The following is a 71,745-nucleotide window of genomic DNA, read 5'->3' on the forward strand; positions in this document are numbered from 1 at the left end:
TGGCTCCTGCAAAGCAGGACAAGGGACCGGCCCTCCAGGACCTGCTCAGCATCCCACATCCCATCATCACACCCTGCTCCGAGTCTCGGCAGTCTGGCTCTGGTTAAAATGCAAATTGTATCTGGAAAGGATGACACAGAAAGCCATTATCAGCCTGGAAGAAAGCCAGGCCACATCTGTATCCAAATTCCATCCCTAATACCCTCCAGTTCCTTTTTAATAACTTTAAAAACAAATTTTTTTTGCCAGCAACTCATGTTCATGGTAGGAATTTAGAAAATGCAGAGACGCAAAAGGAAAGAAATGAATAGATGCCAGAAGAAAGTCACCTGAAATCTCCCGGAGTCACCCATTTCTTCCTGTTCCAGCTCGTGATGAAACTCAATATCCCCCACCCTCCAAACCAATCCCTAGGGCACAGCTCCTTCCATCCCCAGGACCATGCGGCTGGGGAGCACGTAATGCACAAGTGGCCAGAGTGTCACAGCCTTGGCCACCAGGACTGGTCCACGGAAGGATGCACCACCCATCCCAGCCCCTGAGAGTCCAGTCCAGAGTGTTCACTAGAATCACTGGGAAAGAGGTATTTTGTCTTTCCTTGTCCTAAGCTGCAAAGAGGTGGGGCACCGTGACCTCTCTGTCCCCATTTGTGGAGAGGGGGTGTTGGAGAGTGAAGCCTGCTCCACAGAGGAAAGCCGGGTGGGGGCTTTCGGAGAAACAATGGACCTCTGACATGGTCTGAGCGCCTGGATCCACTGTATCTGAAGCTAGTGCCCTCAGACTGTTCAGTGATTAAGTGGAACCACATACAATGGAGAGTATTTGACAATTTTTTTTTTACCTAAAATGATAATTTTATATGGTTTATCTTAACACATGAGACAACAAATTTCCTTGCTTAAGTAAGTTTAAATTGAACTTCAACTTGCAATTGAAAGAGTTCTGTCCCCCCACCACATATATATATCTCCTCCAAAGAAAATCAACATTTGGTATGTCTCTTTCCATGGGATTTTTTTTTATGCGTGTATTTAGAATAGTCTGGAAATTATAGCTCTTCTTGTGATATGCTCTTTTATATTAAAAAATCATTTTAATAGAAAACCTAACACACTTTACATTAAACATTAAAGCTTTATGAAAATTTAATGTATTATTTGCGTTGTTGGTTCATCCATGTCTGTGTTTTAGGGACTGAAGCTTCTAGGAGAACAAAATGGTGATGCAGGTAAACACGGGGACCATTGTAGGTGCTCCGTGAACATCTGTAGCAACACGTGTGTCTCCTGGAAACAGAATCCAGGGCGAGAGACTGATTGAGAGAAGAGTCACTGTGCGGCCAGGAGATAGCTACACAGTAAAAAATGAGATACACTGTCTCTTTAAACTGGGGTCAGACACAGAGCAAATAAGGAAAAGCAGGCATCTGCAGTAAATGTAAAGGCCCAGCTAACCCAAGCCCCGCAGGTTCAATAGCAGCTGGGCCTCTGCTCAGGAAAGGCGTGCTCAACTCCTTGGCCTTCTAAAAATGTTGGGCGCAGGGGTGGGGTGGGGGTGGGGGTGGGGGTTGCACAGAAAATAAATCCAGGGCTGTGGCTGTCAGTCTGTGGTATGGAGCTTGTCTAATGTGTGTGAGGCCCTAGTTTGATCATTAGCACCACAACAGAACAGGAGGAGGGGGGGGAGGGTGGGGGAGGGGAGGGGAGGGGGGGTGGGGGAGGTCCGATGGCAGGATCAAGGCTGGAAACCCAAAGGAAGAGGTGGCTGCAGGGACTTTTAAATTCTGTCTATTCCATGTCCCTGACACCTCAGAGCCTCTTCAAGGTGGACCAGCCAAATGCAGGGCATCCATGAAGGGCCATCAATGTCTCCTGCTGCTGCGCTGATCCCCGTCTTATTATTGCAGTTATAGGGCGCAGACCCCAGTTTGGGGGTGGGTCCCAACAAACCAGGTTCTGCCACCATTGTAAAATGCCAATCAAAGAGATGAGCAGGGGCTGGGGCCTACGCTTGGTGGTAGAGCACTTGCCTACCCTGGGGTGATCTGTCTGCCAGGCTGCCGGGGGCTGAGGTGCCTGCAGATTGAGGGCTGTGACCCAGGTTTCGGCTCACTGCCCTCGGGGATCTGGAACAGGATGTTGCAAAACCTGGCGCCTTGAGAAGGCTTTGGTGACTCTTATTTTGGTGTCTAGTCTTGGGGACCAGAAAGGTCAGGTACATGGGGGCTAATTAGCTAATTAGTTGCCGGCCTTTGGGCGCGACTCCTGGAGGGATTCATGCAGGACCCCGCAGATGTCTGGCCCAGAGCTTGAGGGGACAAAGGAGACCCAGAAAAAATGGAGGCGGAGATGCCAGGCTCTGTTCTGCTCTTAGCTACCCAAGGGGCATCTGCAGGTCCCCAGGAAGCGCCCCTGCTTTTAACAAAAGTGGCTTCCGAGTCCTGGGGTCACCGTCTCCATTTTTATCGGAGCACAGAGAGCTTGCTAGTGTCCGGCTGTCAGTGTGACTGTCAGCAATGCCCCCATGAGGAAAGGGCCACCTGGCTGCCAGGCGAGGGCTGGGCGCCCGCCCCATCTCAGGGAGATCCTCTGACATTGCCTGGGCTGGGCGCTGGCACACGGTCCTCTGAGGTCCCTGCGTAGACAGATTAGGATGCTCCAGAGCCGCAGACCAGGGTGTCATCCCTCAGTCCTGGCCAGGCCAGGGGGATCCTGACGTCACAGCTCCCTCCAAAATGACAGGGTGGAATCCACAGCACAGTGCCACTGACAAGGGACAGCCACACCACACCAAGCATCTTCCAGGGACAAGAAGGCATAAGAGACACCACGGGTTTGATTGGCCACCTGGGGTATAGCGGAGGGAGGCCAGGGTGGGAGGAGGCCCGAGCGAGGACCATGGGAGTGAACCGGGAACGCATGCGCAGGGAAGGCGCTTGCAGACGACAGGATCGCCCCGGAACTGGAGTCCCGCGGGCCTCGCACCCCAGACCCAACAGAGAAACACAGCCACGTGGCTGGAGAGTAAGATAGAGAAGTCCGGCATTTTCCCAGGTACCAAGGATTGAACCCAGGGTGCTTAACCACGGAGCCACATCCCTCCCCCTTTTTATTTATTTATTTACTTAAGACATAAGGTTTTCTCACTAAGTTGCTGAGGCTGGCCTCGAACTCACGATCCTCCTGCCTCAGCCTCCTGAGTCCCTCAGATTACAGTCGTGCGCCACTGCACCTGGCAAGTCCAGCATTTTTAAAATATCTACTGCGTGTCAGGCTCTTCTCTTCAGTGGAATATTGGGAGAGAAGCAGAATGTGTCTTCTACACAAGGAAGGTGGCGTGAGGAGGCGAGGCACCTTGCTCTGGTTGGTCCCTGGGGGAGACATGGTCTTCACCCAGAGGGTCCCAATTCAAAGCCATTTGCTATTAGAAGGTCCAGGGGCTTCCATGCTCTACAAGACCCCTTTCGGGGAAGGGCCTAGAAAGTCAGTATTTGGATAATAGTAACAAAATAATGGCAATCGACTAGGATGGCCCTGTTCTTTAAAAAAATGGAAAGCAGGAGGGAAGGACCCGCCGTGCAGGGTGAGCAGGGAGGTCCCGGGCAGCGGAGGCGGGTGGCCAGGTCAGCCCTGCCTGCCGGGCACAGGGTCAGGCTGGCCCTGAGAGGGCTAGTGCTCGTCCCCAGGAACAGGCCTCGGGATGGCGGAGGGGACAGGCTTTCCTTTTCATCTCTGTGTACGATTTGCACGTTGGACGAGCACAGATTGCTTTTAGAATCAAAAAAGGATTTAAAAAAAAAGACTTTACATTTTGGAAAAATGTTCATTGCAGAAGAATCAGCACAGGGCTCGGGAGGCTAGCGGCAGCTGAGCATCTCATCTCCATGGCAACCTCAGTGTGCGGGTCCCCGGGGAGCCCGCCTTCAGCTCACTAGGGCCCACCTGGCACATGATGCAGGGCGGAGCGCTCTGGGGCGCAGGGCGACTATGGGTCCCAGTTCCCAGCCGTGCGCAGGGGCCTGGCTGCACGACCTTGACCTAGCTGCACTGCGGCTTGCGCACCTGTGAAATGGGCACAGGGCTCCGTCGCCTCAGAGGGGACGAGGGAATGCCCACCGGAGGTTGGCCCGTGCTGGCACAGAGCAGGGGTCCATGCGCAGCGCCACTGCCATCCGTATCCGCGCGCGCGGCGCTGCGCCCTAGCTGGTGGAAATTCCAACGCCAGAGACGCCTGGAGGGGACAGTTCTGGGTCCTTTGGCAGTTTTCTGCTTTTCAGGAACCAGAACTAGGACAGCTGTCCTCCTGCCCTTCCCCAGAGTTCCCTGGAACTGGGCCACCAGGGCCCCAAAGAAGCCTGGATAACAACGGCCAGTCAAAGGATCCTCCAGCCCAGTCCTCAGGGGAGTGTTCTGGGTGCTGGAGGAAGACGGAGCAGGACCGCCCAGCCTGACCCAGCCCGGGGACCAGAGACGCCGCCGAAATGGGATTCCAGAGGCAGAGAGAGCAGCCGCAGCCTGAGGCCAGGGGCCAGCAGACAAAGTCCTGGGGAGAAGTGCACCCCACACACCTCTGAGCCCCCGCAACGCTCAGGGCTTTGGAGATGGCACACAGACCAGCCGGCTCCATCCAGAATGTTTTTCTGTTGCTTAAATGAAATCAGAAATGAGGCACCAGGTCTCCCAAGTGTACTTCACCTTCTCTTCTTCTTTTGCCTTGAAAATGATACAATATCTCTAGCATGCAGGGAGGTCACGTGTGCCAGGCCCGGGGCAAGGTCTTCACTGGAGGAAGCTCTTGGATTCTCCCAGCACAGGTTTCAGTTAGGATTGAGATGAAGAACAGGGAACAGAAAAGTTTATTTTTCTCCAACGTTAAGGCAAGTTCAGAGAGCAGGTCCATGGCACCGGTCAATGACTCCTTCTTTCCTGAGGCTCTGCCGTCTGTAGCATGTGACTCCCACCCTGGGGTCCAATAGAGCTGCTTGAGCTCCTGCAGCACAAGCACATTTCAGTCAGGAGGAAGAAGGGACAAAGAAAGGCCCACTCCCTCTTACAGGGTCTGTGTTAGGTTTTCATCACTACAACAAAATACCCCAGCCAAGTGACTTTATAAAGAAAAGAGGTTTATTTAGCTCACAGTTCAGATGTTCAAATCAGAAGAGGGAAGGAGACCATAAGGAGACAGTGTCACATCATGGTGGAAGTGCAAGTTGGGGGACATCACATCATGAAACAGGAAGCCAGAGAGAGCCCTGGATCCCGCACTGGGGGACCAAGCCACCAATACACAAACCTTCTGGGAACACATTCAAACCCGACCTAAATCATGGCAGGGTCCTCCCAGGCATGAGCAGGTGACATTTCCTATGTCCTCTTGGTGAGAAAGGAGTCACTTGGCTACTCCAGCCGCAGGGGGTGTTGGGAATCACTTTATTCCACTTGACCCTGTGTCCCAGGAAAAGTGGGAGAAGGACGTGGGAGAATGGCCATGAGAGGAACAGGGAAGTGACCTCGGCGCCGGCCATCACTGTTCCTAATAACCCTGCTGTTCAGATGAGGAGACTGAGGGTCTGAGAGGGAAGGTGATACCCTGAAGTTCACCCTGGTGAGAGTCTAAATGAGGGCAGCCACTATGGAGGTTCCTCAAAAACACAAAAATAGAACCACCACACCATCCGGCTATGGCGTGAAAAGCCAGCCCTCCATAAGAAACCTGCGCCCCCGGGTCTACCACAGCGCCCTTCCCAAAGGCCAGGCCATGACCAGCCTGGGGCCCATCAACAGAAGCACGGGTGGGGAAAATGTGGTGCACATGCGCAATGGAGTATTACTCAGCCAAAAAGAAGAATGAAATCATGTCATTTGCAGGAAAATGGGCAGAAGATCCTGGTGGTCAGAAAGACCGTGGTTGCCTGTTTTCTGTCACAAGTGGAATCTGAGGAGGGGGTGGTGACATTAAAAGGGAGAGTATTGGAGAGGAGGAAGGGATGGTGGCGGGGCAGTAGATGAAAGGGCTCAGTTGCCACACACAGATGCCCCTGGGAGGCCACTGTTCTCTGTATGTGCATTAAAAAATATTTTTTAAGGTCATCTAGATTGTATGTGGCAGAGCCAGGAGTGCAACCGGCATCTGTCCTGTGAACAGCTAGGTCCTTTGAAATCTCTATCAAAGGGTACAGAGAAGTGTCACAAACTAGAGGATCCCGCGGGGCACACCTTGGAGATCACAGGCTTCCCACCCCTGCCTCTGACAACTGAATCCCGATCCCCAGGAACCCACTGCCTCGGTGGAGTGGCGATTGCGGCAGAGAATTCCACTCGGAATGTCCCTTCCTGCAAGTCACACTGGGCAGGGAGGAGGGTTTCTGCAGCCCAGGAGGACACTGGGACCCCTCCCTGTCCTCTCAGGGTGTGCACATCACCAGGTGCCTCAGGCCCCTGCAGAGCAGGGAGGGAGTGGAATCCTGCCCAGGGTCAAGTCCAGCAACGGGGGAGAGCCGGCCCCACGCCCTGGCAGCTTCGGGGCAGGGGTGGGATGTGGGGGTGTGGGGGGTGGGGGTGGGGCGCAGGTTTCTTCCCCCCAACTAACCAGCAGCACAAAGCAACCTCCTTGGAGAGAAAGATAGAATCCACTCTGTATCTGTGGATTCTGAGTCCTCGGATTCAACCACCTGCAGATCAAAAACATTCAGGAAAAAAATACAACAGTAAAAATAATGTAAATTAAAAACAACACAGTAGAACACTCTTTACATATCCGTGGCATTGAATCAGGTATTCTAAGGAATCCAGAGATTATTTAAAGTATATGTAGATTGTATGCAAATACCATGGTACTTTATGTAAGGGACTTGGATTCTGGGTATCTGTAGGGGGCTCTGGAAGCCAGTGGAGGGTGACCGTACAAATGACAACAGTCACAGTTAAGACATGCTACACACAAGCATCTGACAGTGGGATATCTCCTCACAATGCACAGGATGTCTCCACCTTATCCTCATTTCAGAAAACAAAACACAGAGATTCAAATGCTGAAGTAAAAGGATACACTACTCTGGAAATCTGTTTGCAAGTTTCCAAAAAAGTGATACATAGTCTTAAAATATAACCCAGCAAATCTACTCTGAAGTATTTATGCAAGAAAAATGATAACATGTGTACAGAGAGTCTCAAAAAGAGAAACAAACCACATGTTCAGAAACAGGAAAATGGAGAAAAAGTAACTATGTACCCACCCAATGGAATACTATACAGCAAGGAAAAGCATGGATCCAGGTGACAGCATGGCTGAATTGCCGGGAAATTATTGCAGCTGAGTGTAAGAATCTGGACGCACAGGAGCACATTCTTCAGGACTCCATGTGTCTGAATTTCATGAGAAAAGCAGACTCGATGGCGACAGGAGGTGTTGAAGAGGAAGGCACAGGAAGCCTCTGGTGCGGTTTCATGTAAGTTGCTCTGGTGACCCTGCCCAGGGTGCTGCATCTGGCAAAATTAAGTGGGCAGTAGCCTTGAGGTTGGTGTGTTTTCCTGTTTGTACATTCTGCCTCAGGGGAGTACTGGGGGGCAGGGGAAGAATCCATCAAGAGGGGAAGGGACCTCTGTCACTCAGCTGGAAAATGACAGGCAGCCTGAGCCCAGCAGAGAAAGGTGGCCTCTGCCTCCCCTGCAGGATTGGGAAGCCCCAGGTGTTGGGGACATGGGCGCGTGCGAGCTTTCTCCAGGGGCAGGACCTGGGGTTGCCGTGAAGATGCTTTGTCCTGGTGAGATGCCTGGGATGGGGAAACAGGTGTCCCTGAGCTGCAGGACGCCCCGTGGAGGAGATGGAGCCCAGCTCACCTGCAGGCGGGGCAGCATGATGCAGAGACAAGGGACAGGTGGGGCGGGGACCCACAGAGGAGGAGAGAAATGGGGTCCACCTAGGGAAGGCAGTGTCAGGGGTACAGTCCTCCTGGGGCTTGGACTGGGGATGGGAAGGGTGAATGCCACCGGTAAAAAGAGAAAGCAGCTACTACTTCTTTTCTTTACCTGTCAACTCACGATATTTTTATACGATCCTGTGCAGTACATTGTCCCCATTTTGCAGATAATGAAATGGAGGCTCAGAGAGGGGAAGTAAGCTGTCCGAGGTCACACAGCAGGGAGGCGGCAGATGCAAGGTTAGCTGAGGGTAGACTCCCTGCTCCTGTCTCTCTCGCTGCTTAACAGCCAATGAGGTGTTTCCAGGTTCCCTCCTACAGACAACGGGAGTCAGTCACTCCGTGAGCTGCAGTTCCTGGTCTGTAAAATATGGACATTCACAGTTTCGACTCTGGAGTTTCCTGCAGCAGCCTGAATTTAGATGAGGAACGTCAAGCGACCGTCAAAAAGCCTGGCTCTAGTTATAGTCACAGTGGAATATTTTGGCTATCACTTTCTCTCTCTCTCTCTCTCTCTCTCTCTCTCTCTCTCTCTGCTAAGGGGCTTTCCTGAGTGTCATGGTGTGGATACGAGGTGTCCTCCAAAAGCTCATGTGTGAGACTATGTTCATCGGTGACGGATCAGATTATGAGAGGTCTATCCTCCTGAGTGAATTAATCCACTGAAGTGGGTTAACTGAGCCATCTGGGCAGTAGGGTGTGGCAGAGGAAGACAGGGCACACGGATGTGCCAGAATATCTACAGGGCAGTATGCATTCCGTCCCTGCGGTGGCCTGGGGTCAGGTGCCCCGACGGTCGTGTTCCCAGGAAGGCGGGGAGCGGGCAGACTCGCAGTCGGCCTGAGATAGTGGCGAAGCTTCCAGACGGCAGCGTCAGGCCTCTTGGGGGCTCCCCCAAGCCCTGCACCCTCGGCCCTGGGACCGCTTGTCACCCGTAGCTACGGAGCACTCGGAACAGCCCAACGAGAGGGCGCCTGGGTGGTGGAGTGCGCGCGCCCCATCTTGAAGACGCCCTTGAGAGCCCAGTAGCCATTTTCACGTCGATGACGCGTGCCCAGGTGCCGCTGGGCTCCTAGTGTGGGACCACCCGGGTCTCCTCCCCCAGCCGTCCAGGCAGGCCCTGCTGAGGCTGCTGTATTTGAACTTGAGTCCACAGAGCCCCGGAGGGAACCCCTGTCCAGGGGCTTCAGTGCGAGTGCCTGCAGGGGACAGGGCAGGGGCAGCGGCTCTTCCCACCACGGCAGGCCCAGGGCGGGAGAGGCAGAGGGGCCTCCCGGGGACCCAGACCCGCAGCCTCCACCCCCTCTCCTGCTGGCCGCTCCATCCGATGGCCCCTGAGCCCCGCGGCCCCTGGTTCTGGCCCCTGGCAGGTCACGGAAGCTGAGAAGGTCGTCCTCCCTCCCAAAGCCGGGACGTCCCAATTCCGTTTGCAGCGTGAGGAGCAGGACTCTGGGCTGTCGCTGTGACCCAGCCTTTGGAGGGCCAGTGTGAATCCGATGAATGCAGGCCAGCTGGGGTGGCTTTCCAGGGGACGCAGGTGGAGGGACAGAGAGAGTCCTGCTCCTTCTAAAGCCGGCAGCTGGGGGGACGGGGGGACGAGGCCCTGGAGTTTGGGGCCAGGAGCACCTGACCCCTGGAAACCTCAGGGTCCATGGTGGGGATGGACGGGGGGAGGGGCCTCCTGGGTCCTTGTGAAGCCAGAATGATGTAATGCTGGGCAAGTGCTGGGCCCCGGGCCTGGCACAGAGTACATGCTCAGTTAAATGGGGGGTGGGCATTCTCTGATTTCTGCTCCCTCCCTCCTCCACGGTGACCTTGAATGTGACCTTGAACATCCCCAGTTTTCCTGTTCTCAGCAGATGCCTGGAATTGCAGCCAGATCCCAGGAGGATGTCCTTAGAAGGCCGAGAGGACAGCTGAAGGGACAGGCCAGGGGAGGTGACAGAAGTGCTGATCCCGGTCCCATGTGACAGCAATCTTTGCAAACAAGTGACTGAGACCTCATCACACTCCTGGTGGCCGCCAACCTTGGGACTGGGAGTAGACAGAGCTTCCAGAAAGGGGAGGAGGAGCCGGGAGACGGTCGGAGCTGCTGCAAAGGAGGTTGGAGTCACCCCTGGGCGTCCCCAGCCCCCGAGTAGCTACCGAGGCACATTTTCAAAGCCACCTTGCCCCGGGTCCCATTTCAAATATGTTTTGCATTAAAAGCAACATCGATCCTTCTTCTCCCACCCCCCCAAAGAAACCTGCAGAACCCCTGAGCCCTCCAGCCGGGTGCAGGGCCTTGAGTGTCTTTCCACAGTTTTAAGCGGGGTCCCCACAGGAAGCTGAGCTGGGCCTCGGAGTGACCCGGGCTCCCTGACGTGGGGACGAGGACCGTGGAACCGTGAACGGTCAGAAGCCGGGCAGGAGCTGGGGAGGCTGCGCTGCTGCGCTGGCACTGGGTGACGTCCCCGCCCCTCCCCGGGCCTGAGAGCCGGCCTCCCCCAAGATGGACATCCCCAGCCTGGGGGCCTGGCTCTTGGTCTGTGGGAAGCTCTGCCGCCTGTCGGATTCTTTCAGTGGGAAAAACAAGACAAGGCAACCCCAGCCCCGTGCAACGGAAACCCAGAGGAGGGTGACCCGGGATGGCCGAGAACTCATGGGAACAGCAGGCCTCGGGCGGCCCAGGAGCGGGCAGCAGGGAGGACGGGCAGTCTGGAGGACAGAGGGACGAACTCGGGACGCTTCTGCGTGTACCCTCAAGGTCCCAGCTCTGCTTGGCCTCCCCTGGTCACGTGGTGTCCCCAGTGGCGAGCCTGTTTGGGGCAACCCTGGTGGCATGACATGGATGGGGGACAGGGACCGGAGGTCATCAGGATGGGGATAGACAGGGACGGGGCCCACGCACATGTGCACAGACGGCCCCCCCTGCCCCTGGACTCCCCAGCACCTGTCTGCCTCCTGCACCAGCAGAATCACTCGCCCCTCGATGAAAGGCTCCACGCATGACCTCTGACCTCTGCACCCTTCTCAGCAGAAATCAGCAAGTGGACTCCAGGACCTGCCACATCTCAGGGGAAGAGGCTCCCCCTCAGGGTTTGCCTCTCACAGTGGCCGCCCCAGAGAGAGCGTGGTGCGTCACTCCATGGGGACTTTGTCCAGCTCTTCAAGAGGCTCTCTGCAGCCTGGGAGCTCACTGTTCTATGAGCTTGCAAATACCCACTCGCCCATCCACCCTGGCGGCTTGGGGTCCCCGATGAAGCACACTGAATAAGGACAAATAGAGAGTGAAAGACGCGGGCTTTGGAGGGGGGTGCGAATCCGGGCTGTTTGCTGCTTATCGGTCCCTTGACTTGTGAAGAATGTTTCCATTGGGGACCTCGGTTTTCTGAATTGCGAAATGGGTCCCTGTCCACTCCCTGGGGTGGTCCCGAGGAGCGGATAGGCGGAGACTCGGCGCCCAGAACAGAGGCTGGTGAGTGGCAACGGCTGATGGAGGTCACTTAGGACGTGTGTCCTGGCAGGTGAGGAAACGGAGGCTCAGGGAGGGGAAAGGGACGCATCCGGGTGGCACCGCCATTCACCCAAAGTCCTAAAGCCAAACCTGTAAGAGTCCTAAGGACGAGACCAGCATCGTTCAGTGGGAATCTGAGGAGAGTCGCTGTTCATTCTAGATTTCCTTACAGCCATGTTTAAAAAAAAGAAAAAAGAGAAGAAAAAGGTGGAATTCATTTTAATAATATACTTCACTTAACCTGCACACCCCAAGTGCTATTTCAGCATAAAAGCCGATTTGAAAAAGGAGTGACAGGTGAGTCCCTGGGTCCTATGTGTCCTGGAAATCCCGTGTGGACATTGATACTTCCTGCACATCTTCATTTGGACCTGCCACATCTCATGTGCCCCAGGACCCCTGGGGACGGCTGGAGTGGACAGGGCGGCGTTGGCCAATTTAAGCTTATTTAAATCAAAAGCCCATCCTCCCCGTGAGATATGAAGAACCCCACGTGCAGGTGAGGAAATGGTCCCCGTGAGGTCGAGTGACCTGCCCAAGGTCACACAGTTAGAAATAGGGCAGCTGAGTTGGGGGGGGGACAGTCCAGCCTTTTCCAGAAGAGTCTCTCCTGGATCCAGATCCTTCCTCTGGTCTCAGGGCTGTCCACCCTGCAAGCCATTGATCACCACCATGATTTATGGTCCTCCCGGGCAGCCCTGGAGAGGTAATTAATTTGTCTCTGCCGGTGGCGGCCTGCCCGGGCCCCCTGGGCCTCCCCGCGCGGCTTCTACCACAGACGATCGATGCCCAGCACGGCGACGGCCAGGAGTGACCTACAGCCACAGTTAGATTCGCTTAATCAGGCACTTGCTCCGAGCAGCCCGCCTGACAGTTTTATTGGGTGGGGAGGGTGGTATGTCAGCGACTGTTTGTCCCCTGAATCCGGCTCCCGGCTCAGCCCGAGAGGATGTCGGATCCACCGCCTGGTGCAGGACCGTGGGGCAGCTTCTCCCTCCTGAGAGCAAGTCCGGAGGGAGTGCCATCCATGATCTGACCTGGAAGGGGTACCTGTCAACCACCCAGCACTTATGGAGCTCCATCTGTGTGCTCAGCTCTCAGGATAGTATCACCGATGATAAGACCAGGGGCTTAGAGTCATGTGCTGCTTCCTGATGGGGGCCGGTTCTGACACGTGTCACAAGGTGATTTTGTCTTTGTGAACATCATGGAGTGTCTTAGGGGGCACAGGTCAGCCACGTGATGGGGCCTCTTAATGCAATCAAGAGACGGGAAATGGGAGGTGGACCAGGGGCTTCCCACACAGACTGGTTTACAGCACACACATTTTTTTTCCTAATAAGTAGAAGGAATAACTCTAAAATAATGACAAAAAGTATAATAAGCAAAGACCATACCTGTGACAATAAAAAGCAGAGTATAGTAGATTCTCAAGCCAACAACATATTCATGGATGATCATCATCAAGGACAGTGTGCTGTGTGTCATCACATGGGCTACATGTTCATATGACAGGCAGGACAGACCTTGGCTTCTCAGTGCCCAGAACTAGGGGGGTCTGACATCAGAACATGAGCCCAGTCCTTCTGAGACTTCTGTGCCTGTGTGGTAAGGAAGAAGAACCATCCAGGTGCCCCTGAGGGTCTTGGGAACAAAAGTCTCCTAAATCCCAGAACGATGTGTGCATTACTCAGCTTTTCGGCACTATAACAAAACAACTGACACACACGACTTATAAGGAATGAGAGGTTTATGTAGCTCACAGTTTGGGAGGTTCAAGGTCATGGTGCTGGGATAGGCTCTGTTCTTACCTACATCACCTCATGGCAGACAGCCATGGTGGGATGACCTGCAGGAGCAAGAAAGTGACTTCCTCTGGGACCAGCAGCACAGAGGGACAGGTGGAGCCAAACTCTCTGGAGAACACTCCTCCCAGGGACCTCCCTCTAGGCCCCACCTCCCAAAGCGCCCGCCACCTCCCAATAGCGCCCCCTTGTGGACCAAGCCTGTAAATGGCACCCAGACCACAGCAATGGGGTGCAGCAGAGGGGCTCCTCCTATGGGCGGCACCGGGAGAGCCTAAAAGGAACTTGTGGTCAGAAAAGTGGACTCATTCCCCAATGTCCTAGATGGGCCACTGCCCAAAGGGTGGACAGGTCAAGCGTGTTGCTGCCTTGGCCAGAGTGAATACTCTAGAAGGAAAGAACCTGGTCCCCATCTCGCTGCCTACTGCAGTCCCGGGAAACCCAATTGGACCCAAACTCAATCTCTTCTCTGAGGAGCTCCTCAAGTGATCTCCCTGGGCTGGGAGATGTGAGAGGAGTTGGCCTCCCCAGCAGCCCTCACAGCAGAACGAGTACAGGACAAGCTCAGAGAATAACTGACCCTGACTTCAAATTCCAGATTTTGCACCTGTCTGCCTCTCCGAGCCTCAGTTTTCTCACTCAGAAAGTGGGGTTAATATTTCTTAAAATTTCAGATCATCTCTCTAGTGACTAGGGGATCCGGATGTTGGTACCTGCCATCTTGAAAAGCTTCTGCCCAAATTACTTTATTTTGATACTGGGCATTGAACTCAGGGGCACTTGACCACTGAGCCACATCCCCAGCCCTTTTTGTATTATATATATATATATATTAGTTGTAGTTGGACACATATCTTAATTTTATTTATTTATTTTTATGTGGTGCTGAGGATCGAACCCAGGGCCTTGCATGTACGAGGCAAGTGCTGTACTGCTGAGCCCCATCCCCAGCCCTATTTTGTATTTTATTTAGAGACAGGGTCTCTCTACGTTGCTGAGTGCCTCTCTGTGGCTGAGGCTGGCTCTGAACTTGCCATCCTCCTGCCTCGGCCCCTGGGATGACAGGCGTGCACCACTGTGCCTGGCCCAAATTACTTTGAAACTTATAAAAAGTGGAAATTGATATAACCATCTGAATGAAGCCCCCAAACAAGCAGGGGCCGTCACTGTCCTATCTGACATTCCAAACTGAAATTAATCCAAAGAGAAAAAGAAGGTCACGTAATACTGGTAAAGGGAACAATCCAACAAGAAGATATAACAATGATATCGATTCTTGCCACAAACGGGGGTGCAAATAATTATGTAAAAGAGGCACTACTCCAATGGAAGCCATGGGTAGACCCCCGTACAGTAACACCAGGTGATTCCAACGCCCTCCTCTTCTCACCATTACACAGGTCATCCAGACGCAAGCTCAGGAAAGACTGGGCATGAGATATATTATGAATCAAATGGATTTAACAGACATCTATAGAATATTTCACCCCCCAAACAGCTGAATACACTTCTTTCTCAGCCACTCATGGAAACTTCTCCAATTAGACCATATTTTAGGCCACAAATAACTCTTGATAAATACAAAAAAAAAATAAACAACTTCTTGTATCTAAATAGAGAATAATGGAATAAAACTGGCAGCCAAAATTAATGAACTTGAGAATTTAAAAATAAATACAAAGGACCAATGAAACCAAGACTTGATTCTTTGAAAAGATAAACAAGATTGAAAGCCCTTAACCAGACTAACCAAAAGAAAAAGAGAGAAAAACGAAAATTAATAAAATTAGAGATGAAGAAGGAGCAATCACCACAGACATCACAGAGACCTGGCAGATCGTTAGGGGTCATTTTCAAAACTTTTCCTTCAATGATTTGGGAAACCTAGAAGAAATGGATACATTTCAAGACAATACAATCTGCCAAAACTGAATCAAGAGGATTTAACAGACATCTAAACAGACCAATGACTTGTCATGAGACAGAGGCTGTAATGAAAACCCTTCCAACAAAGAAAAGCCCAGCACCAGATGGATTCTTCACTGCACAAGTCACAATAGCCAAACTGTGGAGCCAACTAGATGCCCTGCAATAAATGAATGGATAAAAAAATGTGGCATGTATACACAATGGAATATTACTCGGCAATAAACGAGACTAAAATCACGGCATTTGCAGGTAAATGGGTGGAGTTAGAGAAGATAATGCTAAGCGAAGTTAGCCAATCCCAAAAAATCAAATGCCAAATGTTTCCTCTGATATAAGGAGGCTGGCTCAGAGTGGGGTAGGGAGGGGGAGCATGGGGGGAATAGATGAACTCTAGATAGGGCAGAGGGGTGGGGTAATTAATGATGGTGGAATGTGATGATCATTATTATCCAAAGAACATTCCTGAAGACACAAATCGGTATGAATTTACTTTGTATACAACCAGAGATCTGAAAAATTGTGCTCTATATGTGTAATAAGAATTGTAATGCATTCCACTGTCCTATATAAATAAAAAACCTAATTAAAAAAATGGATCAAAAACCTAAGAATTAGACCAGAAACTTTGCAACTCCTAGAATAAAATGGAGGTCAACACCCCAGCACGTCGGCACAGGCAATGAGTTTCTCAATAGGACCCCCAAAGCTCAGGAAGTAATGGCAAGAGTTAATAAAGGAGATGGCATGAAATCACAAAGCTTCTGCACAGCAAATAAAACAATTAGGGATGTGAGGAGAGACCTGCAGAATGGGAGGAAAAATTGTTGCACGCTACCCTTCTGACGGGATTAATATCTAGAACACAAAGAACTTTACACCAAAAAAACAGCACAATTAATAAATGGGCCAATGAATCAAACACACTTCTGAAAAGAAGAAATACAGACAGCCGACCAACATGAGAAAACGTGAAATGTGCACACCATTAACAGTTAGGGAAATGCAAATCAAAATGACGCTGAGATTTCCTCTTACGCCAGCCAGAAGGGCAGGGACCCAGGGGACAAGTGGTAATCAGTGCTGTAGAAGGTGTGGGGAGAAGAGTGCGCTTGACACTGTATGTGAGGACAATCCCTGTGGAAATCAGTATGGAAATTTCTCCAAAGTCCCAGCATGGAGCCCCCGTATGACCCAGCCATCCCACTCCTGGGTGTTTGTCGTGAAGAATTAAAGTCATCTCACTATGGGACGCCTGCATACCCGTGTTTATAGCAGCATAATTCACAAGAGCCAAACTATGGAACCAAACCAGGTGTCTGGGTGAATGAATAAAGAAAATGTGCCGGGCGCGGTGGTGCACGCCTGTCATCCCAGCGGCTCGGGAGGCTGAGGCAGGAGGATCGAGAAATCAAAGCCAGCCTCAGCAACTCAGTGAGGCCCTGACTCTAAATAAAATGCAAAATAGGGCTGGGGGTGTGGTTCAGTGGTCGAGGGCCCCTGAGTTCAATCCTTGGTACCAAAAAAAAAAAAAAAAAAAAAAGAAAAAGAAAATGTGATCTACATCACAAAGGAGTTTTACTCAGCCATAAATAAGAATGAAATTATGTTTTTTACAGGAAAAATGGATGGAACTAGAGACCATTATGTTAAGGGAAATGAGTGAGACTCAGAAGGCCAAGGGTCACATGTTTCCTCTCCTATGCGGAAGCTAGAGGGGAAAAAGAGAAAGAAAGGTGGGGGTGGACCGCATGTAACTCAAAGGGAGGTCAGTAAAGGAGAGAGATAAGGGGTGGGAGGGGGAGTGCACATTGTGGCGATGTATGAATGTGTAACAACAAATCCCACCCATGGGCACAACTATCATGCACCAATGAAGAAAATGTAGGGGTAAAAAAAGGAAAAAAATAAAATTAAAAAAAAGAAGAACAAAATGTGGGGAAAATGTTATCAGAAGAAGGGGGGACAGGGAGGAGGAGCAGGAGGGGCACTGTTCCACTGACCCATATGGGATAAAGCAAGAAAAATTTAAACGAGGCGTAGAATCCAGTGGTGGATCAAATTCTTCCCATTTGCTGTAGGACTGAGACTTCATGATGGAATGTTAAGGGGAAGCCTCCCCCAAATTGATTCTTTTCCAACAGAAATGGTCCCTGTCTGCTTCTTTGATAAGTCACTGTCATGCTAGGTGACTTTGATAAGTCACTCAGAAAGCGAGGTGGCCTTGAGGCGGGGGACGACATCAGGGCTCCTAAGTGCTTATGTCTCCGGGATTCCCTCTCTGGGGCACGTGGGATTGGAGAGTTGGCCGTCCAGAGATGTGTGAGAGTGACCGCGGCTTGGGGACCTGGGGGAGGGACAGAGACGGATGTCACAGGCTGGGAGGTGTACCCCGCAGGCACCAGGTCTGACTTCTCTGTGGGCCCAGTGTTTCCCAGGGCTCTGGAAATCCTTCCCGTTCACCACCTTTTATGCTTCTGATCCAGGTCGCAGGCAAGACAGGCCACTCTGCCCTGCAGCAGGAGAGTCCTTGGCTGGCCCTCGGAATCCGTGGGCTGCGCATTCTGTCTCTCCAAAGGCTCCACGGGCCTGAAGCTCATGGCTCCTCCCCTGGGCCCACGGAGGTGGCCTCGACACAGTCAGGATAGCAGGGGTCCTGGTGACCGAGGCGCGTTTCCGTTGGAGGAATCCAGGACATGAGGACCCTGGGCACCAGTCAAGGGCGGAGGAGTGGACAGCCAGCGTGGCGCATTGGTTCCCCTGTGTGAGACCAAACATCAACTTGGCCTTTTCTTTGTAGAGTCCAGTGTCCATCACTCCCAAACTCAGACACTGTCTTTTTTATTTTTATTTTTTTAAGAGAGAGTGAGAGAGAGAGAGGGGGACAGAGAGAGAGAGTTTTAACATTTATTTATTATTTCCTTAGTTCTCGGCGGACACAACATCTTTGTTTGTATGTGGTGCTGAGGATCAAACCCAGACCGCACGCATGCCAGGCGAGCATGCTACCGCTTGAGCCACATCCCCAGCCCCTCAGACACTGCCTTTAATATCAAGCCTGAGCCATAGTATATTGAAAGATTTTTTAAATGAATGAATGAGCAGATAGCATTAAAAACATGCATTTGCCCCCAAGGATTAATGACATAATACTGGAACTTGGCATGGTGGTGTGTGCCTACAGATCAGGTTCCCGGGGGACTGAGGCAAGAGGACCACTGGAGTGCAGGAGTCTGAGTCCAGCCTGGGTAATATCTCAAAACAAACCAACAAATAAACAAAAACCCCATAATATCAGGCATCATTTATTAAATAAATTGTATACCAAGTTATGGCATATTAGTTGCAGAAAGGGCACTAATGGTTTTTCTCCCCGTGTCTAACCCCTTTGCAGTGTGACTTTGTACCCTCTTGCATTAAAAGGTGGGTCTGTTTTTCTGTTCCTGAATCTCGACTGGCTTTGTGGTTTGTTGAGCTCAATAGGATGTGACAGAAGTGATTAGGTGCCAGTTCTCTGTATTAGCCAGCTGTCTGTTACTATAACAAAATGCCTGAGATAAATCATCTTATAAGGAGAAAAAGGTTGCTTTGGACCACAGTTTAGAAGGTTTCAGCCCGTGGTCAGTTGGCCTGTTGCTTTGGGGATGTGGTGAAGCCCTACATCCTGGGGGGAGTGTCGGGGGAAGAGGCTGATCACCTCATGGCTGCCAGGAAGCAAAGCGAGGGCAGAAGGGGCTGGGGTCCCAATATCCCCCTAAAAGGAACTGACCCCCGATGACCAAAATGCCTTCTTCTCCTAGGTCCCACCTCTCAAAGGTCCACCCCCTCCCAACACCACCGTTGGCGGGACTGTGGTGGTCAGCGTTTTCACTGCTGTCCCCCAGAGACTTGTCAAGAACAATTAGAGGAGGAAAAGTCTATTGTAGGGCTCAGGGTCTCAGAGGTCTCAGTCCATCGATGGCCGAGTCAGTGGCTCGGTGCTCAGTGGAGGCAGAACTTCATGTCAGGAAGGTGTGGACATGGCACCGGGAAGCAGAGAGAGAGCTCTCTCCAAGGACAAAATATAAACCCCAAAGGCCCATCCCCAGTGACCCGCTCCCCCAGCCGCACCCTGCCTACAGTTGCCCCCCAATTAATCCCGATCGGGGGGATTAGTGCACTGATCATATAAACCCCTCATAACCCGTGCACTCCACCTCTAAGCTCTGCTGCCCTGTCCCACGTGAAGAACAGGCTTTTCAACATGAACCTTCGGTGGAGATTCGAGATCCAAGCCAAGGCACAGTCCCAGTCTCCAAGGCCCCCTGGGTGTGCCTCACCATCTTGAAGCCCTAGCGCTGAACACCTGGAGGTGAGAAGTAGAGAGAAGCCAGGTGACCCATCCAGGGCCATCCCAGGTCAGCAGCCCCCCACCCCTCACTGACCCAGGGACGGGTGGAGGTGAGCTGAGATGGAGCCACTCCAGGGAACCTAGACCTGACGTCCCCATCAGCGTGATTGTCCTAGGACACTGAATGTCGGGGTTGTTTCCTTCAGATGGGAAGCTGACTGACGCGCCATACAGTGGTATCACTGCGTGATATCGGGAGTCTGCACGTCAGCTCTCCTGGGTATGTGTGCTAGATGGCGTTGCCTGGCCTCCAACACATGTACTTTCTGAGTTCTGCAACGACACAGCTTTAGCTAGGGCAGAGCTCGCTCGCTAGGAAATTCATCTTCTCAGCAAACTTTGCATTTAGGTGTGGGAATGTAAGTCCTCTCTGACGAAGGATTGGGAGAATAGGATTTCAATTTCTGCCTCAGTTGCTTAAGAGAACATCCCAAGCCTTGGAATTCTGCTCTTTCCTCCTCCTTGCCGACTAGTCAGAAGTAGCCAGAATGGCTATGTGTTGGGGACAACAGAGCTCATCAGCCTGAATCTTTTGGAGGGGACATGCTCTAGACTGCTACCAGGCAAGAAATCAGTTTCTGATTTACTGGAGCCACTGTGCTGTGGACCTGGTTGTTATAGCAGCAAGCACAGATTTAATGCCATACAGACTGTGTCTCCACTCAGTGGGGGAGGAAGTGGAGGCTCCAAGAGGTGACCCTACAGACCCCTAAATTACACTCTTGAGCACAGTAGCCACTTGCCACATTAGCTATTTACATTTAAATTCATTAAAATGAAAACAAATGAACATCCAGTTCTTGCCACCCAAGGGACACTTCTGACCCGTGGGCACTAATCTCCAGTGCCCAGCGGAAGATGGACATGTGTCTGACAGGCTCTCAAGTGGGAGGGAGGACAGGTGTGGCCAGGACAGCGTCTGCCCCCGGGGTGCCCAGACCCAGCTCTCCACGTGCTGAATCAGGGGACCACAGAGGAGGAGGAGCCGGTGTGGACACGGGCTGGATCGTGAGCTGCCCCTGGCGGTCCCCAGCGGGCCCTTGCTGATTGGGTTCAGAGACCTGGAGAGCTCTAGGCTGTGGGACCCCTGGAGGAGCCAATGGGACCCAGCTGTCATCTAAAGCCACAAGAATGGCCGAAGCAGCCAAGGAGGAAATGCACCGTGTGAGCGCCCTGGGCTGCGCTCACAAGAGAGTCCCCAGATTCTGTGACACGGGCCCTGGCTGCGGGGCTCAGGCGGCTGAGACCATCCGTTAAACAAGCTGCAGATACGCTCTCGGGCAGCCCTGGGGGAGTGACCACGAAGAAGAATTAAGGGAATAATTCTCTGGCATTTTTAATTAAACCTTCAACCCAAGGAGCTTGTTAATTTTAGCGGCTGCCAGGGGTGTCCCCGCCACCCGGCGTCCCACTGTCTGTGCGGGCTCTGAAGTCCTTGCCTCTGATTTCCCTAATTTGTGAGGTGCTTGCTTGAATCCCTTGGTCTTGCTCAATAAATGTTAGCTCTTGACATTATGGTGAAAGCTCCGTACTATAAATGGGCTTGGTTGGGGGAGAGCACGGCAGGCGGGATGAAAGGATGTGCAAAGGCCCTGAGGTAGAAACTGTGGAGGAACTGGGAGCCTTTTACACCCTGTGGCTACAGCAGAGAGGGCGTCAGGGGCAATGGGTCGGTCAAGGTGAGGTCCCAGAGATAGGTGGGGCCCACAGGGAGACAAATGGTGAGTGACATGAGAAGGAGTTTGGGGTATATTTTTTTGGCTTGGGAAAGCATGGCTTCTCCTCATCTTCATACCGGAGGTGCAGTTCGCCTGCCTGTGACCAGGCCCCGTTCCCTGCCCTGGTCCTGCCTGTGTGCGGGGTGACAGTCCTGCAGGGGAAGCTGGCCTGCCACTTTTCATCTGGTCAGTAGCCACTGAGGCCCAGCGAGTCCTAGTGTCCACGTTCCTCCTGTCTCTAGGAGAAGCAGTAAAGGGCTCAACCGGCCTGTCTGGGCAGGACGTGGCCCACAGAGGGTCCCCACCGTCAGCCCAGAGTCGTCCTCGGCTCCTTCCCCTGCGAGTCCGGAGCCTGGCGCTGGGCTCGGCCTGTGGCTTTGTCTCGGGCTCCTCCTGCACCCATCAGGCAGCAGCTCAGTTGAATTGAATCTAAGTTGCAGATAGATTGAAGTTAGATGATATTTTTTTTTCTCTTAATTGTATGGGATTTGGGTCAGGAGGGAAGGAAACTGACCCAAATCTTCTGTCTTGATCCACTCTCTAAAGGTTCAGATTGAACTGAAACGTGATAGAAGTTAAACGTCAAATTAAACTGCTGTCCGTCTTCCTGCGAGAATCAACTGAGATGGGTTCGGGGGGAAAAAAGAAGAAGAAAGCATTTTAAACTCTAGGCACAGCCTGCGACTGTGACCAGGCCCCGATGTGTTTTGCAAAACAGAACCCAGAAGACACTGGCAGGTGTCAGGGGACGGGACCCAGGAGGCTGAGCATCCAGTGGCCTCCTTGCGGATGTGTGGAAGCCGGAGGACCTCCCTTGTGTCCTGCACACTCCAAGGGCGTCCTAGGTGGACGGTGCCCAGGCACAGCCCCCAGCCTCATTGGGTCCCCCTCTCACCCAAGGGGGAGGGGAGGCTCTGAGGGGTGAGTGGCTTCTCCTGCCCCTCAGCACAGCCAGGACTCAGGACCTGAGCCCCATCTCCAGGCAGAAGGCACACGCCTGTCATCCCAGCGGCTCAGGAGGCTGAGGCAGGAGGATCTCGAGTTCAAACCAGCCTCAGCAACTTAGTGAGGCCCTAAGCAACTCCGTGAGACTCTGTCTTTAAATAAAATATAAAAAGGGCTGGGGATGGGGCTCAGGGGTTGATGTGGTCCCTGGGTTCGATCCCCCCACCCCAAAACAGGACTGAAATGAACGATGGATCTAAGTGAAGAGGAAGTGGGGAGTGGGGGGCTGTGGGTGGGCATCGGAGGATCATAGCTCAGGTTCCAAGTCACAGAAACCTGATGGGATGAGGACTCCACCCCTCGCCAGCTGGACTCTCAGGCAGGGGAGACTTCCGTGGAGCCGAGCTTTCCCGCTGCAGGTGGTGAGGACCTTACCACCTCGGGTGCTTCAAAGAGCTCACTGTTATTTTTTCATTCCTTAAATAAGCCACCTAGTAGACATCAGGCCATATTTCAGGCTCTGGGGCAAAGAAAGGAACAAAACAGTAAAAGATCCTCTGAGGAGGGGTCCCTGGCTTAGACCTGAATGAAAAGAGTCAATGAAGAGGAGGAGGTTGGGGGAGAGCATGGCAGGCAGGATGAAAGGATGTGCAAAGGCCCTGAGGTAGGAACTGTGGGGGGACTGGGGACCTTTTACACCCTGTGGCCACAGCAGAGAGGGCAACAGGGGCAATAGGTTGAGGTGAGGTCCCAGAGATAGGTGGGGGCCTATGTTCTAAGCCAAAGTCAGGAGACTGAGTTGTATTCAGTCTTATTCAGGGAGCCTTTGTGGGATTCCAAGCGCGGGGGCGATGGGACACGTTGGGGTAGTGAGTTATTTATTGCTGGACTTGCACCAGCCTCCCTTGTGTCCTGCACACTCCGAGGGTGGAAGCCAAACCTGATTCATCTTTATGACATCCCTCCCTCCAGGCCCTAAGAAACGACCCTGAAAATATTTGTTGAGCGAATGAAGAAAGAAAGACAAGACAGATGGACCTGTTTTCCTTGCGCTTGTCCTGAGCCCCCTCCTGTCCCTGGGGCATCTCTCCAGGGGAAGTGGGTGGGGGGCGCCTGGCTCTCCTCCCCTCATCCTGCCACAGAAACCCTGCAGCTGGCGCAGGGAGATTGTCCCTGGTGGCAGGAGATGGATGGGCTGGCTCTGCGACTCCCCTGGGTGAGACCCTCTGGCCGGGGGCTGGGCATGAGTGGTCATGGGGCGGCCAGGCGGCGGCGAGACGGGGCCCTGGGTCAGCAGAGCTGGAGACGCTGCGGCTGGGCCCCAAACGAGGTGCTGGGAATTCTAAATGAACCTGCTCCCCTGTGACGGCACCCAGAGGTGGAGCCCTGGCTCACAGTCCAGGGGACTCGGGTCCCCAGGCTCCCGCCAGTGCTGGTGTCCCAGGGGACCCGCTGCAGGCTCGGTCACGGGGACCCTAATAGGAGAGGAAAAGCCCCCTGGGGAGCTCCCCTCGATGGCTCCAGCCACCGGCTCTTTGCTGTCATTCTTCAGAATGGCCTCCGGAGGTGGGGCATCTATCTGCCTTCTGTCATCGCATGCCAACACAGGGATGAGGGTTAGGGTCCCCGGCTTGCCACGGAGGCGAGGGTCAAGTTTCACCCATTTGTCATCCTTATTCGAAGGCCTAGAACCTACAGCATGTTGTCCCCAAAAGAGAAAAAGAGAAGCCAAGACCTCTCCCCTGTAGGTGATTCTGCTGTTGATTCGACTCTAAGGAATGATGAAAGCATCGGCCGTAATCAAGGCCTAAACACAAGACCCTGGGACAAGCGCTTTACCCACATTATCTCACTAAACTGCCTGCATCGATCCTGAACCCATAAAGATGTAGTTCTAACTATTTGACACATAAGAAAATTCAGCTTCAGAAAAACGAAGTTCCTTAGACTTATGCAAGGGCTCTTGACCCCTTAGTGGTGCGGTGAGGATTTATTCATGCCCCGGCTCAGTCTGAGTCCAGCGGAATGAAGATTCCAGAACTTTCTCTAGGCCCAGTATCTGTACAGAAGGAAGATACCGCTCTGATTTTTTTTTAAAGACAGCTTACAAACCCCCGGTCACCTCCTGAGGAGTCTGTCTAACCTGAAACTCCTTCTGCCGTGAAAACACTCCTTTGCAAAACTCCACCGTCTAGGTTCAAGGTCTGGAGCCCCGCAGCCAGACCACCCAATGCAGTGTTGGCCGGGTGCGGCCCCCGAGCGTTTGAACTGTGTCGGGCCAGAATGGAGCTGGCTGCACCTGTCAGCCACACACAGGGTTTTGGAGATCCAGCAGGGAAGGGGGAAAGCGGGTCTCACCCAAGCTCTGCTGCACGATCATCACGTGTTGGGAGGAGGAAGCTCGGGGTCGACCGTGGTTACAGGAAAAAAATGTAAAAATAAGTTGACTTGTTTCTTCCCTCCTTTTGTGGATGTGGCTACTAGAAAAATTTAAGATGACATGTGTAGCTCCTGTTGGTGGCTCATGAACTGCTTCTACTGCCCGAGCCCATCACCTTGAACGGGAAGGAAGACACCTTCGGGACAGGAGAAGTGGAAATTTCCAACCCCTCATCAAAGATCACACCCTGCTTTTCTTGTCCCTGAATCTTATGCCTTTTCTTCTTTTAAAGCAGATTCTTTTTTTTTTTTTTTTTTTGGCACTGGGGATTGAACCCAGGGGAGCTTCGCCACTGAACCACATCTCCAGCTTGCCTGAGTGTGCACACTCTGTCTCTCTCTCTCTATATATATATACATATATATTTTTTATTTAGAGATTCTTTATATATTTTTAATTTATTTTATTTTTAAAATAAATATTACATTTATTTATATATATTTTAAAATTTTATATATATATGTATTTTATATTCAGCACTGAGTTGCTTAGGGCCTCACTTTTGCTGAGGCTGGCTTTGAACTCGAGATCCTCCTGCCTCAGCCTCCCCAGCTGCTGGGATGAGAGGCGTGTGCCACCACACAAACTTGGGGGGCAGGTGTGGGAGAGGGAAGTTAGAGCGAATAGGAACACAGCCTATTCGCTTAATGGGATGCTAAAGGACTGTGCTCAGCACTGAGCCGCCTTCGCCTGCAGGCTCTCAGGGAACGGGAGTGCTGACGACCTGCCTGACCTCTACCATCTAGGCTTGTACAGGATGCTCTCGCAGCCCAAGGCTGACATTGCCTAACAGCAATGTCAGAATCCTGTGTCCCTGTTGTTACTGGATGCCCAGCTGTACACGGTTATCACCCAGCACCTCTGTCCCCTAGAGACATGGAGGATATTCAACCCAGAAAATCCTGTTAGAGCCACAGCAGAAGGGGCCCCAGCAAACTTCCAGCTGATTGGCTCACAGCGCCCCAGCAAACTTCCAGCTGATTGGCTCACAGCGCCCCAGCAAACTTCCAGCTGCCAGCTGATTGGCTCCTCTGTGGTGATGCTCATTGGGCTGTTTGACCGCCCTTTCAGACCACAGACCTGCTCGGACTCTTTTGGCTCCGCCCACAGGACCCAGCCAATTGCCTCAGGAGGAGTAGGGGTGGAGAGGCTCACTGGAAGCCGGTGGTGGCAGTTGGACTCTGAGGGACTTCCTGAAGAGCTCCTGTGGTGCAGCATGTGTTCTAAAAATAAAGTTCCTTTCTGCTTGACAAGTGGCTCCTGAATTGTGCCCAGCCAGACAGCAGCAAAATCCAGCAGCCCGCATGGGGAAGTGGGAATTGATTATGAACAGCTTGGGAGTCCTCGTGGGCTGAGCACTGGCTGGACTAGAGGCCCCCAGGATGACCTGCTTTGTTCCAATGTCTCAGGTGGTTACTGTTACAATCCCCATGTTAGAGCTGGTGGGGGGAAATGAGGAGCACAAGGTTGAGTCCCCTAGGCCAGGGTCTCACACTAGCCAACCCCAGGCAGTCCGACCTCAGAGCCTGCCCTGTCCCCCCATATTCTACTCGGGGTCTCCTTCGGGAAAGTGAAGACCTGAGAGATACTCTGAGGGAAGCGGCGCATTCTGCCTCTTGGAAAAACCGCATTTCACAGTGTGTTTCTTGGCTGAGTCTCTGAGATGAGAGAATTTCTGCAGGAACTTAGAAAATGGTCCTTGGTTCCTTCCTTCAGGGGAAGCCAATATTTTTGATGCCATCAGAAAAGATCCTCCAATCGCCTAGTTGTTCCATTTTGGCCACCTTCTATTTTGGGATCCTTACTAAAAAAACAAGAGCCTGCTCCCCCCCTCCGCTATTTATTCCAGAGCCACACACCCCCTCTGCCTCATCCATCCATGCTATAAATCCTGACAAAGGACCTGCCCCCGGGTCGGGCCTCGGTGTCAAGCACAGAGGCCACCGTCAGGGACACAGTCCTTCTTTCCAGAGTGGACATCTAGAAGGTGGGTGCTGTATCTTCAGTTCCCTTTACCAATAACTTCTTTTTTTTTTTTTTTAATAATTTGGGGCCTGCCGAGGGACGAGAAGCAGGAAGTGTCCCCAGTAGAACCTTCAGAGGCGGGTGGCTCAAATGCAGCTGGCATAGTGTGGCACTGGGGTCAGTCCAGCCACAGATGCAGGAAACACAGTTCTGTAGACAGAGCTGATGGGCAGCCTCCCAGGGCAGGCAGCACTACGGTCTGCAGCCTCTGCCGGCCCATCTTCCGCAGCCTGAACCCACGCAAGGTCGCAATTTGTCTGTGTCCTAGGCGAGCGCCTTTCCTCTGGGCAGCGAGATCCTCCCTGGCAGGTGGTCCCAGCCTGGGCTCCCCGCCTTGTCCATTTCAGGAATCCAGAGGGGAGGCGGTCCCGCTGCTCCGGACCTCGGGGGGCGGACTGGGGTTCTAGATGCAGAACTGAATGGAACTGCTCCTGAAGGCCCCCAGGAAGCGGCATCTTCCCAGAGCCAAGAGTAGCGCTTCCCTTCCCTTGAGCCTTAGGCAGGCAGTTATTCCGCTCCTTTAGGTTTTAAATGACAGGTAAACAGGGCTGCCAAGGCCATCCTCAAGGAGCTGCAGTGAGGACAAATCACCATCGGATTGATTAGCTAAGGCTTGCAGCTGGAAACCTGGTATCTGGCAGCTACTTGCTCAATGCGCAGCCTGAACCCAGGGCCGCGCTGCTCTATAAAACGTGACCATCCCTTCACCACGCCCCTTGACACAGCAGATTGGACAGGGGCGGGCACATGATCGAAGCACAACCAATCCTGAAGCGGCTGGCAAACAACGGTGTGCGGCTGGTGCTTCCAGAAGCGCACCAGGGCGCATCTGCTAGTACTAGGAGCCAGCATGGTTAGCACGCATATCAATCTTTTTTTAATTGTTAGGCTTATATTTTAATGTATATCAGGAAAATACCGGTTTCCCATTTATGATATTGTTAAAAAGAGTTTCCTTCCTGATATGTAATATTAAAATTTACAAGGACTTTTCTCCTTTTATTGGTGCATGGTGGAGGAGGCACTAGCTATAACAATCTAATTTGGTCAGTGTCATTCCCTGACATTGGATGTCCCCTCTCCCTCTCCTCCTCCCTCTCCCTGCTCCATTTCTTCTACTCTAACTGATCTCCCTTGGATTTTCCTGAGATCTCCCAAACACACACCTTTCTTTTCTTTTTTCCTCTCTAGCTCCAGGAATTTTTTTTTTTAATGTAATCAGTAAACGTTTAGCCCAGCCAATAGAAGTCTCTGGCATGGGGAGCAGGCAGAGGAACCCGTCTGCAGGTCCACGTCCTTCCCTGAGGATAGGAAACCAGGGGAATGAGAGGCGTGGGAGCTGGAGGTGAGGGGCTACCTTGGGGTCAATTAGAACCAGAGCAAACCAAAGTCAAGTTCATGGGCATTTTTGAGGGAAAGAAAGCAGCAAAGAGTTCTCAGTGAGATAGGAAAATTGGAAAAACATTTGCATAAAGGAGGAAAGAAAGAGAATGAGAACCCACGGAGACCAAAGTAGAGGCGAAGAGACCGAGAAAGAGGAAAGAAGACAGAAACAGAGATGTCGTGTGCAGCCTACCAGCGGGGAATTCCTGGTTCCTCCTGGACACCACAGGCATCTTTATCTGGAATCCTGTTTTTAATTTATTTTATTTTTTTTCTCCTGGGATGTCAGGAGTGGGTCTCTATGGCTTACATCAGAAACTCTGACAAAATAGGTAGCTATGATGGAGAAATTGTATTTTGGAGATTCTTGGGCACCAGCCCACCCATTGTAACCTAAAATGGTGGACAGCGGGGTGGAGGTGGGGGACGTTAAGTGTTCTTGACCCTCAAAGGCACCCAGGGAGAGGCTTAAGGAGACACTTGCTCAGGAGCTCTGCCACCAAATCCCGGCTGATTAGCAGGTTTCTAGGTCTCTTCTTGAAACTTTAGGGATTGACCCATCAAGAAGAATACTGCCAAGGCCGTGGGGCCCCATACTGTCCAAACCATGGGTGCCCTTTTCTAGAACTTGGCTCCTTTGGAAGCCAATCGAAAGAACCAGTTGTTATATAATTTAAATTCTGCTAATGCGTATTTACTATCCACACCCAATTATCACCCATCAAAATATAACGGTTATTATTTAATGGGTGAAAATTGTAATGCCGGCACCCCAGATTGGCATGGGGCGTTATAGCTAATTGGGATAGAACTTAATGCAGAAGCATAATGAGAATGTAAATTCCCACCCATTAATCAAACAATTATTTCCATAACCACAAGACAGCCGATCCTAAACCTAATTAGGAAATAAACAAAGTTAATCAGCGAGCCGACGACATTTGCTAATCATATATGTGTCGCAGGAAAAGAAATATTAGGCAATGACTCATTAAAACATCCCAAACCCCAATGATGCTACAGTCTGTGAAAATACAGCTTCCCAGTGTCAAGAAAGCAATATACAAAATTTTATTAAAGCATTTTTTTTTCTGCATTAGAATCTAGGAGGCACCAGAGAACAAAGAAACGTATTACCATGTGTAATAAATAATGGTGCCGCTTTAAAATGACAAAACCGAGAACTGGCAATGTATTTATGTGACACGGAGGACATGGTCCAGCACGCTTAGAGCTTAATTATCAGAGGTTAGTTCTTTTCAAGTGAGGGAGGGTACGAGGAAGTTCATTTCAGTTGGGAGAAGATTGAAGCCCAAAGTCAACTGCATTTGGAGATCAGGGCACATTCTCGGCTCTTTGTGTAAACTGCTACGTGGAGCAATTTGAGCCCCCGATTCGGGTACCATGTCCCAATGCACCTCAGCAGCCGATTGGTTCCTGGGGCTTTTACTGTCCTGGGAGGCTCGGACACTGGAGAAGCCTCCGTCCACCGTGGTCAGCTTCCCTGAGACTTGAGAGCCCATCTCATCGTGAATCCTAGTCTTCAGTTTTCCTTTGCTGCCTCTCTGTAAGTTCCGAAGCCGCTTTGTGTGACTTCCGAATGTGAGTGTTCTGTCCCCACCGAGACCCCAAGCAGTAGAGGTGGCAGCCCAAGATGCAGTGAGCGGAGGTGGTACCCAGGGCACAATGAACCTGCTTCGCATCTGGCACTCAAGAAACAGTTATTGAAATAACAGATAAACAGCCAGGCACGGTGGCTCACGCCTGTCATCCCAGTGGCTCAGGAGGCTGAGGCAGGAGGATCATGAGTTCAAAGCCAGCTTCAGGAAGAGCGAGGCCCTAAGCCACTCGATGAGACCTTGTCTTTAAATAAAATACAAAATAGGGCTGGGGATGGGGCTCAGTGGTCGAGTGCCCCTGAGTTCAATCCCTAGTAGCCCCCCATCCCCCCAAAAAAAAGAAAAACCAAGTCAGAGCAAGGGACATGGCTGTGGCTTTTTCTCCACTGGTGGTTCTTCAAGCCTCCTCGGTTGTCAAGAGGGGTGTTTATGTCAGAAAGAAGGGGAATCCCAGAATCGGAAATAGATGCTGGGACCCAAGTCTGTACATATTCCGTTTCTGACCTTGGAAAGGATCAGGTCGGAGCCGGTGGACGCACACACACCCTTAACGCTAAGTGGAGGGGACTTGGTCAAGTTCTGGAACCTTGAGCGCTTGCCTCGTCCTTGCTGTCTTAGCCCAGCCCTACGGTATCTCTGGGAAATGACAGCCAAGGACACCTTCAACTTGACACGCGAGGAGGAGGAGCAGAGAGCCGGGAGATGCAATCTACTTGGCAGAAGGTTTTGAGAGAAGACAGAGGTCGAGGGAATGGCTTTTTATAAGGAAAGAGCAAACAGGGACTCTAATGTAGGCCACCCAGGGGAAACAGAGCATGGGGCGGTTCTGATGGCGCACAAGAGAGGCAGGCTAGAGCGAAGGGTCGGTAACTAACGGCCAACCAGCGCGGCCAAGTCAGGGTGGGACTGAGGACAGTCCCCTCTGTCATGCGAGAGCATGTCAGCCGTCTGTGGTCCACCTCCCCATTTCATCTCAGTCTTAAGAGCCCCGACACCCAGACATCTCCTCGAGAGCTCCGCCTTTCCAACATGTATTATTCCCAATAAATGAACTGCTTAAAATACCAGCCACGGCCTTCATGTAAGCCACATGCCACCTCCCATACCAAGGGCCAGCAGAGAGGAAGTTTCCTGGTGGCCCCACCAGGCTGGGGAAACCCAGGCCCAGAAGTTAATCACTCCACTCCAGTACATGGAGCTGGTGTGAGAGGTGGGATTCGAACTCAAGCCTCTGAACTCAAGCCAGCTCTTGTCTTTGGGGCCATGATTTAGGAGAGCAGGGTCCACTGCTCTCAGGGTGCACAGCCTGGATCAGGACGCAGACGGCTTTGCTCTCAGGGATGCCGTTGGCCAAAGGATCAGATGCAGAGCTTGGCTCCCGGCCCCTCTTGTTCCTGAACTCATCTCCCTAAGCTGCGACTCCTGTTGACTTCCTGGCATTTTGGCCAGACGGGCAGACCCCAGAGAAGAACCCTTGGGAACAGCAGGAAGGAGGCGGGTCAAGTCCCAAGAGAGAAGAGGCAGCACTGCTCGTGACCGGCACAGCTCTCCAAATAACATCTGTCTTTTCTTGTTCCAACCCGTCATTTCTATTCATGGTGGCAACTTCAGAGAACACCCGTCAGCCACCAGAGGAAAGGCAGAGCCTTGCAGGCCCCTAGACAGAGGTGACAGCCCTGCAGGTTGTAGTAAATAACCTCATGATCTCTTTGATTTCCCATTCTCATGGTCATTTTTCATGACAAAAAAAAATAGCATCAGATGGTATCAACTTTGGTGGCCCTTTTATTCTACTTGATGTATCAGGAGCATCATCTCTTGCCTGGCAAATAGATTTCCGTAATGTTAAATGGTTGCATGATAGTGGTTTTTGGGGGGGAAGGAGGGCGGGGGATGCTCTCATGCAATTGGTTTAACCCTCTCTTCTTGTTGCCTATTTAGTAATCCTCCCCTCCCATAGTATACATTGTACAACAGGAAAAATAATATATTATAGTCTCTTCAAGAGCTTTCTATGTCTCCCAATATTTCTGAGGTTCCTCCGGGGTGACCTACTGTATTTGACGTCTGCCATGAAAGAGGCAACTTGAGCCCTGTGTGGAGGCAAATGCCTGTCATCCTAGCAGCTCGGGAGGCTGAGGCAAGAGGATCGCCAGTTCAAAGCCAGCCTCAGCAAAAGTGAGGCCCTAAGCAACTCAGGGAGACCCTGTCTCTAAATAAAATACAAAATAGGGCTCAGTGGTTGAGTGCCCCTGGGTTTATTCCCTGGTAACACCCTACCCTTGAATAAAAGAGGGAATTTGGCCTCTAGCATGGAGGCTGACATCTCTTTGCTGGGGGACCCCAGGTTCTTCGACACTGGTGAGGGCACACCCCAGTGTCTCCTTGTATTTTTCTTTCCTGCCGTTCCCACCCTGACCTCTATATTGTTCTTTATTGATCTGTGCTTTTCTGGAAACAAACCCTTGTTTTAACTCCCCCTGGCCCAGAACATTCCAGAAACCTGGTCCAGAAGTTACTGAATGCCCAGGAGGGATTGGCGGCCTAGGGGTGCCTGATTTCTGCTGCGGGAGGGGGTGGTGTTCAGGGGAGAGGCCTGCGGAAGCTGAGACAGCACCAGGCCTCCCTCTTCGCCCCAGTTCTTACCATCGTGCCAAAAAGATTTCAGACACGTCGCTCAGAGTAACAGGCCCGGGTTTACTGGAAGGGATGGAAAAGAAAAAGGGGTCACTCTCAAGGGAGAGAATGGTTTCCCTCAGAGAGGAGAGGGACCGTGTGCCCTTTGCACCCTCTAGTTTTATTGGGGTCCCAGGGAAGCTTCCAGAGACTCACCCAGGTCCACCTTTTGACTTCTGACAGGGAGCAAAGGAACGGCGTGGACCCCCTCCAAGGGGGGGCGTGTGGCACCCAGAGGGTAGGGTAAGGAAATGGAGACCCCTGGTTTTGACTCAATTTCCTGACCCTTTAGTCAGTGCATCACCCTCTGAATAGCTCCCTTTGCTTATGAGGGTCTTGGTATTTTATTTTCCAGGGTGATTGGGGGGAGGGACCTATTTGGGGGGCTAAGGGAGGGTCCAGGCCCCCTGGTAAGGTGCGACATGATTTTGAAATCATCTTTTTTTTTCCAAGGAGGTGTAACTGTGGCTGGGGGGAGGTTTAGACGTACGAGGCTGACGGCTTCCAGGTGCTGGTTGGTCCGACAAGGCTCCCTGGGGGTCTCCCCAAGCCCTACCCTTGCCTGGCTGCTGTCCTGCCCCTGAGACACCAGGAGCTGCTGACCCCACCCCACACCTGCACTCCACCTCCCCATCCTCCCAGCCCCTGATTTGACAGTGAAACTTGGAAATCAATGAAGACCCCCCCCCCCCCGGAGGAGAGCAAGGAAGGCTGCTCACTCGGAGCTTGCCAGAGCCAGCCGTCTGCCCACCAGCACTTGGCAGGAGGCTCTCTGGTGGGTGCAAGGGCTGCCCGGGGCCCGGATCCCAGTGGCGGGCTGCCGGCCTGTGAGCGTTGGTGGGGGGCTTATTTTTCTTTCTCAGTCGGTCCTAGGTTTGAAGTGAGGGCAGAAGTTAGAGAAGTCAGCAGTCATGAACTGAGTCCTGCTGGTTTGGGGTTGAGTGCTACAGAGGTCCTGCTTTGGCTCCCTGGACACGTTGCCGGATTCTGTTTTTATATATGGTCTATTTTCCATTTGTATATTCAGTCCTGTAGGCTCCCCAATCCCCTCCCCAAAAAAAAAAAAAAAAAACATCTCTCATGTGAGTGAGCATCTGCGTATCTCTCTGATACGCAGATGCTCACTCACAACAGGGGATTCACCGGATTGGACAAGGGGGAGTGGGGGGCAGTGGGGGATGGGAATGGGAAAGGCGGTAGAATCAATGAATGGATGGGACATAACTTTCCTGTGTTCCTGTATGAACCCACGAGCAGTGTGACTCCACACCATGTCCAACCCCAAGAATGGGAAGTCACACCCCACATATGTACGACCTGTCAGAATACATCCTGCTGTCACGTATAACTAAGGAGAACAAATACAGAATAATAATAATAATAATAAAAGAATCCCAGGCTCCCTTCATGAGATGCCCCACCAATACCCACAGGCTATGAGGGGCTGGTCCCTTGGTCCCTGTGCAAAGCAGTGTCATAAGAGTGACGTCACTGAGGGTCAGCGCCTTTCCTGAAGTCTCTGGCAGCCCTGTGAAAAGGAGCCTTTCAGCTGACATGGTGTCTGTCTGGAGAGAGCCAAGCTGACCCCTGTGCCCCACCGATGGTCGTAACCACTGGGACTGATCAAAGACCAGCTCTCGCGGAGCCTGCAGGCCAGCCGCACCCCCACCTGGGACACAAAACTCTTCTCTAACCAGTGGATCTGCATACAGACCATGGGCCTTTCCTCCTGCCCAGGGGCCTAGCTGCCAATCCTTGATTAACACAGCCCCCTGAGAATCCCTTTCTGGCCCTTAAAACTTCCAACTTGATCCCTTCTGCGTGTGACCCGCTCGATGAAATGCCCACTGGCATTCTTTGGCTTGACACATCGTCAGTAGACTCTGTTCTAAGCATTTACTTCTTTATTTTTAGCTGTGGTCTGTGTGAATTTTTTTTTTTTTTTTTGGCACTGGGGGTTGAACCCAGGGGCACTCAACCCCTGAGCCCCTCCCCAGCCCTATTTTGTATTTTATTTAGAGACAGGGTCTCACTGAGTTGCTTAGGGCCTCGCTAAGTTGCTGAGGCTGGCTTTGAACTCGCGATCCTCCTGCCTCAGCCTCCCCAGGCGCTGGGATGACATGTGTGCACCACCGTGCGCTGGGCTCTGTGTGCACTCTTGACTAAACCCTCTGTTTGACCTCGACTGCAGGGTGCTCCCTGGACCCCCCCAAGCTGGACAGGCTCTTTGTAAATTGGATCTTCTCATCCTTCTTGCCATTACCAGCTCCCCGTCAGCAATGCTCAGTCCCCAGGGCTCGAGGATCCCTGGAGAGAAGCTCGGGGATCCTGGACCTCCTGCACAGAGTGTCTAAATCCATAACCAGAAAGAAAGAAAGACGTGATCCCGCCACCCAAACGAAACAGTCTCCAGAGAATCAGGAGGACCTTGACCCGCCATCTGCATTCAGATGACAGATAATTCACAGCCGCCCCTGGACCCGTTGGCATCCTCTTGCTTTGCACTGAAGTAGCTAATGGACCTGTTCAGGTGTTTTTTTTCCAGAACAAAAGAACAGCTGGCCCCAAAGGACGTTTAAATCCTCACCACTTGCCAGGCAGAAGTCTGCTTTTAGTTGTGAGAGGAGAGGTTTTTCCCAGCCTCTGCGAGTCCCAGTGAGGTCTTTATTCTTTTATGAGTATCAGGCAGGGGGCCCTGTTACGTCCAGGAGTGCAGAATGGTAAGATCTGTCTTTTTTTTTTTTTCCCCATAGGGTTTCCCAAATGTATTTAAAATGGGGTTTTCGTTGGCCCACGAAAAGAAGTTTCATTTAATATGCAATTCTAACATGAGGTGATCCCCAGTCGCTGCAGGGGTTATTCTAGGACACCCTGGGCACAATAAAATAGATCCATGGATGTCCAAGTCCCTTGTACAGAATGACCTGGTATTTGCAGAGAACCCATGAGCTCCTCCTGTGTTAAATCATCTCCGGATACACGTTGAACACCGAGTACGATGTGAACGGTGTGAAGAGCTGTTCTGTGTCGTTTAGGAAACAACCACAAGGGCAGAAGTCTGGGTGCCTTCATAGAAATGCAGGTTTTTTTTCTGAATATTTTTAACAGGTGGACAGGGAGGGCCAACTACCTTCATCCGTCTCCCATTTACACCGAGAATCATTTCCCCAGGGCTCTCTGATAATAGCCGGCCGCCAATAAATGTGTTTTGATGGAGGAAAGGAAGTTGATTTCTCGGGTACGTTAGAGGTGAGGAGGAACTCTGGGGGTCAGTCCTCAGGAATCCGTCAGCCCTCTAGGCTGAAGGGAGGAAGAGGAAGGGGAGGAGGGGAGTAGAGATACGGGGAGAGGTGGCAGATGATAAATAGATCACAGACAGGGGATCGATAGTGGGTAGGTCCTTCAGCCTTCAAGGTAAGCCCTGATCTAACTGGTGAACAATCTGAATTCGGAGAGCGTAGTGGGAATAGCTGGGGCCCGAGACCCAGGAGAAAGGCACCTAGAATGTAGATGGGTGGGTTTTGTGCTCTTTCAATTTCCTATTTGTCGATTTTAAACTGCCCACAATGCACCTGCTTAATTTTTCTAGTCACAGAAACAAGACATAACAGAGTGCTCTATATGCTTTGGAGAGATGTAAGATGTGGTCAGACCCCACCACCTCCAGGCCCAGGTGCAGGTCACCTGTTGGAGATGAGTCCTGGCTGTGCCTCAGTTTCTAAAGCGGGAGCCTCCCTCCCAGCACCCAGGAATCTGTGGTCCTCAGATCTCCCCGGGTACCGCCTCAGGACTAGTGCACACCTCACCTCATTGTTGGAAGGAATCCTCTATTCCTTAGCTACGGTGCTGCGTTTCCATCTCTGGTCTCTAAGTCACCTTTTGGGGGCAGGTCTGGGTTTCATGCACACCCTCCACCACACGGAGCATGTGTGTGTCACCAGATGTTGGGGAGCTCCTTCAGTGAGCGTAGGATGGCTGTCACAGGCCCTACCTTCAATATCACAGGGGAGCTGGGTGCAGTGGTTCACGCCTGTCATCCCAGCGGTTCAGGAGGCTGAGGCAGGAGGATCACAATTTCAAAGTCAGCTTCAGCAAAAGCGAGGCCCTAAGCAACTCAGTGAGGCCCTGTCTCTAAATAAAAAAATACCAGAAAGGGCTGGGGATGGGGCTCAGCAGTCAAGTGCCCCTGGGTTCAATCCACAGAATCAAGAAATAAAAAGATCACAGGGGACCAGAGCAGAGAAGTCATAACAGGGTGTGACCTGTGTTACATTAAGGAGTGGATAGGAGAATGCAGGGGCCCAGACTGGGCAGGGGGTGGGAAATACAGTCTGTGAGTCCACCCTGCCCTGGACAGACTGATACAGTGGTCCTTTCTCTATGTTCAAAATGAGCCACTGAATGGCTTGGATCATATTCCCGTTCCGTGTTTCTTGATTCTCTGGCCTCCGGTGGCCCCCATCCCCCAGCCTCCACCCCTCCAATGGAGGCATCTTGACCGATTCTTGCAGGGGAGGGAGGGCCTTCACTTGCCCCTTGCCAGTCAGTCTGACTCAGCTCCTTGGTGCTGTCTAATGCCGTCGAATGTTCTTGTAGGACGTGGGAGCTGAGGTCAGCGCTGCACACCTAGTACGTTCCCAGGGCCAGGAGTCGCCAGTGGGGTTTTGCATCCTGTGTGCCCAACGTGCCACACGGGGTCTGGAAGCACACCCCAGGAGGGCACTGTGTTGACTGGGGACCGTTTTCATTCGTTGGCAGGGGGACTGCTTGTGCCCATGGTGAGGAGCCACTCGCTAGCCTGGCCCCGCTGAGCCAGGGACGCTGAGGGACAGGGTCTGCCTCTCTGGAGACTCACTGACTGGCTTGGCTCCCAGGTGCCCCTCTCCACCCCTGTGTGACCCAAGGCAAGCCATTCACCTTTCTTGGGTTTCTGGAAGATGAGGACCGTGCTAGTCTCTGCTCCTCTCTCTCCGGGGAGACCACCCACGCCAAACCCCAGCCATGGGACTCAGCATTGAGAGAATCGAGCCATTTAAAAAGAAAAATCGCTATTTCCCCAAACTCTGATGTCGTTGGCTGGGAGACGCCGTCACAGCAAGAACCACTGAAATGCAGGTCATCGGTGCCCGTGAAATGACGTGCTCCTTTCATGTTGGTTGATGGAAAGAAACATCCTGATTTCAGGGATGTGAAAATATGGCGGGGAACAGGCCTCTTGGCATGCAGGCTGTCTTGGCTTTGGTACTCATCCTACAGGGTCCCAGCTTTCCAAGACCCTTCGGACCTGACACCCATCTCTGGAACCTTAAGGTCATGATGCAGGCCACCTGCAGCATTGCACCATCAACCCCAGGGAGAGGGGACTGTCACAGTTTGAATGTGTCCCTCCAAAGTTCATGCACTGGAAACTTAATCCCTCAATGGCATTTGGAAATGGGGCCCTGGGAAGGTAATCAGGGTTACATGAAATCCTGAGTACCTGTGTCCCCATGAAGGTGTTGGGGCATTAGAAGAGGAAGAGAGACCCAAGTTAGCACGCACGCTCCATCTCACCGTATCATCTCCTCCATGAAAGGGCCAGCCCCATGCTTGAGACTCCGTAGTCCTCCATATTGTAATTTAAGGTAACCTCAGTTCTTTATAAATCACCTAGCCTGTGGCATTCAGTTATAGTCTCAAAAACCAGACGAAGACAGGAGTGATGAGAGATGAATCCCCCCAGCCACCTCCCATAGACTGGGGCTGGAGTGGGGGGAGGTTTGCGTTAGACACTTTCAGTGCTTTGAAGCAGGTGTGGGTTTTGAAAGGGATTCAGGCACTTGCTCTCTGAAGCTGGAAAGTTCTCCTTTGGCCAACCTGAACAGTCATTTCCTACCCACTGGGTAAGAAATATTTCAAGTCCACTGGGGCTTGGCTGACCTGGGCCGGGGTTTGCTCCTCCTTGGAGCAACCTTTTTTTTTTTTTTTTTTTTAATTTTTTATTTTTTTTATTGGTTGTTCACAACATTACAAAGCTCTTGACATATCATATTTCATACATTAGATTGAAGTGGGTTATGAACTCCCAATTTTACCCCAAATGCAGATTGCAGAATCACGTTGGTTATACATCCACAATTTTACATAATGCCCAATTAGTAATTGTTGTATTCTGCTAACTTTCCTATCCCCTACTATCCCCCCTCCCCTCCCCTCCCCTCCCTTCTTCTCTCTCTACCCCATCTACTGTAATTCATTACTCTCCTTGTTTATTTTCCCATTCCCCTCACAACCTCTTATATGTAATTTTGTATAGCAATGAGGGTCTCCCTTCATTTCCATGCAATTTCCCTTTTCTTTCCCTTTCCCTCCCATCTCATGACTCTGTTAAATGTTAGTCTTTTCTTCCTGCTCTTCCTCCTTGCTCTGTTCATAGTTGCTCTCATTATATCAAAGAAGACATTTGGTATTTGTTTTTTAGGGATTGACTAGCTTCACTAAGCATAATCTGCTCTAGTGCCATCCATTTCCCTGCAAATTCTATGATTTTGTCATTTTTTATTGCTGCATAGTACTCCATTGTGTATAGATGCCACATTTTTTTTATCCATTCATCCATTGAAGGGCATCTGGGTTGGTTCCACAGTCTAGCTATTGTGAATTGTGCTGCTATGAACATCGATGTGGCAGCATCCCTGTAGCATGCTCTTTTAAGGTCTTCAGGGAATAGTCCGAGAAGGGCAATAGCAGGGTCAAATGGTGGTTCCATTCCCAGCTTTCCCAGGAATCTCCAAACTGCTTTCCAAATTGGCCACACCAATTTGCAGTCCCACCAGCAATGTACAAGAGTACCCTTTTCTCCACATCCTCGCCAGCACTTGTTGTTGTTTGACTTCATAGTGGCTGCCAATCTTACTGGAGTGAGATGGTATCTTAGGGTGGTTTTGATTTGCATTTCTCTTACTGCTAGCGATGGTGAGCATTTTTTCATGTACTTGTTGACTGATTGTATGTCCTCCTCTGAGAAGTGTCTGTTCAGGTCCTTGGCCCATTTGTTGATTGGGTTATTTGTTATCTTATTGTCTAATTTTTTGAGTTCTTTGTATACTCTGGATATTAGGGCTCTATCTGAAGTGTGAGGAGTAAAAATTTGTTCCCAGGATGTAGGCTCCCTATTTACCTCTCTTATTGTTTCTCTTGCTGAGAAAAAACTTTTTAGTTTAAGTAAGTCCCATTTGTTGATTCTTGTTATTAACTCTTGTGCTATGGGTGTCCTATTAAGGAATTTGGAGCCCGACCCCACAATATGTAGATCGGAGCCAACTTTTTCTTCTATCAGATGCAGAGTCTCTGATTTGATATCAAGCTCCTTGATCCATTTAGAGTTAACTTTTGTGCATGGCAAGAGGAAGGGATTCAGTTTCATTTTGTTGCATATGGATTTCCAGTTTTCCCAACACCATTTGTTGAAGATGCTATCCTTCCTCCATTGCATGCTTTTAGCCCCTTTATCAAATATAAGATAGTTGTAACTTTGTGGATTAGTCTCTGTGTCCTCTATTCTATACCATTGGTCCACTTGCCTGTTTTGGTACCAGTACCATGCTGTTTTTGTCACTATTGCTCTGTAATATAGTTTGAAATCTGGTATCGCTATACCGCCTGATTCACACTTCCTGCTTAAAATTGCTTTTGCTATTCTGGGTCTTTTATTTTTCCATATGAATTTCATGATTGCTTTATCTATTTCTTCAAGAAATGCCATTGGGATTTTGATTGGCATTGCATTAAACCTATAGAGAACTTTTGGTAATATCGCCATTTTGATAATGTTAGTTCTGCCTATCCATGAACAGGGTATATTTTTCCATCTTCTAAGATCTTCTTCTACTTCTCTTTTTAGGGTTCTGTAGTTTTCATTGTATAAATCTTTCACCTCTTTTGTTAGGTTGATTCCCAAGTATTTTATTTTTTTGGAGGATATTGTGAATGGAGTGTTTTTCCTCATTTCCGTTTCAGAAGTTTTGTCGCTAATATACAGAAATGCCTTTGATTTATGCGTGTTGATTTTATATCCTGCCACTTTGCTGAATTCATTTATTAGTTCTAGTAGTTTCTTTGTAGACCCTTTTGGGTCTTCTAAGTATAGAATCATGTCATCTGCAAATAGTGATAATTTAAGTTCTTCTTTTCCTATTTTTATGCCTTTAATTTCTTTCGTCTGTCTAATTGCTCTGGCCAGTGTTTCGAGAACTATATTGAATAGAAGTGGTGATAGAGGGCATCCCTGTCTTGTTCCAGATTTTAGAGGGAATGCCTTCAACTTTTGTCCATTCAGAATGATGCTAGCCTGAGGCTTAGCATAGATAGCTTTTACAATGTCAAGGTACGTTCCTGTTATCCCTAGTTTTTCAAGTGTTTTGAACATAAAGGGATGCTGTACTTTGTCGAATGCTTTCTCTGCGTCTATTGAGATGATCATATGGTTCTTATCTTTAAGTCTATTGATGTGGTGAATAACATTTATTGATTTCCGTATATTGAACCAGCCTTGCATACCAGGGATGAATCCTACTTGATCATGGTGCACAATTTTTTTGATGTGTTTTTGTATTCGATTCGCCAGAATTTTATTGAGGATTTTTGCATCTAGGTTCATTAGAGATATTGGTCTGTAGTTTTCTTTCTTTGAGGTGTCTTTGTCTGGTTTCGGAATCAGGGTGATGTTGGCCTCATAGAATGAATTTGGAAGAGCTCCCTCTTTTTCTATTTCCTGAAATAACTTGAAAAGTATTGGTATTAATTCTTCTTTAAAGGTTTTGTAAAACTCCGCTGTATACCCATCCGGTCCTGGGCTTTTCTTAGTTGGTAGCCTTTTGATGGCTTCTTCTATTTCCTCAATTGATATTGGTCTGTTCAAATTGTGTGTATCCTCCTGACTCAGTCTGGGCAAATCATATGACTTAAGAAATTTATCGATGTCTTCACTATCTTCTATTTTATTGGAATATAGATTTTCAAAATATTTTCTAATTGTCTTCTGTATTTCTGTAGCATCTGTTGTGATATTGCCTTTTTCATCCCGTATGTTAGTAATTTGAGTTCTCTCTCTTCTTCTCTTTGTTAGCATGGCTAAAGGTCTGTTGATCTTATTTATTTTTTCAAAGAACCAACTTTTAGTTTTGTTAATTTTTTCAATAGTTTCTTTTGTTTCAATTTCATTAATTTCCGCTCTGATTTTAATTATTTCTTGCCTTCTGCTACATTTGCTGTTGTTTTGCTCTTCCTTTTCTAGGGCTTTGAGATGAAGTGTGAGCTCATTTATTTGTTGGTTTTTTCTATTTTTGAGGAATGACCACCAGGCGATGAATTTTCCTCTCAAAACTGCTTTCATTGTGTCCCATAGATTCCGATATGTTGTGTCTGGATTTTCATTTATCTCTAAGAATTTTTTGACTTCCTCCTTTATGTCTTCTGTAACCCATTGATCATTCAGTAACATATTGTTCATTTTCCATGTGATGTAGGATTTTTCCTTCCTTCTTTTATCATTGATTTCCAGTTTCATTCCATTATGATCAGATAAAATGCATGGTATTATCTCCACCCCTTTATATTTACTGAGGGTTGCCCTGTGGCATAATATATGGTCTATTTTTGAGAAGGATCCATGTGCTGCTGAGAAAAAAGTATATCCATTTGATGATGGTTGATATATTCTATATATGTCAGTTAAGTCTAGGTTATTGATTGTGGTATTGAGTTCTATAGTTTCCTTATTCAACTTTTGTTTGGAGGATCTGTCCAATGGTGAGAGAGGTGTGTTGAAGTCACCCATAATTATTGTGTTGTGGTCTATTTGATTCTTGAACTTGAGGAGAATTTGTTTTATGAATGTCGCAGCGCCATTATTAGGTGCATAAATATTGATAATTGTTATGTCTTGTTGGTGAATGGTTCCTTTTAACAGTATATAATGTCCTTCTTTATCCCTTTTGATTAACTTAGTCTTGAAGTCAATTTTATTCGATATGAGGATGGACACCCCTGCTTGCTTACGAGGACCGTGTGCGTGGTATATTTTTTCCCATCCTTTCACCTTCAGCCTGTGTATATCTTTTCCAATCAGATGTGTCTCCTGGAGGCAGCATATTGTTGGATTTGTTTTTTTAATCCATGATATCAGCCTATGTCGCTTTATTGGAGAGTTTAAGCCATTAACATTCAGAGTTACTATTGATATATGGTTTGTACTTCCATCCATGTTTGATTATTTATCCTTTTTTTTTGAAAAAAAAATTTAGTTTGTTTCTCCATGATTATTTTTCCCCTCGCCCTCTGTCTTTACCGAGGCACTTCCCTCTGGTGGTTTTGGTTATTGTTTTTCATTTCTTCCTCGTGTAGTGTTTTGCTCAAAATGCTTTGCAATGTTGGTTTTCTGGCTGCAAATTCTTTTAACTTTTGTTTATCATGAAAGATTTTTATTTCGTTTGTCATACCTGAAGCTTAATTTTGCTGGATACAGAATTCTTGGTTGGCATCCATTGTCTTTCAGTGTTTGAAATACATTGTTCCATGACCTTCTTGCTTTCAGTGTCTGTGATGAAAAATCCGTTGTTAACCTTATCGGTTTACCCCTGAATGTAATCTGTCTCCTTTCTCTTGTAGCTTTTAATATTTTCTCTTTGTTCTGTATATTGGATATCTTCATAACAATGTGTCTTGGCGTTGGTCTACTGTGATTTTGTGTGCTCGGTGTCCTGTATGCATCTTCAATTTGTATATCTGTTTCCTTTTTTATTTCTGGAAAGTTTTCTGTAATTATTTCATTCAGCAGGTTACTCATTCCCTTGGTTTGAATCTCTGTACCTTCTTCTATCCCAATGACTCGTAAGTTTGGCTTTTTTATGTTATCCCATAACTCTTGGATGTTTTTCTCGTGATTTTTTACCAGCCTTTCTGAGTTGGCTAGACTCTTTTCAAGATGAAATAATTTGTCTTCATTATCTGACGTTCTGGCTTCTACTTGCTCCACTCTGTTAGTGATACTCTCAATTGAGTTTTTAATTTGGTTTATAGTTTCCTTCATTTCTAAGATTATGGTTTGATTCTTTTTTATAATCTCTATCTCCTGATAAAGGTGCTTAACTTCTTCTTTTATCTGTTTGTGTAATACATTCTCAATGTGTTCTTTCGCTGCTTGAATTTGCTGTCTCGTATCCTCTTTAAGGTTCCATTCCATCTGTCTAAGGTGTTCCTTGAGTTCTTTATATGACCATTTTTCTGATGACTCTAGGTCCTCCTGAATATTTAGACTGTCCTGCATTGTTTGTACTCATTTTCTTCCTTGCTTTTTGAAGCTGCTCATGTTACTTCTTGTTCTGTTTGACTGCTGAGTTACTGTTTACTCCTATAAATTTATTTGATGCTTGGGAGGAAAGGTATTAGAAGGGAAGGGAAAAAGTCACTGTAGCCGCAGGTTTCAATGAAGTTATCTCCTCCGCTGCAGTCTGATGACGTCAGTTGTCTGCCATGGTGGTATCTCTTGCAAATGGCGACAGTTTGTTTCCCTTTGCCGGGTGAGCAATGCAACGGGTGGGTCCTTACTGTCTCTCCCAAGCCCCGTTTCAAACCTGTGGCCACTACCTATGAAGGCTCAGTTGGCATTTACCTTGGTAGGATCAGAAGGGCTGACCGGTTGTTTCAGCCAGATGGATTAGTGCTGAGTCACAGCTGTTTGTCTGCGGGAAGCAGGCGAACGGGAGCTTGAATTCAGCCGATCCAGCTAACATTTTTCTTATATCCACAAAACTGCTAGTAAATGAAGTTATGCAGTTTCATTAAATTTTCTCTGCTCAAGACTCCTGCATTTCCTCTCTTTCCAAGCGAGATTGTAGTCCATGTGATGACCTCTCAGACCTCCATCCTCTCCTCAGAATTCTTCTCAGCAACCTTGTGTTGATATGGCTTTTTATAAGGCTGAAGCCCCTGCCCCAACATAGACTAGATCAGGGCACCCAATTATTGGTACAATCTCTCTCTCTCTCTCTCTCTCTCTCTCTCTCTGTCTCTGTCTTTCCCCGTGGTCTTTCATTCCAGCCCTAGGCTACCTTTCCTCCCATCCCTATCCACCAATGACCCCCTGAGCTGGTCTCCTTCTCTCTGGCTTGTGGTCTGGGTCAGCCTCCAGGAGGGACACTGAGTTTCACCAAGCCTATGCCTCCAGCTTACAAATCCCCCTTAATTGGCCACTCCCTGCAGGTAGGCTTGTCCCCGGCCTCTCTCACGCCCTTTGAGGTGCCTCTCTCTGGTACCCCTGCAGGCCGGTGACTTTGAGCAAAGCCGCTCCATTTCCTGATTTGCAAACACAGAAGCTTTCTTCAAAGAGCATCTTCTCTTTCTTGTCCCCCACCTCTAGAGCTTAGTTCAAATATCCAGGTCACTGGATGTCACCTAGCTCCTCTGCCCAATCCAGGGCTACTGTGCAAATATCAGGCCCCTGTGTCCCCAGAGTTTCTCACCAGACATGACGATTATCCTAGATGGCTCCAAAAGGCACAACAGACTCCAGATACTATGCCGGGTCTTCCCTGGGGACTCTGGTCTCTCCCACTGGCCCACAGGGACCCAATGCAGTGTTCTGAATGTCCCAATAGAGGAGGGGCTCCCCATTCAGATGTAGGGACCACAGAAGGAGGATGTCCCTTGTGCCAACGTCGGGCTAGGCTGAAAGAGGAAGATGGATGGATTGTCCCTGCTTGTTTATCACAGGGACCTCCTTTCCACGTCAAACCCAGCGCGGCCATTCAGATGCAGTCCACCGTCACGGGCCTGAGTGCCCTTGGCTGTCCACTCTCCACTACATCGTCCAAGACACAGGTCACCCGGTGCCATCTGCTTGCCGAGCCACAGACTCTATTTTCAGCCACCTGACCAGAAGTCCTGGGGGAAGGCGTGGGATTCCAGATGGACAGCTCAGAGGCTGGGCACATCGTGTCCTTCTCAGGGCCCGAGAGTCGGGGACAGTGAAGGGAGCCATTCCGAAAAGGACGCGCCGCTCCGTGATTGGACAGAACTTCCCAGAAACCCTGGTTCACCTGAGCAGCATCTCTCAGCGCTCAGTGGCCACCCCTTTGTGGCTCAGAGGCAGGGCGCTCATTGAGAGAAAGCCATTCCCTTTGGGTCTTGAGTGGTAGTGAGAAAATCACTCCCTTCAGTCGCCTTTAATGCTTGTGGTCACGTTGAACACCTACCCATTGCCAACCTGTCTTGGTTTCACCAGGGGTGACCAGGACCCAGGGAGGACTCAGGATTCCGAACTCCCTTTAGCGTCCACTCATTTGTTATTATAACACTCATTTGTAATCTTCCAGTCTTCCATTCTTGACAATTGGTGCAGATTTTCTTTTTCTTTTTCTTTTTTTTTGTGTGTGGGCAGTTTCAGAGATTGAACTCAGAGGCACTTGACCCCTGAGCCCCATCCCCACCCTTATTTTGTATTTTATTTAGAGATAGGGTCTCATTGAGTTGCTTAGAGCCTCACTTTTGCTGAGGCTGGCTTTGAACTCACGGTGCTCCTGCCTCAGCCTCCTGCACCGAGCCACTGGGATGACAGGTGTGTGCCACTTCCCCCCGGGCAGATTTTCTCTTTAAGGTATTAGCAATGTAATTTTCCTGTTAAATAAATGTATTTAAATGCAACAAGGTATCCAAATGCATAGGTTCCAAATAGATGGGCTCAATAACCATTGCTTGAAAACATAAAAAATAACAGTTCAAGCTAGATACAGTGGCACATGCTTGTAATCCTAGTAGCTGGGGGGGGGGCGGGGGCAGGTGGATTGTGAGTTCAAAGCAAGCCTCATCAACTTAGCAACGCCTTAAGCAAATCAGTGAGACCCTGTCTCTAAATAAAAAAACAAAATAGGGCTGGAGATGAGGCTCAGTGGGTGGGCACCTGTGAGTTCTATCCCCAGTACAAAAAAAAAAAAAAATCCTAAAAAACAAAAACCAAATTAGCCTGAAATATATATGAGGCCGTGCACAGGTTCTGTGTAAATGGAGGGTGGTAGCAATGTAGTTTTCTTTTAAATAGATAAGACCAGGGGGCTGCAGAGTCCATGGGCTGATTTAAGGGACTTGAATTTTGGTATTCACAAGGGGCCTGGAACCCATCCTCTGTAGATACCCAGGAATGGCTACCAATGCATTTAAGTATCCAAAAGGTGAATTGCTACAGAAACAACCCTGACTAGTGATAATTCAAGCAGTGCATGGATTTGGCATAAATCATGAAATAGTATTAGAAGACGCAGTTCTAGCCAATCCCTCCAGGCGGAGACCCAGACCCTTAGTTCTGTCTTTCTGCAAAGATGATGGAGCCTCCCGTGTTCCAGGCGCGGTGTGAGGCACGAGGCGTATCAGGAGCACCTGGTCTCTGCATTGCGGGAGTTTCTAGGTTAACCAGAGTCTGCAAGGGTCCCAGGGGGCTGGAGAGAGAGATGCCCCAGGCTACATGGAGCAAAGGAACCGGTGGGTGTCAGTTCAGGACTTTCACTAGAGGGACAGACAAGGTCAACAGCAGACCAAAGAAATGCTTCTGGCTTCCAACGAGGTGCTACGCCCACCCCTGTCCCCTCCAGTGCCACTGTCAGAGGCTCCTGGCTCTCCTGGTGGCCTCCCACGTCTAAACAGCAGATCGCGCACCAGAGTCTGCAGTGATGGGTTCTAGAACTATCTGCTGACCGACCTCTGTCTTTCCTTATTGCCTCCTCCCCTTCCCCAGGGCTGCCTGACCTTGCCTGGTCCTTGTGGGATCCGAGCACATCACATATGGAGGCACTCAATACGAGTCCGTGAACAACCGAGTGCCTTCCTGTGGGAGAGTGAGCGAACATCGCATCTTCTAGGTGCCACCTACCTGGTTAGAGACCAGGGGGCTGCAGAGTCCAGGGGCTGCGACCTTGAACTCCAGAGTCAGGCTGAGGGAGCTGCGGACCCAGCTTTGCTCATTTCCGTGTGACCCGTTGGTCTCAGTTTCCCCATCTGTGAAACGGGAACAGTGGAGCCGTCTGCCCACCTGCGGGAAGCATCTGCCGCCGTGAGGGATCCAGAGGCCACGTCGTGCCTCCCAGGCCGTGGAGAGGTGGCCCTGCTCTCCTGCTGGCCTGCAGAGGCAGAGGATGCCAACTCCCCGGCAACCACCGATGCTGGCCGGGCTCCCAGGGTATCTGGTCTGCGCAGAGAGAATCTGCCAACGAGGCCTCGGGTAGATCCCGGCTGACCACCCTCGCCGTGGGCTTGTGTCGCTTTCATTTCCAATAAAACCAGGCTCTGTCGCCAGACCCATGGCGCTGGCCCCTGGCCACCATCAGCGACCCTGGAAGGGAGATGGCCCCCGCCGCCGCTGTGGGCAGCGCCTGGGTCTGCGCGCCGCTCTGATTCACCCTGGCCTCCCCTGTCCGTCCACTTGGCCGTGTGATTCATCTCGCCAATTTAATAAAAAGGGCTTTCTGGCCGCCGCCCAGCAAGGCCCGCGACAGGCAGGAGCCCTCTGAGGTTTAAACCAGGCCAGGCCTTAATGAGGGCCCCATCAAGATGGCTCTGTCTCCGTGATTAGCATTTCAAAGTGAATTCCGCGGCTGTCAGCACGGGCCTGGCGCAGGGCTGGGAGCCCAGAGGGGGGATCGGGAGGGAGAGGCAGCACCGGGCTCCAGCTCAGCGATTCCTGGACGCCCTCCTCTCAGACGCCCTCTTCCTGCCAAGCCTGTGGCAGGGGGTCAGCTTGAGGGCATCCTGCACTGTCTGTCTGTCTGTCTGTCTGTCCAACTCTAACCCTGAGCCCTCCCAAGGGCTTGGACCTCTGTCTGCTCTCACCTCGGCCGGCCCACCCCTCAGCCCACGGCTCTGCAGTCAGTGCTTACTGACTGCATGCGTTCTAGCACCTTCCACGAGCCAGGAGACACAGGGACCCTGGGCTGTGGTGCCGATGGAGGTGTCGGGAAAGTTGTGCGGCTGACCTCTGCGTCCACTCTTGCCTGAAGGCTGAGGAGCGGGTGGAGGTGAGGAGCATTTACTGAGCACTTGTTATGTGCCGGACCCTTGACCTGTGATTCCTTCCACTGACTTTTCAAACAAACCTGCACAGACTCTGTTATCACCCCCCCCCCCAATTCACAGGTGAGGAAAGTAAGGCTCAGATCCATGAAAGTCACCCAGCTATCAAACAGGAGAAGATGGACCCGTCCAGGCCCAAAGCCCTGGATCTTGAATACAAACCACACTGGCCCCCATCACAGTGGAAAGTAAAGACATAAAGATTCTGAATCGGGAGACTCTGGCTTGCTCCCTGTTCCCACTGGGTGTGATGGTGCACGCCTGTCATCCCAGCAGCTCAGGAGGCTGAGGCAGGAGGATTGCAAGTTTGAGGCCAGCCTCAGCAACTTAGCAAGGCCCTAAGCAACTTTGTGAGACCCTGTCTCAATATAAAAAATAATAATAATAATAATAAAATGGCTGGGGAGGTGGCTCAGTGTAAGGGCCCTGGGTTCAATCCCCAGTACCAGAAAAAAAAAACTGAGTGTGTGTGTGTGTGTGTGTGTGTGTGTGTGTGTGTGTGTGTACTTCACATGCACACACTGGAGATACGGTAGTGAACGTGTGCAAATAACGTTTTAGAGCAGATGGTGATAAAGATGCTAATAACACAGTGTTTTGGCAGAGGCTGACAAACTGCTTCGTTTATCTTCTCCTTCTCCTTCCTCTTCTGTTTTCTGGTCCTGAGGATTTAAATCAGGGGCATTCAACCCCTGAGCCAGTGTCCTCATCCCCAAGTAAATGGGCAGCTGGGACCACGGGGGGACTCCCACACTCTACCCCGTGGGTCCTCCAGGGCTCGGGGATCTGTCAGACCCCGGATGTCCACCTCCACCTCCACTTGGGGGATTCTGTGCGCCTCTCCACCCCAGAGTGGCACCCCTGTGTGGGTCAGTGGTACAAACGATTCCGAAGTCAAGCGAGACGCCCACGGGCCTGGTCCTGAGGTCTGGAATTTACTTTGGAATGCCTCGCTGATGGAGAGACGTGGCAGAGCAAGGGCAGAGGCCCCCTGAGACCCAGGGGGGTGGGGTGGGTACCAAGTTCCACCTGTCAAATGGTGCAGAATTTGCACAGGACCTGGGCACGGCTCCCTGCCTTGAACCACCTCCAGATCACTCCTTCCGTCACAAGTGCCTGTGAATGATTGTCAAACTGTATTGTTCACAGAATCTCAACGAGAACAATATCTGTACGTGTCCAGGACACATGCATGTTGCTTAAAATTTATTTATTTATTTTTCAGTCCATGTTTGGATCCACAGGTGGTTAACTCGGGAATATGGAGGCCAACTGTATGTGTGGAAAGTGCTGGTGGGAGAGTCTAGTTGGTGGGTTCATGGTCAGTTATTCAGTGTCACATTCTCTTAACTTCTAAAAGAGTTTGTCATAAGAAGTCCTGCCAGGCCCAGTGGCACACGTCTGTCATCCCTGCTGCTTGGGAGGCTGAGGCAGGAGGATCGCGAGTTCAAAGCCAGCCTCAGCAATTTAGTGAGGCCCTGAGCCACTCAGTGAGACCCTGTCTCTAAATAAAATACCAAATAGGGCTGGGGATGGGGCTCAGGGGTCGAGGGCCCCTGAGTTCAATCCCTGGGACCTTCCAAAAAAAAAAAAATCGGGGGCAGGGGAGCGGCATTGTCCTCTGGAGCCTCTACACCATTGCTCTCTGTGTTCCCTCCTCCAAGATTGTGACTAGACTAGGGACAACAATGAGAAGAGGAGGGACACATCACAGCACTTACTGTGTGATCTGGGCCACTTAGTTAACCGGGCAACCTCAGTTTCCTCATCTGTAAGCTGCTGATCCCTGTCTGGGTTTTTCTATGCATGCAAAGTGCTTGGCCCCAAACCTAGCTCACAGAGGTGGAGACTGACTGTTCAGAGAGGTTAAGTGGTTTGTCCCTGGTCACCCAGCCAGCATGTGGACTCAGGTTTTCCTGACCCTGAGACAATGCTCAGCCTGTACGCTGCTTAAAAATCATAGCTCTCTGCAGCCGATACACCGAGGGGGAGAAGCTTGTCTTCCCTTAATTACATTAAAAGATGTATCATGTGCGTGAAACCCAGCAAGCCGGAATCCACGGGGCCTGCTGCATCTTAGACAGAATTTCAGAGTCAGTTGCTCAGATGTGGTGGAGACGCTGGTGCTGGCCCGGAAGGGCACCCTGTCAATCATCTGTCCCTCCCTGGAGAGTGAGGGCTGGGGCTGTTTGCAGCAGGGTGGCCTGGGACAGGCTACAGCAGATTTTGTTAGGCGCCCCTGGGAGAGGGGAGCGCCTTGGGGAAGACCACTTCTCTTCACCGTGACTTTGAAAGTGGGGAAGAAAAGAGGACCCTCATATTGAGCTTCCCGCACCTGCTGTATGTTACGTCACCTGCGGGTCTTGACAAACACGCACGTTCTCCGGCCCCACCACAGAGGGGGTCCTCAGAGGCTTCCATGTGGGGCCTGAGCCTGCCCCTCAAAGATGTCCCAGAATGTCCTGGAGCCACAGAGAGCCACCATGCTCAGTCCCCAGGGTGCTGTGGAAGGGCCAGGATTTCTATGTCTATTTTGTGGGTGAGATGAACTGAGGTTCCGAGAGGCTAAGAAAATTTGTCCAGGGGTCACGTAACTTACGTAGTGAGATTGATTCTGCTTTAAGGAGAAAAATCCCGAAACTTAAAGAGAGATTGAATAAGTAGCTTATTGCTGTCTGAATCAAAACTGGAGGAAAGCAGTTTGGGGACCCAGGCTCGGCTCCCTCTGGCCTGGCGTCCTGTCACCTGGACACCAGGCCTTCTCCTTGTGGCTCAGAAGTGATGCCAAGCCAGTCACCGTCCCTACCTTTGAGGCTTTAGGAGAAAGGAAGAGGGGGATCCGCGCTGGAGTCTTAGAAACCACTCACGCTTCTGCTTTCCTTGAGCATAACTTACTCCTGCAGCTCTGTCTAGCCCCAAGGAGCCTGGAAAACACAGTCCTTAGCCCCAATTTTAAGACCAGATAGTCCCTTCTTATAGAAGAGAAGGAGAAGGGATGAGGAGAAGACGCTGCCAACAGAAGCTGGACTGTGCTTTTGGACCTTCAGAGCTGTGAGCTGAATAAACCTTTTTATAAACTACCTATCCTCAGGTATTTTGTTATAGCAATGGAAGTGGAATAAAACATAGCTAATGCAGTCACAATTCAAATACAGGCCAGTTTCTTAGTTCTAGAATTTTCCCTTCCCCACATGGTGTTGTAAACATGAGTATAGAGTCAAGAGAGAACTTTTCCTTCCTCCTCCCTTTTCTTCCTTCCCTCCTGAATGCTCTTTAAATACGCTTCATTGTGGCAAAGATATTTGAATTCATGCATGATGGGGAAAACATCACAGCTTCCCTATCACCCTGGGCTGGTTGCACAGTGTCAACCAACCCTGGACAATACTTGGGGGAAATGACAGGATGCCACATGTGTCCCACACACCCTCAGGATACAGGCCCAGCTGCTGCTGATGGAGACAGACGTGGTCCTGCCTTCTCGCCCTGGGGGCTGCTGCTCTTCTGTGGGGTTTCAGTGTCCATCCCTGTGCTGTTCAGAGGTGATCCCGGGACTAGGCACCCAAGGCTGCCCCTTGCACACCATTCCTCCTGCCCGCATGGAAGGCTCCCTCCACAAGCTCTGTTTCTCACTATGACGGGCCCTTTGCTCTCTCTTTCTCCTTGCATCTGCATGACAGACAGGATGATGCATCTGATCAGGGACCATATGATTGTCCCCCATCCCCATGAAAGACCAGCGAGGTAAGGGAGCATCATTGTCCAGTGCAGACGTGGACAAACCTTAGCTCTCCAGCCTCAATAAGACCACTCGGCTCACAGAGCAGGAAGCAGCCACAGACCATATGTACCCACAAGGCTGTGTTTTGATAAATCTGTGTTTGCAAAAGCAGGTGAAGGCTGCTGAGGCCCTCTGGCTACATAGTTGGCTGACCTTGGCTTAGCGATCAAGGACACAGACTGGGTCCAGCAACAGTTCCTGCCAATCCCAGCATTCCCGTCTCCTAGGGTGAGATGGGGATGATCTACCGAATCTCGTTGGCCCCCAGTTTTCCTGCCCCTCACATAGCGGTAAACATATTTACTTCCTCTACTTAGGATAATAAGGTCTCTTCTCTGACTGAGCTTGCTCAGACCCCAGGACCTTTGAACTTGCTCTGCTCTCCCTTCTGCTCCTAAATACCCTTCCCTCCAGCATAGCATGCTGCTCCGTTTTGTCATTTAGGGTGTTTAGTCACCTTCCTAGAGATTTCCCTGGTATCACTGTCCAAAGTAATAAAACTGCTAGCCCAGGACATGGCAGGTGCCTATGCAAAGTTGGTTAGAGCTTCAAGGTTAATCTTCTGGCACAGAGGGAAAGATGTGATTTCTGTGACCCAGATATTCCCTGTACTGGGGCTACTACCACTTTCTTCCCTTCTCCAGCATGCTCAGAGCAGGTCACATGTGGGATCTAAGATTCAAGACCGGGAGAATCAACCCATCTTTTCCCATCCTAGTCAGTAGGTCCTCCTCATCTGCCCACCCTACACCTGCAGATCCAACCAACCAACAGATAGAACATATTTATATAGATTTTAAAGTTGCATCTGTAATGATAGATACAGACATTTTGGGGGGTCATCATTCCCCCCAAAAAAAATACAGTGTAAAAAACTAATTGCATAACACTTAATATAGACTATTAAGTATTAAGAACAATCTAGAACTGGACATGTTGGCACATGTCTGTCATCCCAGCCGCTCGGGAGGCTGAGGCAGGAGGATCACAGGTTCAAGGCTAACCTCAGCAACTTGGTGAGACCCTGTTGCAAAATTAATAATCACACACACACACACACACACACACACACACACACACACACACACACGGCTGGGGATGTGGCTCCATGGTTTGAGTGCCCCTTGGGTTCAATCCTGATACCAAAAAATCATCTAGAGATGGCTTAACTTATACAGGAGGATGAATGTAGGTCTATGTAAATATGGCCCTATAAGGGACTTAAGTATTTGTGGAGTGTGGTATCCACAGAGGATTCTAGAATCAATTTCATGGTTCCAGAGGGACGACTCATTTTTTCCCCACTTCCTGCTTCAACGACTGTCTGGCCTGGCAGATTAAAAAAAAAAAAATGATGATGATAAGAAGGAGGTGCCTGTTCCAAGCCTGGAGTGGGGAGCCTCGGGGCCTGGTGAGAACCCCCCCTGCTGACAGGCCTCTGTGAGCACCCAGGATTTTCTGCCGAGATTTATGAAATCCACTTTCCCTGAGACACACTAAGCAGTTTATGGAGAGCCAATATCATTAGGTTAATGACTCCCCATAAATCACTCCCCACGCAGCCCAGCTAATCCCACTAATGGAGCAGTCCTGGTGGAGCGTCCACGGCTGGCCAGCACCGCCCTCGGGGACGACGTGGCTTGGGCAGGTGGTGCTCCCCACAAAGCTCTGCTCCTGGGGTTGGGTCCTGATCATCCTCCCTGGTGGCTCAGGGCTTGCTCTGGGGCCCGGGTGCGACTTGTCCATCAGACATGCCCCCGTGAGCACCCCGGCTGGGCACGATTCCTGAGTCACCTCATTCCCGGCCACGACTTCTCATTTCCCACTGACGTCTGATTTATTCATCTGTTTATGAAGCAACCCTTTAGCTTACAGCGACGGCAGAGGCATTTGATCAAGGAGAGCCAAAGACCTCATCTCCCGTCCTGCTGAATCCGTACCCATCATCACTTAGCCAAATAGACTCTTGGATTGTGCACTGGCAGGATCTCATGGGTCCTTTTGCCCTCTCTGGAGGACGTGGCTTTTCTGTTCCCCTCCGGTTGCCACAGGAAGGCTGCTCCGTCTCTCTAATATCCGAGGAATGTGATTCTCCACTCCAATTTGCCTGGGTTCAGAAAGTGGAGAGAGATGGGCAAGGGACATGGATTTGATGAGCGTCCAATTACCTGGAGCTAAGTGGTTCCCATCCAGCAACCCTGCCTGGTCTCCCCAGACTAGCCACGTCCCCCCGAGTCTACCCTCCTTACAACCAAGGCTGAGTCTCAAGTTTTCCCCACCAGCCTTCCTGTTCTCAGCCACGCAGGTGTGTAATGGCATGAAGTAGGTAATCCCAGTACCGGCCCAAATACCAAATGACCAAAAGCTAATTATGGTCAAGACTCTTGCCAGGTACCAGGCATTTGCATAAATGTTCTTGCATGATTTATTTCCATTCTACAGATGAGAAGATCGAGGAAGGGACGGAACTGGGATGCACTTGTCATCTCACCAACGCTGTGGGCGGGTTCTTGATCATGCCACTCTGCCTTCCCGAGAAGGGAAGGAAAATTAATTCCTCTCTACCATGCACCTGTGTTGCCTCACTGAATTCTTAAAGCCCCCCATGACGTACGCAGCAGCCCATCTTCTAGGTGGGATACCTGGGGCTTAAAATGATCAAGACCGTCTGACTTTAAATGCACCTAAGTATCAGGACAGCAGAGATTATAGCAAAGGGACTTGGGTGCAAGGTCCTGAGAGAGCCGTCAGGACATTCATGAATTCTCAGCATGCAAACCGGGGTGTGCTTGTGTGCATAGGAACCTAGCTTGCTTTCTTTCTTTTTGGTACCAGGGATTGAACTCAGGGGCACTCGACCCGTGAGCCTCATCCCCAGCCCCATTCTGTATTTTATTTAGAGACAGGGTCTCCCTGATTTGCTTAGGGCCTCGCTTTTGCTGAGGCTGGCTTTGAACTCCTGATCCTCCTGCCTCAGCCTTCCAAACTGCTCGGATGTCAGTCGTGCACCACTGCGCCCAGCTTATAGGAATATTTTCTAAGGAAAGTTCCATCTCTCTGGCTAGACACTTGAGGAGGTGATAAACCCCAAATAGGTTAGGAGACACAGGACTCGAGTGTGGGAAGATCTATCTATCTCCGTGGTTCATAAATCTTTGTTGAATTCACACAGTTAGGAATCAACACACATTTTTCAGGACCTACTGTGCACAGACTGCTGTGAAAAAAAATGTTAGAACTGATACCCAGCCGTGTCCTCAAGGAGACAAATCACAATAGGGACAAGATCGGCCGTTATCATCCGGCTTGTTCCCTCCGCTCGTTTCTGTCCACTGAGGATGAAAGGCAGAGATCTCACTGTGGCTTATAAACGAGGCTTAGCAGAAGCGGTCCCTCCCCCACATCTTCTTGGAGCTGGTTTCTTCTCATCCTTCTCACCTTGGCAACCTTCCTGAAACTCATGCAAGTCTCAGGTATGTGGGTTCCCTCTCAGTGCCCTCACGTAAGGGTAGGCTGGGTAAAATACAGCCTCACTGTAGGTGATCATTCCATCCATGTGTGCACCCTCTCACTGTCTCCCCAGCTAGAAATAAAGCATGTCAGCTGGGCCCCGTGGCACACACCTGTAATCCCAGCCACTTGGGAGGCTGGGGTAGGAGGTTCGTGAGTTTGAGGCCAGCCTCAGCAACTTGGCAAGGCCCTAAGCAGCTCAGTGAGACCCTGCCTCTAAATAAAATATAAAAGGGCTGGAGGTGTGGCTTAGTATTTATGCACCCCTGAGCTCAATCCCTGGTACCCCGAAAGGAAAAAAAAGCTTGTCCATCACCTTCACCATCCCAGGACCAAGCCTGGTACCCGGCTGAGATCGGTGATGGACAATATTGAATGGATGTGTGAGGATGTCACTTACCCTCTCTCAGGCTCAATTTCCTCTCTTCTAAAGTCAAGCCTTGGACCATGAGTGTGTTCCAAATGATGCTCCCCAGGAGCCAAATGGGAAAGAGTTACAAAAAGGAATCTTGGTCTCTTAGTCTCAGTGTTTTAAATATCGCCTCCTAGAATAAGATTTCCTTTTGGGGGAGAAAAAGAGAATTTTTTAACTTAAAGTCTCAGATTGCTGGGCTCTGAGCATCCTGCTGGCTCTGCCGATGTGACCTGTGACTAATGACCACAACGAGTGGTACAGAAGAAAAGGAGACCCCGGATCTCGTGGATGGAGGAGGCAAAAGATGCCATCCAGGTTGGCTGGTCCCGGAGAACCTGCAGGAGGCAGGAGCTCCATCGTGAGCCTGACCTTGACCAGGGAGCCGGCTCTTTGGTTGGGGGCCAACACGAGGCAGGGAAAGACCAAGAAGACCAGCTCAAAGACAGTGATCTCAAAGGATGGTCCCCAGATGCCGCACCAGGCTCACCCAGACCTTGTCACCAAGGCAGATTCTCGGGCTCCAGTCCTGAGTGACTGAATCAGGAACTCCGGAGGCGGAGCCCAGAGACCGGGTTTTCACAGGCCCTCCCCGTGCCTCCCCATGACGCTCCCGTGCTCCAGTCCAAGGTGGTGGGGCACAAAGGGCAGGCGTCTGCGCCGACCCAACTCGAAGGCAAACCTGACTGTCCCAGGGAGATGTTTCCCAGGACCTCGCTCAACCCCGTGTGAGGAGCTGAAGTCACCTGGAGAAGTTGTCAAACTCCTCATGCCCAGGCCACGCGCCAGACCCATTAGACCAGAATCTCTGGGGACGAGACCCAGGGAGTCCGTATTTATCTATTTTGCCTTTGTGATCGCACTGTACCAACGTGCTTAAGAAGGAGGGCTCCTGTGATTTCTGTAGAATGGATGACATGGAGAGCCAGGACCCAGGATACCTGGAAATTCTTCTTGGAAACTTACCTTGTGGGAATCCCCAATTGCTGCAGGGAGGGGGCTGGTGGTACTGCTCAGGAGGGAGAAGAATTAACATATGGAAAGGCAGGGTGCACTGGTTCATTCAAGATGGTACCTGTCACAGTGGTCCAGGCTCGGATCTGGAGCTGAAACTCCAGGGTTCAAACCCCCCTCTCTGCCATTTCATAGGAGACCTCAGGTACAGAATCAATCAGTCTCTTTGTTTGTAAAATGGGACTAACAACAACATCTAGACCACAGGATTTCCGTGATGAACAAACGGGTTGATGTATGCAATGTGCTCATAGCGGTGCCCGGTGCTCAGCCGTGGACGGCTATCTGATTGTTTTTGTTTACAGAGCTGTGGTTTAAAATGAATGCTGATTTTGTTGCTCTCCTGATAACGTGTGATTGCTGCAAAATAGGCCATGTGTAAAGAGAATCCGTGTAGTCCCGAGTGTTCTACCGCGTTGGCTTGCTAGCAACTGTAGTGGTTGTTGCTTTAGCTACTCTTCTACCTCTGGTCACCATCAAAGAGTGTCAAATCACCCCTAAGGGGACAGGAAGAGCTCAGAGACTTCCAGCCAATACAGGAGCTGAGCCGACATCTAAGCCCTCTCACACCCTGAACACACGGGAATGCTGGATAAAAGACACCATCAAAAGCTTCAAACACATGGCTCGGATCCAAAATAAAAATAAAGGAAACGGACTATCAGGTTACAGAAAGGAAGAGAAAATTAAATGAACCAAATGGTTCATGAGATATCAGAACTTCACACACCCCGAGAGTCATCATGCCTGGGGCGGGGGGCAGAACTGCATCCACATGAATTGAGCTATAAAGCCCCAAGCAGGGAACCGTAAAAGACTCTCCATCCAGGAAAGATCTAGAAAGCTTCACCCTGTGGCTTCCGCTTACAGCACTGCAAGCGAGTTGACCGGTCCAGACCGCAGGTGGTAAGGGGTTCACTGGGAGAAACTTAAATGTCAAACATGTTCCATGAATTTCCCCAATCTTAGCCCCCACAGAATCCCGAGGGGAAAAATTTCCACCGAAGATGAGCTCACAATTTAAAAATTATAAAGCACACACAGAAAAACAAACCTCCGTGAGAGTCAGGAGATGAAAAATAAGGAAAAAATCAAAACTGCAGAAACTACCTAGAGGTGATCTACTTAAAAATCTCTTTGAGATTATCTGAAGGTGATTTATAGACGGAGCATGATATCGTCTCCTGTGCAGTTTCTTCCTGTTGGTCTTAAAAACGGGAATCAGAGGTGCGAGAAAAACTCCCTGCACACCTGTAGGCTGGTACAGTCTTCTAGAAAGGGCAAGTCACCAACGTGGTTCAGAAGCCTGCACTGTTTTGCACACACTTTGGAGAAATCCACTCTTTGGAATTAACTCTAAAGAAATACTAATGTATTTGGAAAAAGACGGACTACAAGGACATTTCTTTCATGGCTGAAAAATTGGAAGTATCCTAAACATCCAATAGCAGGGGATTTGTCAAATAAATGAAATGCATCCTGACGCTGGGATTCTGGGCAGGCGTTAAAAATGGAGGCTGTCGACAAATGTTTAATAGTGTGGAAAGACGTTAGTAAAAAAAAATAAATAGCAGGCTACAGAAATGTATGAGCAATAACATTTCATTTTTGTAAATATAGGATAAATACTGTGGCTTAGTACTTAATTGTGGAAATTCAATTATGAGAGTCGTTACCACACTGGAAGCAAGTGTCACCAACAGGACTGTCTTCGGGTGGCAAGGCGTTAGGCCATTGATGGAGAAACAGCTCTGGCCCAGTTGAAAAAAAATGAACATCATCTTTAATGAGAAAGGATACAGAGACTTTTGGAGACAGTTCCGTGAAGCAGAAAACAATGGCCCTTTGCAGACAGACACAGATTTCTAGGGACGGCCGCTGTCAATGACATGGTCGTATGAAGCCAGGGCTTCCCTCGCGTGTGTCTGTTGGGAGACTCAGGCTACCTGTCTGCTTGTCGTCAGGGGAAGATCGCTGATGCCTAAAAGCCCACCCACCACATTTCTGAGAGTTCAGGTCAAGATGGGGTACAGGGGTGTACCCACGGAGAGGACCTCACAGAGCATGTGGAGGTCTGAGGTCCCATCATACAGATGGGAGAGGTTTCTGTCTCATTCTTTATTCTTGCTTCTCTTTCCCAAATACAGGTCAAGCATCCATAATCTGAAAACCAGACACCCCAGAGGCTCTAAAATCTGAAGCTTTTTGAGGGCTGACGTGATGCCCACAAGTGGAAAATTCCATACCACAAAAACTGGTTCCATGCGCAACATGATTGACAGATTGTATAAAATCACCTTCAGCCTACGTGAATACGGCGTCTGGGGGGCACAGATGGATTCCATGCTTCTGCCGGAGCCCCATCCTCAAGTTACCACATGATGTGTAAGCAAGATCTTTAAAAAATTCAAAATGTAAAGCACTCCGGTCTCAAGCATTTTTGATAAGGGAGGCTCCACCTATGCATGAGGCTGAGTATTAGCTATTTGAGAAAGAAATAGCCCCTAAATCAGTGGAATGACACAAGAGCTTCTCAAACCTGCTTTTGCAAACGGAAAGTCTGGTGCAGCTTGGTCCCCACCGCCTGGGACGTCGCCACCTCGAATTGGAGGAATAGCACAATTTCATTTCTGTATCGGAGGCAGCCGGGGAAGTGCAAGCGTGGAGGTGGCCACACCAGCCCTTAAAGTCTTAGAAGGAGCAGGAACCGGTTCTGCTTAGACTTCACTGGGCGAGAATCAGTCCCGTGGCCAGTTACCGGGAATATAGCTGACCCCTTCTTTGCGGTTTCCCTTTCTGAGATTTCCATTACATAGTCAACTGTGGTGTGGAGAGACTGGATGGAAAATTCTAGAAGCTCTTGACAGCCTCTTCCCAAGTTTCCTTCCACAGATGCAGAGGAATGAGGAAGTAGCCCCACTCCGGTAAGAGAGGAATTTGAGAAGAAAGGGGAAAATATTGAGTCTCAAAGGACGTGCCCATAAACCACTCAACTGCAGGAGTTGCCCACAAGCCCCTGAGAGATCTGCAGAAAGCACCCGGAGCATCCCCACCCCCAGTCCAGCCCTGGCCCTGGCCCTCTGTAAGTATTAACAGCCCACACCAACAGGATGCGGGCTCTCTCTCTGGGAGTAGCCTTCGTCCCCCCTGGAAAGCATGGTCCTTGATACGCCCCAACGCGGCTCTCTGTAGAGACGACCCCAGTTCTCCTGGAGGAGGTTTTCACCTAAATAATCCTCCGTCCGTGCTTTTGACTGGCACATGCCGAAAGTCTTTTCTGTCCCATGGGCCAAGGACCCCGCTGGTCCTAAAGCTGATTTGGGTATGAAGTGTCCCCCAAAGTCCTTGAAGGAACATTCAGAGGTGAAATGACTCGAGTATGAGAGCTGAAACCAAGTTGGTGGATTAATCCGGTTGATGGGTCCTGGTTGGAAGGACTCCTATACCAGATGGTGACTAGGCAGCGGGACGTGGTGGAAGAAGGGGTCCCTGGGAGGCACACCCCTGGGGATGGCGTCTTGTCCCTGGCTCCTCTTTCCCTGTCTCTGCTTCCTGACTGCCGTGAGCTGAGCCGCTTCCCTCTGCCACACCAACCTCCTGCCCTTCCGCCATGATGTTCTGCCTCCCCTGGGCCCAGGGCAGGAGAGGCATCCAATCCTGGAGCGAACCTCCTCTAAAACCAAGAGTTCAAAATGAAATGTTCCTCAAGCACCGTTAGTCAGAGTGTCAAAAAGCTGCAATGCAGGAAGAGGATGAGGGACTTGAAGGAAATTAGGGAAATCAGAGAGGGCTTCTCAGAGGAGGTGACCAAGCTGGATCCTGAAGGCTGAGGAGGAGTTTGCCAGGTAGACAACTCGGAGAGAGCATTCGGGGGAAGGCAGGAGGAGTGAGGGAATGAGGAAATCCTACAAGGAAAACCCCACCCAACCACAGAGGGGAGTCTGCTGCTGAGAGGCCCTGAAGGTAAGACCTTCAGGAGTGTCAAGAGGAGTCTACGGCAGGGGTACCTGTGATTCAGGGCACTGCTGATGGTGTGACTTCAGGGTGACTGCAGGGAAAGACAACGGGGACCCCTCTGGCAGAAGCATCGGATCTGAAGACCCTTCCACATGCAGACTCCGTGGCTCAGAGCTCCGTGGGGACAGGCCACTCCGTGGAGAAGCGGATCCTAACTCGGTGGCACCTGGGATCTGCCCTTCTTTTGGGTCAGTCCAAAGAGCGAATGCCATGGTGGACGGTGCTCCTTCTGGCTTTGGGGGAGACTTGGAGGGTTGAAGAAAAGCAAGTGACAGAGTTGGGGGAGTGAGGTTCCCAGCCCCTGGGGGTGGGACCCCCCGGGAATCTGAACTGTGTGGTCACCGGGATCTGACCCGAGACTCTTCCCACCTGTGGAGATGTGTGTGTGTGTGTGTGTGTGTGTGTGTGTGTGTGTGTGCCCAGAGAGAAAATGGTGAGTCACAGGCACCCACCCAGGTGCAGAGAGATGGACAGGGTGACCTCTGAAGATCCTTCTCCAGCCCTGGGTGGCAGGGCTTGGCACCGTGACATAATACAGAGGAGATCTGTTCTGTCCCCAGTCCTTGGCACCCTTGGGATTTCCTGAGTGATAGAAGTGTCTTTTTTAAATTTGTTGTGTATAACTATAACGAGTCGATTAAAAAATGATTTAGACAAGAGAGGAAAGACCAATAGAGTAGAGGAAGAGGAGGAGGGGGGTAAAGGGGAGGCTCAGGAGACTGCAGTGGAGCAAATATGCACTTACAGATACATCAGAATGAACCCCAGGATTATGTCTAACTAAAATGCACTAATAAAAATATTTTTTGAAAGGGTGCCTCTTGGCCAGGTGCGGTGGCGCACACCTGTCATCCCAGTGGCTCAGGAGGCTGAGGCAGGAGGATGGCGCATTTAAAGCCAGCCTCAGCAAAAGCGAGGCTCTAAGCAACTCAGTGAGACCCTGTCTCTAAATAAAATACAAAATAGGGCTGGGGATGGGGCTCAGTGGTGGAGTGCCCCTGAGTTCAATCTGCAGTGTCACACACACAAGAAAAGAGTGCCTTTTGGCCGTCTGTGAGTGTCGGCTGGTGAGACGGTTTTGTCTGGAAGCTGGTCATCTAGATAGCTGCTGGATGGGGCCGGTTGCCAGAGGATCCAACGTGGCATTTCCAGGTGACCCTTTCAGCATCCCTCCCAGTATCTCCGGGGAGGAGGAGAGGCTGGATTTGGAGTTTGTCACCACGTGGACACTAATTTAATCACTCATGCCTACGTGACCAACACTCCACAGAAATTCCTGGATGTGGAGTTGGGCGTGGTCTAGGTCGCCCAGAGGTGGGTGCTGGGAGGGAGGTGGGCGTAGGGATGGGAGGTGCAAGCTCTGTGCCCCTCCTGTCCCCCCCAGACCTTGACTCTGCATCTCTTCCATTTGCTATTCCCGAGTTGTATCCTTTATAATAAAACTGTGTGGTTAAGAGCCATCTTTCCTGGCTGGGGCTGGGGCTCGGTGGCAGAGCACTTGCCTGGCATGTGTGAGGCACCACCACCACCCTCCCTGGCCTCCCATTGCAGACAGTGGGCAAGGACGAGAGGGCTGTGGGGCCACTAGGGTGGTGGCAGGAGCCTGGGTTCATGGACAACCCCTAGAATCCCCCACTCATTCACACGTGTGGGATGTGGCGGTGCAGGAGGAAGGTCCCCTCCCAGTCTCACAAAAACGCCCCGTGACCTGGGAGCCCTCGCCAGACTCGGTTCTTGTGGTCCTTTGGGATCGTTCTTCCGTTGACTGTCTCCTCGGCAGTGAACCCAGGGAGGGCCGTGGGTAGCGGGGGCTGGCGCACCTCGGTGAACATGGTGGAGTGAATGATGATGGACCGTGAGCAGCCTCTCCCGATAGAGGCCCCCGCACAACACACGCTGCGGCCGCCCCTGGTGGAGCTCCCAACCCGGCTCTCCACGTCACCAGCAATCCAGGCACAGAGACCCGGCTGCCAGGCAGGCTCACAGAAGGTTCCGGAATCACAGGCCGATTTAGGGCTAAACTGACATCTGAGCCAATGTCTGGCTCAAGAGCCCTTCCCTACTGGGACTCGGTACAGGGTCTACCCTGCCTAATACACAGAGGAACAGAATTTTGCTCAGTTTTCCAGAGACTTCCCTGTAGACCAAAATCTATAGGCTGGGAAAAAATATTTTCAAACTACTCATCTGCCAAAAAAATTAAAGTTCAGACAATGTAAGGAACTTTAAAAAACTCAATACACACACACACACACACACACACACACACACACACACACACACATAGAGACCCTCAAAAGAAGAAATTCAGAAGAAATTCAGGTGCTGGGGTTGTGGCTCAGCAGTAGAGCGCTCAGCTAGCACATTCGAGGCTCTGGGTTCAATCCTCAGCACCCCATAAAAATAAATAAACAAAATAAAGGTATTGTGTCCAACTACAACTAAAAATAATATTAAAAAAAGAAAAAGAAATTCAAATGCCTCACCACTTTATCAAAGAATGCTCGATTTCATTACCCATTAGGGAAATAGGTGCAGACCAAAAACCTGAAGGGAACTCTGCACACAGCTCGTGGGAAGGTCAATTAGCAAAGCTCTTGGGGAGAAGATGAGGAGTGCGTGTCCAAAAGCAAGGGTACCAGCCTTTCCCAGAGACACCGGCCCCCATGTTGATTGATACCCTGATCACCATGGCTAAGGGATGGAGTCAACCAGGGACCCGTCGATAGAGGAATGGATAAAAGAAATGCTGTTGGTACAAGCAATGGCAGATGATTCAGCCCTAGAAAACAGGATCTTGTGATCTGCAGCAAGACGGGCGGAACTGGAGCTCATCACATCAGTGAAGTAAGTCAGACTTGGGAGGACGAGGACTGGGATTTCTAATGGTGATTAGTAGAGACTGAGAAGAGCAGGAGGAGAGGGAACAGCAAGTATCAGAACACTGATTGATAGAAATCGTGTTGTTCTGGGGCCCAGTGCTGTGGCCAGAGTTCACAATGACCTATTATATGTTTGTGGATAACTGGTAGAGGGCAGCTGGAAGGTCCACACACAGAGCGATAAGGGGATACAACATTAAATTACCCTGATTGTTTTTTTGGGGGGGTACCAGGGATTGAACTCAGGGGCACTCGACCATGAACCACCTCCCCAGCCCTATTTGGTATTTTATTTAGAGACAGGGTCTCACTGAGTTGCTTAGGGCCTCGCTGTTGCTGAGGCTGGCTTTGAACTCCATCCTCCTGCCTCAACCTCCAAGCTGCTGGGTTAGAGGTGTGCACCACCATGCATGGCAAATTACCCTGATTTGCTCATTACGTATCATATACATGTATTGAAATATTACACTGCACCCCATAGATATGTACAATCAGGACATGCTCATCAAAAATTTTAAAGTTTAAAGAGTCAACTACCTTGATTTGATCATCACATACTACACATAGGTATCAAATTATGACACTCTATCCCAATTTTTAAAAATAAAATTTTTTTTAAACTTCTGAGCCGGGTGCAGTGGCACATGCCTGTGATCCCAGCGGCACAGGAGTTTGAGGCAGGAGGGTGGCGAGTTCAAGGCCAGCCTCAGCAATGTAGTGAGGCCCTAAGCAACTCAGCAAGACCCTGCCCCTAAATAAAATATTAAAAAGGGGGCTGGGGATGTGGCTCAAGTGGTAGCGCGCTCGCCTGGCATGCGTGCGGCCCGGGTTCGATCCTCAGCACCACATACTAACAAAGATGTTGTGTCCGCCGAGAACTAAAAAATAGATATTAAAAATCTCTCTCTCTCTCCTTTCTCACTCTCTAAAAAAAAAAAATATTAAAAAGGGCTGCGATGTGGCTCAGTGGTTAGATGGCTTAGTGGTTAGATGCCCCTGGGTTCAATCCTCAGTCCAAAAAAATTTTCTGATGTCTAATCAGAGACTATAGATTTACAAATGAGCCCAGAGTGGGAAGCCACTTGCCCAAATCTTCCCAGTTGAGGCTCAAAGCCTGGAGGAGGGAAGAGCTGCCCAGGGTGGCGGGTGTGCCCAGGAGGTTGGGGGAGTGGTTTCTGCTGTGAGCCTGGAGAGGTATTTCCTGTTTATTCTCTTTTTTACTGCTCCTGAGTGTTTTCTGGGTCAGAGGTGACCAGAGATCAGCTCTGCTCCACGGATTAGTTAACCCCCAGAAAACACTGAATTATTCACACCCAGCGGATCCCATTTGCTGAAGGAGTAAGCAGAATCGTGTGTGTTGTAAACAAGGACTCATTAAACCCAGTGCTTCCATGCAGCCTGCACCAGGGGGTCTACCGGATCCGGCTGCCTGACATCTGTCCTCCAAAACCGAAGGGCAGCCTCTACCCATGTATGTGGAGAGGCCGAGCCTCCTCCTGGCTGTGGACAGGAGACGGGTCTTGTGAGGGCCTGTCCTGACCTCTCTTCTCCACTGAAAGCCCTACGGGAGGCAGAAAGACAAGACTGGTCACTTTCTGGATGGAGGCTACTAGTTCTATTATGCCCTTTTAAAAATACACCTTTACTTTATTTATTTTTATGTGGATCAAACCCAGTGCCTCACACATGCTGGGCAAGCACTCAGCCACTGAGCCCCAGCCCCAGCCCCTCCATGATGCTCTTCATCAGGCCTGATTGGGTGACAAGGGTCAGAAACCTCTTTAGAGGTTGGAGGGATGGAAGGGAGTCTCTTGGATCTCATCGGGTAGAGAAAATCAGTGCACTGGGTGAGAATCAGAAGACATTGGAGAATTATGGTCTCCTCCTCCTCTCTCCTTCTCTCCGGGAATCACATGACAGAATGGATAAATGAATGGAGTGAGTGGGTATGTAGGAACCCGAGTGCATCGACTTTGACAGGCGGCCACACAACTTTTCTGCTTAAATGTGGCTCCTGACAACCCGGGTGCAACCCAACCTGTGTTGCTGGGGGATGGAGGGAAGCAGGCTGCTGTCTGTGGTCCCAAACAATCATTGAGCCGTGTTTTGTGCTTTTGATTCTTTTCCCCTCCTAGCAATAGAACTCTGGTGATATCACCCAAATTGGACCAGGCCAACTCAATCAGATGGAGAAAGAGATGTGGAGATAAAGAAGAAAAGAAGAAAGGGCGAAAGCAAAAGATAGGCCGTGGGAGGGGACATGGAGGACCACAGTCTGCGGAAGGGGTCAGGAGGGAGCCTGCCTGTTGGGTAGGTTACACGGGTGTGTAGGGTTGTTTTGTTGTTATGTGGTTTCACATACTGTAATGATGAGCTGTCTGGCATTTGTGTGGACGTTGGGCCAAAAGAGTCACCGATCCTGTGTCATTCTGATGCCCTCCTAACACGAGTCAGGGACCTCATCCCTTGGGGTGTAGCCTGGTCCCCTTGGCAGGAGAACTTCAGTTGTGGAACCGTTCCTCCTCCTCCTGCAGACTCGGCCTTCAGCCCTCTGCTCCTGGTTCGGCTGCCTCTTCCGCACGACAGACTCTCAGTCCGTTCAAGTCCACTCTCTGGGGCCCCCAGGTCCTCCCCCTCCCCCGGCTCACTCCGCCTCCTCAGATGACCCCGGGCGCCTCCCGTCCTGCATCAGCACCTCGTGATGAGCACCAGGCGGCCCAGAGAGCCGGGTGAGCTGCTGAGCCAGGTCTGGGCTGACCGCAGCTTCTGGAGGCCCTGTTCAGGCAGTCCCAGGTCCAGATGGGCCGAGGCAGGGGGGGGGGAGGGCAGGGGAGGGGGCAGGTAACCCCATCATCCGTGTTCATCCCAGAGTGAATTCCCATGTTTCATGCATGTGCATGTCCTGGGCACCTGGCTGTCCAGAGGGCCGCCTGGTGCTCAGGCCAGCTTGTCTGCAGGCAGAACGCCCTTACTTTCTCTGATTCCCCAACCCCAGCCACAAGGAGAAAGCACAGAAGATTTGCAGCCAGCGTGTGTGTCTCCCTTTATAAACCTGGTCACTCCTGCCGTCACCCCTTGGTCCTACCTATCCACCCCTAGGTGACTCTGGGGGGGGGCGTGTTCAGATGCACCATTGCTGTTCTGGATACAGAATTAGGATGCTAAAGTGTCCAGGCCGAGGCCTTGTGTCCCCCTGATCAGCTGGCGCCGTGGGCAGTGCTTTGGGAACACGGCCCCCACCCTCCCACAAGCCCTGCAGTGCTATGCTGGGCTATTCCAGGAGGCCTCAGGGAATTTCCGCGCTGTGGTGCTTTCTTCCCTTCTGGGAAACTTTCCAAGTTCCCTCTTCAGAGCCTAGAACTTCCTGGGTCTCAAAGGCACTGTCCATGCAGGCCCCACAGGAGTCTCAGCCGCGGCTGCTCCTTGCGAAGTCCTCTGACCGCTTACTCCACCAGTCAGGTTGACCAGATGTCTGAAAGGTCAGGGTTCTCCTGGGCCTTGGGGGTTCATGGGTGGGTACCCCCACTAGCCACCTGGCACTTCTTTAGCCATAGGGTGTGCAGCTGGTTCACAGAGCCCTGCTGTCCTCTGCTTTGAGGCCAACTCAGGCTGCTCCCACAAACAGGAGATCCAGGGTGACCTTTTCCCTGGGATCCTCACACCCGGGGGACAGGGCAGCCGGCGTTCCTTGCCAGCCTGGCATTCCCCACTTCCGGTTCTCCCCGAGGCTCTCTGAGGCGTGGGCACCTCCTGTGAATCCCTGCCGCTTGCTTCAGGCGGACTGAGGAGACTGGGCGCCGTGGTCCCGCAGGTACAGTGTTCTCTTAAGTGACAACAGTGTCAACAGGTCCCCCCACCCCAGCCTGCACTGGCTCAGGTAAGAAAGGGGCCATCCCCTGGAATCTCCCCACTGTGCTGTTTGGGGTTCAAGAGCACGTCCATTCGCGCATTTGTTCAGTCAGTCAGTACTGAGTGCCGGCCTCTGTCTTAGGCACTGGGGAGAGACCAACGGACGGATCCAGTCCAAGCTGCAGCCGTCACAGATCTTACACCTGGAAGGAGAAGACGAGCAGATCATATTTAAAAACACATACAGCTGGTGATAAGTGTATTGGAGAGAAACAGAGCAGAATAAGATGTTAGCAATTCCCGGGCCGAGGCAGACGTATTCTACCTGGGACACTGGAAAAGCCTTTTATGATCAGATGATGTTTGAGCAAAGGTCTGAACAAATAAGGGATCCACAGATGCAAAGGCCCTGAGGCACGTTTGGCGTGACCAAGAAGAGCATAAAGGTCCTCATGACTGGAACGAGGGAGGGGATGGTTGGGGTGAGCTGGGAGGTCGATGGCCATCATGAGAACTCTTTTTTTTTTTCCCTCTGAGATGGAAAACATGGGATGGTTTTGAGCAGAAGAGGGGTCTGAGGTTTCACAAGATCATTCTGGTTGCTGGGTTTCGACTAGATTGGGGGGTGAAGTGGGAGCCTGGGAGAAGACTCAGAGATCAGCCACGGGGCTGGGACAGTCACCCCAGCAAGACTCGGTGGTGGCTTGGGCCAGGGCAGCCTCAGCAGAGGTGGTGAGAACTGTTGGGATTCTGGAGATATCTTGGAGGGAGAGCTCTCAGGGGTTGCTACTGTGCGTTGTTGGAACTTTTCACAGGGCGCCTGGCTAAAGGGGGGGGCTGGAGCGTCTCCTTCCAGGGTCCCCCACGGCCTCTGCATCTGCCCCTGGTGGGGGATGGGCAGGCACAGGGACAGACACGACTGCAGAGAACCCCAGGTATGGTGAAGGAGACGGAAACCTATCAAAGATGGCTGATCCTGATGGCACAGTCCTCCTCTGTGGACCCCAGGAGGGGGCTGAAGAGAGGGATCGGTTCCAGTCCGCCACCTGGGAAGGTTGGCAGGACGTGTTGGCAGGGCATTCGGTCTGGGCCTTGAAGGGAGCCTGCGAGTTCTCCAGGTGCTCAGTGGGGTGAGGATGAGATTCCAGACAGAAGAAGAGCATCTTCCAAGTCCCACCGTGGTGAGGACGCACAGGGCTGCTGGCCGCAGGGCTGGTGCCCCACGGAACGGGCGTCTAAGGAAGATCCGTTCTGGTCCATCAGCCGGCCAACAGAACCGAGCCTCACCCAGTGCCTGGCGCTGGGGACATCGCAGTAAGCGTGACAGACCTGGCTCCAAGCTTCCTGGAAGGATCTCAGGAGGTGTTCTCAGACCCACACGGACAGGCTCCCCTAACACCTGCACCTCCCCTCGCTGGAGCGCCCCGGCCTCGGGCCGCAGAAGTCTGCCCTCCTCCTGAGCCGCTCACGGACCCCTCCGCATCAGGGATGTCAAGGTCACTGGCATTCAGAAAGCACACTCTGTTAGCTCTTTTCTTTCCAAACACTGAAAAAAAGAAGCCATTTGACCTTTTATAAGGAAAATGGACCCCCCCCAGCCTCCCCCTGACTGTGCTGTCTGAGATTTCTTATCTCCACCATCGGAAGACCTTCTCTCCAGCCCTGCAGAGTGGGGCTGGGGGCGGATGAGCCCATCTGATGCTGGTCCCCGGGGAAAGTGCTGAGCGGAAGGTCTATTAACAGTGCAGATCAGCCGGGCCACAGGCCACCGGGAGGAGGAGGAGGAGGAGGGAGAGCGCGGGAGGCCGCCAGCCTCCAGGGCCACGGTGAACTCCACTGACATTCTGTTTCTTTGACATCTGGGCAGAGGATCCCGTGCTGTTGTCCTGGGGGTGGAAAGAGAGCGGCCAGCCACGGTCAGAAGGCGAAGATGGAAAAAGTGGCCCGGCCCGGCCACCCAGGGAGGTGCGGCCAGTGCCCCCATGGGGAAGGGCAGGTCTCCTTGCTGCCCCCCTGGTTTGAAGAGATGAGAAACAGGTTTCCTGCCACCGTCCGCTCCTGCCATCTCTCTCGTGATCCGTTTTACATCTGGTAAGAAGGAGGAGCAGGTGGGTCCTGGGGATCTACTGCCAGGATCACCTGCGTCCTTCCTCTCCCTGTACCCATTCCTCACGCAGTGACCAAGCCCATCCTCACCGTCTGAACCTGGACTTGGCCTTGGGACCCGTGGGGACCCGTGGGGACCCGTGGGGACCCGTGGGGACCCTAGAGCTTGGTTTCATGTATTTTCAGGCCTCAACCCCAAGAAACCAAGCAGACGCCACTGTCCCTGGGAAGCCTCCGGCAGGGACACCGGCCAACGTGAGGGATGTGGCCAGGGTCAGCTCAGACGGCTTTCCGTCCCGAGGTCCTGGAACAGGAGAGAAGCTGGCCAGGGTCAGGTGGGCTGCCTGCCTGTCGCTAGGTTTGGGGGACAGGTGATGCAGCCCGTGGGCAAAGCAAAACATCGTTTTGCTGGAGTCCAGGGCATGTAGTCCCTGGCGGAGCCCTTCTGTCATGGGCAGGGCGCGGCATCCTCAGAGCCATGACCTTGTTGGAAAATTTTATTTACTGGTGGATGCAGATCAAGGTAAAGCACCACACCTGAACGGTCGGCCCAGTCAACCCAAGAGCCACCTATTAGACTCGGCATATCCCTTCCTTGGGGATATCCAAAGAACAGAGGTCCCCGACCCGGTGCCTGAAGATCCCAATTTAATTGGCCATGGGTGGGTCCTAAGCATCGATGTCATTTTAATAGGTCTAATAGGTCGCCAAGACCGTGGACAGCAGTGGCAGGGACATGGCCCAGAGAAGATGGCGTCCAGCTGGGACAGTGTGGTGTTGATGACGTCACAGAAGACATGCCGGCCTTGACCTTTCGTGGTTTGGCGTTCACATCAGCGGCCCTCTGTCTTCTCTGCCCTTCATCAGAGCCACCTGCCCCTGGCCTGGGCCTCCTGATTCTGACCGGGGGGCATTTATATTTTCATTTTGGGGCATTTATTTTTTTATCACGAGCAGAAGCTCCCTTTGCTGTGGCTACGCCGCGGGAGATGAACCGCGTGTGGCTTCCACCAACTCGTCCTCACTCCCTTGCAGCAAGGAGGCCATGTGGCCCAGCTCTGCTGGGGAGACAGAGAGAAGACTGCCAGGTGACCCCTCCATAGGGTCCCCTCCCCGGTCAGGGGAGCGAGGGTCTCAGGTAGGGTCTCCTACCTCCCCGTCCAGCCCCTGACCTCCGTGGGGTGCAGCCATGAGATCTGGCGCTACTGATGCCCGCTAGCCACCGTGGGACAGGCAGGCGTCACTTTCAGACATCCCCCCAGGCTTTGCCACATGGTGGTTGACGTCGTTTGGAGCTGTCGGGGCACTGGGAGAAATGGGGTGGCCAGGGACTGTCCCCAAGACATCTCAAGGACCCTGAGGGACAAGGACATTCACTCTGATGAGTGGCACCCCAGAGGTTTCTCCTGAAGACCCAGACTTTGAAGGATCTGGTTAAAAAAATACGTTTCCTCTGCGCTGAGTGTTAGGAGGCTCGCCTCTCAGTGCTCCAGGGACCCTTCAGCTCACATAGCCATAGTCTGCAGCGGCCCTGAACTCTGAAACCCCCCGGGAACTGGCTAGGAGTCAGACTCCTGGGTTTTCTCTCCTAATGCGCTTGGATTTGGTGGGCAGGGATTTTGTGAAGAACTGTTCCAGGCGGAGCCGTCCAGGAGGCTCAACCGTGGAGGCCACTCTGCGTCCTGCAGACCCGCCTTTGGCAGGGAGCAATCTGCCGGGTAGACAGCGCGAGGACTCA

This window comes from Ictidomys tridecemlineatus, chromosome 2 (assembly GCF_052094955.1).
Source record: "Ictidomys tridecemlineatus isolate mIctTri1 chromosome 2, mIctTri1.hap1, whole genome shotgun sequence".
NCBI lineage: Eukaryota > Metazoa > Chordata > Mammalia > Rodentia > Sciuridae > Ictidomys > Ictidomys tridecemlineatus.